Source organism: Lepidothrix coronata, unplaced genomic scaffold (genome assembly GCF_001604755.1).
Source record: "Lepidothrix coronata isolate B3197 unplaced genomic scaffold, Lepidothrix_coronata-1.0 Scaffold241, whole genome shotgun sequence".
In the NCBI taxonomy this organism is placed as follows: Eukaryota; Metazoa; Chordata; class Aves; order Passeriformes; family Pipridae; genus Lepidothrix; species Lepidothrix coronata.
Window position 1 is genome coordinate 910,460 of NW_016690421.1, and position 64,782 is coordinate 975,241.

The window sequence follows — 64,782 nt, forward strand, 5'->3', positions numbered from 1 at the left end:
ATGTAGATAAAAATGACTGTGGAAAACAATATTTAATGTCTTTATGCAGTATAAGCAGGTAATACCTAATTATGGTAATAATAGGTAATAGGTAATACCTATTATAAAGTGGAAAATACTGTGGTAATGAGAAGTAAGAAAATCCTATGAATTCTGTAAGCTGATTAAAAAGACAATAGGACCATTCTTCAAGCACCTAAGTTTTGTTTTGATGTCTATATTATTTTTCCTTGTAGAGGGAAATATAGAGGAAGAGGAGGAAAGGAAGAGGAAAATGTAATACAGACCACTTACATCATATGCTCAGTAAAGAGCATATGATGTAATTGAGGGACTGTTTCCATATTATGTTATGAAGGTGAATGTATTAATAGTAAGTTACATGATGTTTAAATCCAGTTAAATTTGACTTGGATTACTTACGCTGTAGATACATAAGTATTTCCATGTCAATTGTTTTGAATTGCTCCTCTTATTGTATTGATCACAAAGCCTTGTTGTTTGTTTCAGAGTTAATGATGAAGATGTCAGGCTAATGTTATGGGACACTGCGGGTCAAGAAGAATTTGATGCAATAACTAAGGCCTACTATAGAGGTGAAAATACCATGTTCATTATTTGGTAGTTGTTGGGGTTTTTAGGTCAGCAGATCTCTGAAATACATAGAATGTAATATGTTTAGTTCGTCTTTTTCAATTCTTAAATATTTTTCCCCTTCGTACAAGATCCTTTTATTAATTATGTACCACTTTATGCAGGATGCTCAATAGTGCCCTTTAGAAAACATGGAATGAAATGAGACAAATATCTGCACAGAAACTGGGCAGAATGTAGACATTCAAACAATCAAATGCAAATTTATATTTTCCCTCTAAAGGTGTTTACTACTTCTGTAAGACACATATTTGTAAATGTTCCAAAAACTTCGTAATTAATCCAAGGGAGAAAAAAATCTACCAGTCATCCTAGAAAGATAGTTTACTAGGCACAGCAGTTCTTTTGCTAGTACAGTCTGCCTTGAATATCTTAACACAAGAGTAATAAGCAAAGTGTATTTACTTCATAAAATAAACTATTATTCATGTCAAAGCAGTTTATCTGTTTAGCCAGTTACAAATTGCATACTTAAGTTTTCTTTGCATATAAGTTAACAATGGTTCTGAAATATTTCTTTTTGGTTTTTTAACATGAGAGAGATGAATGACTTGGCAAAATTCCATTGTTCAGTTCTTGCAAACTAATTGCCTGATGGTGGGGAAAAATATATTGCTATGGTATAAAATCACCTCATTTAGAGATAAAATAATATTTATGCCATGCTGTTTCAGGATGTTGCAATCCTCTGACCTTTTTATATTTCATAAGCAATTTGTCAACTAATGGATTTTTTTTGGTAATAGTTCTAGCTGTAGCTCATAATTAATGATTAAGAGAACTTTGCTTTGTGTCAAAGAAATACAAACAGAACACAGGAATGGGGGATATTTGGTGAAACTCACAGAAAAAAGAAAATTCATACTGATTAAAAATTTTTCATGCTATATGTAATTAATCTGAGATATTCATCACAAGATTATACTACAGTCTTAAAACATTAGCTATCTATTACTTTTACACTTTCTTACTAACTAGTAAATATATTGAAGGCATATAAATAATAAAGCGTCTCAGCATGTGTTTACGTGCAAGGAAAATTAGTTTCTTGAGAATAACCAAGGGCTACTGGACAGTCAGAAGACCACACGCTAATATTTCAGCTGTGGAAGCACCTTCTCAGTATCGATGGGGTTTAACTGTGGTTTATAACAAAACATTTTGTATAATTTATCACAGTCCTCTGATAGAATGAGTATGAATTAGAAATACAACACTTATTTTCTCCAAAAAGCTACTAAACAATTTACTTGAAATAATCACAACTTCATCTGAAAACTTTTAAGTTTTCTGCTTTTCAGAATCCAAATTACTGTACCACAAAGAGTAACATGAAATGTGATTTACAGATACTATGTACGGGAAAAATATTTGCCTTCTGGTCTCCATTAAACTGCCTGGAAAACAGTGAGCAATAAAAAAACCTCCCTTTTCCTTTCTCCAGCCTTTCCACATCCCCTCCTGTTCCTTTCCCCTGCATATATTCACCATGCTATAATTAGCTTTAAAGTTAACAGATCCGTAGCCATCATGAAGAGTAGGAATAATAATCAAAATAATATGGCAATGTATTTTCATTTGGGGAATTTATGACCAGTGGTTTGGCACAAGCTAGAGGGAAAAATGCACTTTATAGGAGGAACTTGAAAAATCCCTCGTATTTTAAATATATTATAATGGATTTTTCTTATTGTTTGTCAGCTGATTTGTATTTACTTGTATTTGTAATTTTCTGTATATTTCTAGGAGCCCAGGCTTGTGTTCTTGTGTTTTCTACAACTGACAGAGACTCCTTCAAAGCAATCCCCACCTGGAAAGAAAAAGTTGTGACCGAAGTTGGAGACATTCCCACAGTTCTTGTGCAGAATAAGATTGATCTTCTTGATGACTCTTGCATAAAGAAGTAGGAGTTTTATCATACTGTTTTTAAAGATCAATATGTGCCCCCTGTATACATGAGTTTTAAAACCAGAAGTCTGTGGGAATTTCTGGTGAAGACTTAAGAGTATCTGCATTGTCCAACCTGTGCCCAGCATCCAGACATGCCCTAGAAGCACAGAGGATGGGTATTGCTGCCCAAGATACTTGGGCAGACGTGCTTGCAAAACTAAGAGCTTTCTGTTTGCTTCACGTCGACTTCTGAAGCCAAAAATAATAGAGGAATAATATAAAAACTTTGGTTGTGCCATGATATGATTCATGCCCCTTTTTTAATTTTTTTTTTTTAAATCAGAAATTCTAAAACTGTAAATTTCCTCTTCTGTTAAAATACACATCTACTTTTAAACTGTGCTGTACACCAGTGAAGGCACGTTGTATAGTTTGGCTAGTGAATACTTGCTAAAACGATGGAGTATTAAACAGGTTGTTTGAAAAAGCATATTAATGTTCTTTATTTCACTCTTTTTTAATTTGTGTTTTGTTGATTTTTATCAGAACATTATAGCTATAGAAATATGTATGTGGTTATATTTTCAAACTGCATGCTGCTGAATCTTTCTTGCTGTTTTTTTTTTTTAAGGTTTTATTATCTGTTCATTCTGCCTTTGTGTGTATGACCAATTTCATTCTTGCTGTAAAATCAGCTTAACAAAAGCTAACTTTTATTTACCACAGCATATCACGTAGAAGGTAGTGCATGGCGAAGTTTATCATTCTCCACTTCCTTTATTTCTACCATCTTCCTGAGAGATTTAAATTATTTCTTCTTTTCTGTTGTTTCCTACACTGGCTTTCTTTGTTATCTGTTTGCTATTGATGGCATGAATCAGCTTCTACTCCCTCTGCAAAGAATACTGAGGATTTTTCAAAGGAAAAGCAAAATTGCATTTGAACTCCTCCATTATTCATGGTATGTCACTTAGGTTTGGTTCTCAGAATACACTGTCTGCCTCAGTAACGTAATCTTTCTGATGATGTGACTTCTCATAGGGAAGTATTCATATGTTTCTTCAGCTTTTTCTTAAAACTTAGCATAAGTTCTTTTTCTTTTCACAGAAAAAAGTAATTCTTGATTTCATCTCTGCACTCATCTGATTGCTTAGCATTCTGCTTCATTAAGATATACTTAAGGATTACTTTTTTTTTGTTGCTTTGACTTTGCAGTGGTAATTGTCCTGATTCTAGTGCTGTTAATTACAGCCTCCTTTCTTTTGAGTTTCACTGACACCTTCAGACCCTTGGGAAGCTTTATTTAATGCAGTCAATAAATACTGAAAAGCGATTACTTTGGGTCATTAAGAAACTCCATGTGAAATACCTTCTTTTTATAATGGAGATATTGTAAAGAAATTAAGGATCAGGTGCTTTTTTACTGTCTTGAGTTTCTCAACCCACTTTGCCATGTTTAACTTATCAGGAAGCAATTCATTTATAAGAATAAGTGCTGACAAGTGAAACAGATAGGGATTTACAAAGTTGTCTTCTGTTGTGCAGTGAGGAGGCAGAAGCACTGGCAAAAAAGCTAAAAGTGAGGTTCTACCGAGCGTCCGTGAAGGAAGACCTGAACGTAACTGAAGGTAGGAGGTGCAGCAGGGGGGGCCTCTGTCCTGCCCCCTGCACTGTGTCCCCCTAGTTCAGAGCTCATCTGTTACTTCCCACATCATTGCACACTGTGGGCAATCCTTTTTATATTCCTTAGCAGCACACCTTAAACATAGCTGGAATTACTTGGTGTCAGTGTGTTAGGCCCATTTCTTTGTGTACGTCTTTCCCTTCTCTCCCACAGTGCATAGCTGCAATATTTACAAGTGCCAAGGTGTTAAGGCTGTTTAGTCCTAATGACTGTCAATAAACACTGAGTTTTTGAAAAAAATGTATGTAGAAGTTCAATTATCACAATATACATATTACTGAACAGATTATTTTGTAATTGTTAATCATGGCTAGGCTTCGCGAATGAAGATTTGGGGAGGGCTCTACCCACATTTTTTACAAGTGTGCTGGTGGCTAAAAAGGCCAATACAGGATAGACACATCTGGTTGCAAAAGGCAACCAGAAAGACTCCTTAGGTGGTATATTCTGTAAGACACGATTCTTTCTGCATTGTCTTTTCTCCTCAAGAGTGATCCTGCGTGTGTTCTCAAAAGAAGCAGCAGCATTATAGATGGCGTGTCTCCAGACCTCCCTATTGGAGGCCAGAGTAGATCAGTTATGTTGATCAATATGGCCAAGGCTGAGATGTTTCAGGGAGTCCTTGTATCTTCTCTTCGGGGCTCCTCTCTTGCGGCAGCCAGTGGCAAGTTCACCATAGAGCAGGATCTTAGGGAGGCGGTGGTCCTTCATCCTGGAGACGTGTCCTGCCCATCGCAGCTGCGTTCTCAGTAACATGGCCTCAATACTTGTGACAGCTGCTTGTTCTAGAACAGATGTATTGGTCACATAATCTGACAAGTGGATGTTTAGGATTGTATGTAATTGGTAATAGTTAATAAATAATTAATATAAGCAATTATTTCATCGCTATATTTAAATAAAGTAAATTAAAAGATTGCATTTTGTGCAGCCTTTTTTCTCCTGATGATATTTTATTAGTTTGCAAGTACCTCTTTTTAATGCATATATTTAATTTCATGAGAGTACTTTTATAATTTTCAGTCTCTGTCTTTTGTGGTGTGGGTTTAAATAATCATGAATTCTAATATCTAATGAATTTTTGTTTAATTATTTAAACTTAATAGCAAACTGAATGTTTCTTCTCTATTAACATCATTCACCTTGAGAAAAAATCTGCAAGAGAAAATGTAAAATGCTTCTGTAGCATCTTTACATGAGTTGAATTACAAATGTAAATAATCATAACATGTATAAGTTCTGAAAATTCTGCTTTAGTTATATATTTTTTCAGATTTCTAGGTCAACTTTTTATTCCTCAATAGAAATGAGGGTAACATTAGTTAATTAGAAAAATGTTGCTGCCAAGTTTTATTAATAGACTTACTTTACATGACTGTTATTATTCTAAGGCTTCTTGCAAACAAAATATATGTATTAAATTCCTACACAACTTAAAAAAATTCCGAGTTGCATGAATTGGAACATTTGGCAATATATATGTGCCAGCTCTTTTATAGGAGTATTGAGGTGCTTATGTGCAAGACTCCAGTGCTGCACACTGTAAGACCTGGGCAGACACTGGACTAACCTGGATTCTGCCCAGGTACATGGGCCTGCTGAGAATCACTCACCAGATTGGGCTAAACCTGTGATGTTGAATGCGCTTTTGCCACTGCAGAATTTTGATACAAATGCGTTATTATTAATATGAAGATTTTAAGCATTCTGTGATGTACCTTTTTTCTTTTTAACATTCCAGTTTTTAAGTATTTGGCTGATAAGTATCTTCAAAAGCTCAAGCAACAAACAGCTGAAGATTCAGAACTAGTACATACAAGCAGTAACAAGATTGGTATGTATACTGTAATAAAAAAAACCCCTGAAACAGTGTTTTGTTCCATCAAAGCTTGTGTTCTCATTTCTTTCCTTATGGAATTAATACAAGGTGAATCAGGATCTAATTATTACCTTCCTATCTTAGGATATCATCTCTTTCCTTCTGTAAAATAACCTTGTGACTCTTAAAAGTTACAAGACTGTCAAACTGATGTATAAAAGTTTCTAGCTACTGTTTGGCGAGTGTCCTTTTATTAAATTCACTTAAACAAGATTGTGCAAGGACTTCAGAAAGGATGCTTGTTGTTTTTTTAAATGTAATTAGTGTTGCTCATCTTGGTGTGGACTTAAGAGACTCACAGGGAAAGAGTCTGGCATGCAATCTGAAGGACTTTTTAAATTGCCTTTTGTAAGGAAACATTGAACTTCTGTAGTCCTTTAAAGCATTTCTGAGTCAGTTTGTTTATTTTCCTTAAAGCTCTCCCTTTTTATTCAGGTCTTTTACTTACCTTTGTATCAGCAAAGTTTCTGACTTTAAAATTGTCATGTTTTTCTTTTATTATATTACTCAACTACCCATAACTTTGTGCAGTTAGTAACATACCCATACACAGATGAGTTCATATACTGCCCTTCAATTACATAGATGCATGCCAGCTTTAAATACTGCCTGGCTAGTAATTGCAACTGCCTCTGCTTCCAATTTAGCTGCAAAATTGACCCAGAAATAGATAAAGCTTTTAAAAAGTAGTGTGTGCATTTGAGGTGCAGTGCTATGCCTTAGCGGGTGTTGCTTCTTAAGTGTTAAATGTATTATGCTGCAGGAAGTAAAGAAATACAAATACTTTTCTTATCTTTAAATTCTGTAGGTGTTTTTAATACAGCTGGTGGAAGTCACTCCAACCAAAATTCTAGCACTCTTAATGGTGGAGATGTCATCAACCTTAAACCCAACAAACAGAGGACCAAGAAAAACAGAAGTCCTTTTAGCAACTGCAGTATACCTTAGACCACTTTTAAAGGAAATAAAGCAACCCAGTGAATTGGATGAAGTTGTGCAATTGAATACAGAATAAAACCAGCTGTAGAGGTATTTTTACCAATGCTTTAGCAAATCTTGTGCCTGTGGGATCCTTTATAGAGGGTGGATTTAAATGAACTTGCTGATGCTGTGGGTTTGTTGTGTGGCGTGAGACACCTGGTGGCAACACACAGAACCTTGGCTGCCTTGGGCACTGTAAAAATTAGGCGAGCTTTTCCTTTTTCAAGGAATTATTTACAGAGCTATGAACTAGATCTTGCTGAATTGCAAAGCACATTTAACATGAGGATAATAAGTACAAGCATAGGTACAGACCGTAACTCTGTGGCCCAAGGTAACATAGCAAACATGCAGCTAAACTTCAAAGAAAACGTTAGAATTTGTTAGTCAGGACACTAAGAAGGTAAATGAAGAACAAAAAGACACTCCTGCATTTTATCCCTGACCATATCAATATGGATTCTGGCAAGTGTGTGCAAGATCCTTGCATTATATATATATGTGTATTAAGGTATATATGTCGACGTTTGGGATGAATATTTAGGCTTGGTTCCAGTGTATGTGTTACTTGGAGATCAGTTAATGATCATAAAATAGTATCTTCCAACTATCCTTTAAAAATGTTGCATTTCAGATGAGGCTTTCCCAGCTGCCACTGGGTACACTGAACTTGCTATACTTTGGGCCTAAAAGCTTAGATTTAAAAAATGTATGGTGCCAAAAATGCTCCTTTTTACCTAATGCTATGCTACAGATGTTTTGTAAGTTTGTTTTTCTCAGTCTTAACAGGTTGAACAAATGACATTAATAGCTACTCAGAAGGAACATAGGTCATATTCTTGTTCAAATTTGATTGTTGTATTCTGTGAAAAAGGAACTTGCAAAGTGGTGTCACAAAGTATTTATCTTATTAGAAAATTTTTTCGTAGATACCATGAACTAAGTTATGGAGGATCCAAAAACTTGCAGCTGATTATATTAATGAGACATTCTTGAATGTTGTCTCAGATTCAAAGCTAGCTGCTGGTTAAGGAAATCTAATTCTGCAAGATCAGAGACATGGCAAAAAATTTTCAAAGTGCTTCAGTAATTTTACAGAATTGATTCAGATATTTAGGAGCCCAAATGTAATTTAAAGTTATTTGGGCTTAGGGTCCTAAATCACTACGGTGCTTTTAAAAATGCTAAGCAAGATACCTTTTATTTAGCAAAGATAAACACTTTATAATCGTCTTCAAGAGCATGCATGCCTTTTAAAAACTATCCATTTTGTTTACATGGTTTTGTATGGTATGATATAATTTTAACTTTCTAAGATTTCTACAACAAGTCTGCCACTGACAAATGCAAAATATGCTGCTTAAAAAAATCAGAGTTTTAATAGTTTTTTAAATGGTGTATGAGAATGAAAATGAGTTGAGTGATCCTGTATATTTTTGAAGGAAGGACTTTTCACTATGTGAATTCATGTAGGAAGCTTGACTGACTTTGTTTCTAAGTCATTGAGTATGAAAACTGAAATGTATTCTTTTTCCCACTGTCTGCAGGGAGAGAAATGGGTGGCAAGTTATGCACAAACACTAAAGATCTCTGAACTCTGTATTTTGTGTTTACTGTATTAGACTTTCTACCGAGTACCGTTGTTTCTTTGACAAGCTGTTAGAGATCTCCTGTTGCTGGCAAGAAGGCGGCCTTCAAGGCACTCCGTCCCTTCTGCTATTGCAGCGAAACCGTGTGCTCTTCACTGTAATGTTTCCTGTATTTTCTCTTGGATAAAGGCCTTTATTTTTTAACACATGCATTTAATCACTGTATGTATAAGTGGAGTAAAATCCTATCTGTCTTAACAATTTAAGAAGTAGGGATAAGATGGGGATAAGATGGTTGAACATCACGGGGCCACCTTACAGCTTAGGGTAGAGTGTATGCATTAAGAATTTTGAAAACTGTTTTTGCATTTCATTGTCTGTCGCCAGTTTTACATGTTTTATTCATTTCTCTTGAAAAAGAAAAAAAAAGTGTCTGAAACATCTTTTTTTGCCTTGACTTTGTACAGCATACTGAAAAGTAAGTCTTTATTATGTATAATGACCATTTGTACTATTACACACCATACTGTAACATTATACTATTAACGCAGGTTGTTTGTATTTAAAGTCTGTTACTATAAATCACTGTTTTAAGAACTGAAAACTCAGCAGAAATTCTCATAGGTGGGGACTTGACAGACTATAAATTTAGGATATGTTGAAATGTAGTACATATACTTTAGTGCAGGATTAGTTATTTGCAGCACTGGGTGAGTTTTAATTTCATTCCCATCTTAAATCTAAAGTAGTTCTTTCTTTGTTGTGACCTTGCAGTGTTTGTTCTCCAATACAACTGAAAAGGAGACTGTCCAAATTAGCATTTTTCTGCAAAGTGCTCTGCATATACGCTGCTTGCACATTTTGGTTCTTTATCCTACTGGGGTTAGTATGTAGGTGTAAACCAGATGACTTGCATATTGCAGGAACCCTTAGGTATTCATATCACTCTTCAGTGGCAGTAACATTTGCCTTTTGGTTGAAGAGATGTACCTAAATGTTTTAGCACTTGTGTTGTCCCACGTGAATAATTTTTATTACAATCATTGCTCCATTCTTCACTCAAAGTGTTCTTATTAAAATGTCATATATTTTTGTTAGCAAAACCTGCAGGTGCAGAGCCTTCTCTGTGCATCCCTCTGACTACATGGGAGGATGTAGTGAGGATGTAGCTCTGTTATGCCCGTGCAGCCTGGATTAAGAAGCAACAGATGCTCCTGCCACAAGACAGTTTTGTTCTGTGAGACTTATGTTCATTGCACTCCTGTATATTGTTTATACCTCTTGAACAGTTCATTGGCTGTATTATCTGAATCTTGCCTAAATTCTTTGCTTTTGGCTGATAACACTGCCATTAGCAGAAAACTTCAGTAGTTGTTAATGCCTTAGTGAAATAAAGATTCACTAAAGAGCATGAATGATGCTACAGCTCTGTCACTCCCATGTTGTATCCATTCAGTGAATGGGTGTTCTCCCAGTACATGGGACATCGTTAGATGCAAAGCGGTAATGCTAGGGATGTATTTCCAACTGGAAATAACAAATCTCAAAGTTGTAAGACTGATCACACTAAGATTTTTATGCTTGTGTGTGTGTGGTTAATTTAAAAAAGAAAATTAAGTATTCCACTTAAGACAATTTTGGAGCTTTCTTATTTTCAATATTTAAGGCAAAACTTACCTTTTGTAGTCAAAATTACTATCTGTCTTCCTGTTTAATTTTCTTATGCTTCAGTAAAATTTGACTTTATTTTCTTCATTATTGGGCTGCAGCGTATCTGACACGTAGTTTTGCATCACTTCTGTAGAAGTACGTTAAACTAAAGGGTACTGAGCAGCTGAACATGCAGCACTCTCTGGGAGTTATGCAGGGGTACACGTTTAAGACTCAGTGAGCCTGTGCTTTGAACCTGTTAATTCACCCCTTCAGGTTGAGAGCTGCCAGATAACAACAGAATGAATGATTTGTATTCATGATTTGCGGACCCTGTGTGGGAGTTCTGTTAAGCAGCAAGATAATTCACTCAGATTCCAGTGACAGTACCTGAGCCCCTACTGCTTTCCTCACAAGGTCAGAGACCTTGGGTTGAACTTGCAGTACCTGAACACTAATTGTAGCAAAATTAGAGAGCAAAAATGGTCCAACAGGCTTGAATTCATCAAAGCGACCTTGCCATCTTTTTGTAGGAAGCAACAGTTGTGCATATTTTCTTTCTAATGCACAAATAATATTGACAGAAGAAAATATTTCTGTTAAATATGGCTTGCAAACAGGTAATCAGAATTATAGAATGACAAACACAGCAATTCTTAGATTTAAGGTGAAAGATGCTATAATGGAATAAGAAAAACTTGCTAATGTTCCTTGTCGAAGTCTTCTATATGAGTCATCTCAAAGCCAGGTGAGTCCTACTACTGAACTAGACTCATTCTCTGGTTTCTAGTAGTAGGGTAATACTGATAAATAGTTTGTCAGTTCTGCTGAACTGACTAAAGTTGATCAAAAAAATTAAAAATTAATCTGGACCAGGAGGAATACCACCATCATTGCAAGGATAAAGATGTATCATTACTAATAAATGACTTAAATGTGAGTGGCTAAAACAGATAATGTATGTAACTGTTTTTATCACCATTGTGATCTCAAGTTAAATGTAACAGATTTTTAGAAAAAAAGGTCAACATACCATAAATCCTCAAGTAGAAAAATCAGTGTTTAAAACTGAATATTCTGTGTATGCCATTCCTGTAAAATCCTTACAAGTTAATTCTGCTGTTCTCTTGTGACACTTGTTGCATCATGCAACTTAAAACATGTTTGTTTGCTTACTGTTTGGTCTGATACAAGTCATTATTTTGTGGTTATATTAAATTGTCAGTATATTAAATTTCAAAATATTGCTGTAACCCTGTAGCTGTGCAACCTCAATCTGACTGAGAAATTTGTGTGCCTGATTCTAGTCCGTGTGTTGCCAACAGCTGGGATGCAAGACAGCATATGAGATACCCTCAAAGAAACAAGTGTGGGCACCCCAGTCTAACAGAAATGCTGTTTCTGAGCTCTTGCCTCCGATTTCTTCACCTGGGGTTGAAATACAAAATATGGATTCTGTTCTGCTCTTTCTGGTCATTTTTCTTTTCATGATTGGTCTGGCCAATACAGTGACAAGGTTTAAATCAATGATTGTAGACACTGAAGTGGCATTAAATTAATATATTAAAGATGCCTGGTGCATTTTCTGAAAAGAAACAGGTAAATATGTTGGTTGGGGGTTTTATGTTGTTTTGGTATTTTTTTTTTTTTTAGTAAAACACAAGTCAGCGTCTGTGTCTGCCTCTTTACCCAGGTATCTGAGGAATATCAGAGGTAACATACTCCTGCTCCCTCTCGCACACGGTTTTGCACACAGAAAAACAATTTGCTTGCTTAACACCCCAATAGGGATTAATTGGCAACGTTTTAGGTTCATTACCAAGGTGTTGGACTTGATGACTTTTATAGGTCCCTTCTAGCCCAACTATTTTATGATAGCACAAGTGCTATAAAAAATAAAAATTCCTTTAGCTAGTGGTACAACAGTGAGCATCTAAGAAAGAAAACAAAGCTCAACACTTTTTGCCTGAATAACCCTGTATGTCCTTAAAACCCCGAAATATTGAAGGAATATTCTAAGCAACAAGAAGCTATGTTCAACTTAACTATTGCACAGCATGATTTCTGAGAAAACTCATGCTGTGTATTATTGTAAAGGGTTTTATTGCTGTTGAATAGCTGGAAGATTTTAAAAGTGGAATTACAGAATTAATTCCACCAAACTCTTACAAACTTTTCACAGTCTCAAAGCTGAAGCTTTGATTGCTTTTGAAGCACCCACCTGAAGTGCTGTTTCTGCAAACAAAATGCAGTGACAGTGACCTTGTAGCAGCTGAGGTTTCCAAGAAGTGCAGCTCTGAGTTCCCCTGCAGAGCCCTTTTGCCCATCCAAGGAGTTTAAAACCATGGATCTCCAGAGTGTTGCTTGTTAAGGAGCCTGACATGAAGTGCTCCCACCATGAGCTGGGGCCCTGAGAGCATCCAGGTGTGATGCTCCAGCTGTAACACTCACTGCCACCAAGGCAAGCTGTGGTTGGTGGCATCACTCCAGCTCCTTCCAGCTGAGCTTTAACCTGAACCAAGTTCAGAAGGCTGAGGGCTGAGCCACAGAGGTCTCTGCTCCCCTCAGGGGACCACTACCCTTGGGTGAAATAGTGCAAGACTGACAGACTACAGCGGGTTGCAAAATTCCAGGTACACCCTAAAATCTGCTAGTTTTGACCCACAGCCACAGAGCATGGTGATGATGAGCAGTAATTACTGGGAGTGAGAGGGTGGAAGGAAAACAATAAACACAAAAACCACTCACCCGAAGAGTTAAGTAACGCTGGATATAAAAAGTATCATCATGCACAAGACACAAATACTTTGTCTGCCAGTTGACAAGTCAATTGTTTTGCTCTGTGGCTTCACAGATGATGATGCAAAGTGGATTTGTGGTGTAATAGCTGATAAAATACAATTCCCCTTTCTATTATCTTTTAAAAGAAATACACAGCAACCTCAAGTTACTGTGAGCCAATGGGAGAAGGATGGTTGGAGAGGGCATTACAAGAGCCAGAGCTCATTTCTAGCCTCAGTTTTGACCTCTGGATGCATGTATTGCTTTTGACTTCCTGAGTTAAAAAATGGAGGTATCTGTCTGTCTCTTGTAAGTATTGTGATATGTTTATTCAAAATATTCAAAAAGTGCCAAATTACAAATGGTAATGTGTAGGACACTGTTGTTTATGAAAATACCATAAACAGTTTATTAATGGTTTTGATTTATTGCCAGGATTTATCTCTTGTCCCCCAAAAGTCTGGTTCACACACTACGTATACAGCAGAGAAAAGCTGAAATCTCATGATAGGACAAAACAACTTTAGTTTAAAAAACACCCAGGAGAATGGAGGAAAGGCTAGATTTTGACAGTTTCTGTGAGTTCAGCAGAAGCACAATTACAATTTGCAATAGAGCGGTATTGACTCTAGAGAGGAACTGATAGCGTTCCTTATTGCCAAAAGAAAATGCCAATGCTACCAAAACCCATTAAATGCTTGCAACTTGGAATCAAGGATACTTTGGTGCGTGTGTATGTGTACATACGCGTGCGCTCGTACAGAGAATTTTTTCTTGGCTTCTGTGTGCTTTTTACGGGCACTTGCTTATCCTGCGATTTGCCAGAAGTAGCCAGGAGGATGCATTAATCCTGTTTGCTGTTGCAAGACTGTCGAACAGATGATTTCTGATGCTCCAACAACGTGATGGACTTTTCAGAATTTTCCAAGTTTCTCAGCAGAGTCTCTAGCCGCCTTTTGATTTTCTTTTGATCTTCAATGGCACATCCGATTACCACAGACTGAAATTTCTGATCGATGGGTCCTGCCGGCACGTCGGATGTGCACGCACCGTAAAGTGATATTAAGCGCATTTTGGCGTCTTCCAGATCATCTAGAAGTTTATTGACGATTTCATCAATCATCTTTGTGGCATGCAGTAGGGATTCCTGCTGCTGGGCATTCCGGATGGTTTCTACAGAAACCTCCACAGTGAGGGTTCGGCCCATCAGGCGATTAGCAGTCAAATTAAGTTCTTCTCTCTCACCTAAATTGAAAACAATAACGTATCCTTGGTTACAGGCAAATACACTCTTGTGCAAATAGCATCATCAAGACACTCAAACTGCTGTAACTTAGCAATAAACAACGTTTGTTTAAGTGACAATCAACAAGATTTCCAGAAGCCAGAAATGAGCTTTTTGCATTTGCCAAAGTCCTACTCATTTGATAGAAGCCAGTGTCTTCTGATTTGAAATGAGGCATTAAGCTCTACTAAAAATGTAAGCAATGCTTTTCTACTGCTGACACAATGCTTACTGTGTTACATTAAAGCAAAGTGTACAATATTATCAGGAAACATTCATTAACAGAACTGGCCTTCTGTGCCAGCCACACTGAGGGAGAGATTTAGACAATATCCCAGAACACCACAAAGAGAAAACTAGAGGCCATGAAAAAAAATGGTTTTCTATTTTCTGAAAACATAGGTTCTTTTCTAAAATATGGACACAACATATTTGACATGTAGGCTCTTGAAGAGCCAATAAACCAGCAATTTAAAGCACCTAATACTAGGTTTAGGGAATATATTTAAAGCCAAATATCATACAACTACGACAATGATCTTAATCATCAGGTTCTTCCAGGCTTTGTAACCTGTCCAGTAGTCAAAATCATTAAAATGCTGGGGTTTCAACTATATTAAATCATCATAATCAACGTCTCTCCCTCTGTTGAGCTATAGTAAGCCTGATTTTGAAAATATATCAGTGCAGTGAGCTGAGTATGAGCTTTCACATATACAGTAATGACATTAATGGTAGTTCATCTGCCTAAACAGCGTGAATTTACAGTTAAGAAAAGGGGATCTCAGGGAAATGGGTGGCCCTTAACAGCCTCAGCTGGCTCCAGTGCTGCACCTTTACTGGCAGCAAGGAACCATATCGAGCTGCTTCCCAAGGGACAGGCTGGTTTGACTTTGGGTCAGTTGGAGGGTATGGCAAAGCAGCTTCTCACCTTCACTGATGTGCCTCATATCCTGGCTGTTTTGTATATTGTGGATCATTTCTAGCAGGATTTCTTTCTCTTGTTCCATAGCAGATGCTGCGTCACGGAAAGCCTCTACCCTGTACATGGTTGAACCAAACAAAATGTTTAAATAATAAAATAGCTGTTCATCTATATAGCTGCCAAAAAACTTATTTTTTAAACTTCAGCTTAAAGAAGTACAGTCATTTCTTAATTATCCATGAGCCAGACTTCCTCATTTCACTACCTCTTCCTGTATCTCAACTTCACTTTTCAAGACTCAGTATAGTTTTAAAAAACAAACAAATGGAGGAGCAAAACAAAACAACAGTAATCCAATCAGCCTGCAATTATTTATTTTACTGATAGTGCTGTTCTGTCCTATTCCACGGTTAATCTGGATACCGAGAGCTTTATGGTCCTACAACCATGTAGCAGAAGTCCTTACAGCCAACTGGCAATTATTATCAGCTGCTTAACCAGAAGGGAAATGGACCGAGTCCATCTGGGAACTTGTCAATGAAAGTGGCAGCTGCAGGGAAGGAGGCAGCAAAGGGCCCTGGCTCCCAGTGGTGCCCCCAGACCACCAGTGCAGAACCCACGTGATCCACCTGCAAAGCAGCAAACACTCAGAAAACTGAAATGCCGCCTTGCAGCCGAACAACCCCTTTCACAAAGGAGAAAACCCTGTGAGTGGGACAAAGTTCACACACTTTTATTGATGTGACAAGGCCTTCCCCAACGAGTGGTGTGCCTTGGTCACTGGGAGAAGAAACTGGACTTCCTGTCCCCACTGTCACTGGTGCTTTCCATGGAGCAATGCTCCATGAAGTGACTCACAGAGGGTGGAAGCTTCTGTGGGAGCAGCTCCTATTTCTGGGCATGCAGAGAAGCACGTCAGTCAGTTCCTCCTGAAACCGGACCCCTACTCCAGTCCTGTTCTCTGTGCTGAAACTCACATGTGATGCAGTGAGGGCAAGGGGAAAGTCCATTGGGAACTGCTGTCCCTGTAATTACTGGATCTCAAGTAGGCTGCGTGGTTTGGTGCCTATGGTCTGCCCTCCTCGTGGCACAAGGCACAGACCCAGCTCTCCACGGGCAATGTGAAAATGCCATATGAGAAATCTGAGTCCAATTCCTTAATTCATGTCTTATTCTCAGCCACAGTTTTAAGGAGGGGGCTTTTGTATTCAGCTGAGTAATACAGAAAAGAACATCTGGGAACTCTAATGCAACACTTTGAAGACCAGGTACAAAAGAGGGAAACATCCCACTCCCTTGGCTTTTCCCTGAAGACTTGAGGGTAGGGGCTTGCAGAGGACTTGCCAAGCTGAAACTGGCTGCAAGAGCTGCACCAAAGCCATCAACTCTGCATTCCCACGCCCCACAGAAAAGCAGAGGATCACGTGAACCTGGCTGACAGTTTCAGACACTTGCAGCTCACAGCTGAGGAGGTCTAGCTGCATCACGAGAATCCATCCATCTATCCTGAAATGTTTATCAAACCTGGCCAGAAAAGGAGAAAAACCAAAACATTGTTAAGTCTCTTAGATGCTCTGTGCTCCTCAGCATTACTGAGTACTGCCCAGAAATGGTGCTGCCTCTGCAGAAAAAGGTGTATCTCTTGAGACAGGCACAGAGCTGCTGCTCCTTTCTCACAGGCTGGCTGAGGACAGGTAACTTCGGAAAAACAGCAGGAAGAGAAAAGAGGGTGAAAGAAGGCAGAAGAATGGGAGCTTTTGGGGATATAAATAGTCATGCTTCACATGCAGCCTGCTCATGAAATGGTTCTGTTTTACAAAATATTTTGCCTAATTTAGTCAGTGAAAGCACAGGCTTCAGGCCTTGGCTTTAATGTTCACTCTGAGGAGGAATGGGAAAAGTTAATGCAATGCAAATTCTTGCCGAGAGCAAATGCTTTTAATTATTATTTTGGACTGGTTAGTAAGAGCAATGAGGCAGGTGGAGTCATTTCATACTTCAGATGTCTTCACTTTATAATTTAGGAAGTCTAGAAAAATTTTCATAATGCCTTGCCATGCCTTTTTAAAAAAATAGTATTTTCACAGTTGAAAAAATGTGGTTGCTGGAAAGCTGTAAATAAAAACTTTGAAGTGCAGAATTTAATTTTTAATAGTGTTTTTAAATCAGATTCTGTATATCATTGCATTGACTTAAAAACTATAAAGTTCTGCCTTCAGTAGACAGATCAAACTGTGATTTCCACAGGCTTTCCTGGGTCCTAAGAAAAATGTGGAAAAACTGCATTGCAGAGATGTATCTTGAATTGGTACAGTTCTAAAGAGAGTGCCTAAAATATCACTGCTCCCAAAAGCCAGCTTGGTATGTGAGATAGGACCTAAAAGCCAAATTATCAGAATTAATGTTGTATTCTGAAAAAAAAACCAAACAACAACAACAAAAAAAATACAAACCCAAACCCATCGTTTACCAACTAGAACTTTGATTTACATTAATTTACAGAAAGTTTATAACCAAATCTTAAGAACTATTTTATTTTCAATAATTGCTTCTTCAGAATTATTTTTACCATTTTTTCAACTGCAATATAGAGTGCAACACAACAATGGGACAGGGTCATTTCAGAACAGCGCTCTAGTAGGAAAAAAAAAAGAAAAGGAAACCACATACATCAACCTCAGGAAACTAATGCTCCAGAGAAAATACTGAGTGCCTTTACCAAGGTGAGAGACCCACCATAGCCTCAATCTGTTTCGCTGCCCTGGCTTGTAGCAAGGCCTCTGCCTGTCTCTGTGCTGGGGTGGGTCCCAGTGGCTGCCCAGCTACAGGCCAAGGAGAGACCCTGGCCTGGCAGGGACTGCGCACCTTTCCCTCCTTACTTGTTGCAAGAGTGTCAGGACCACACCTTGCAGTCAGCTCTCATAACTTCTTTCCTAAAATGTGTCTTAACTTCACAGGTTTTTTTAAATGTTTACTTTCTTTGTGCAGGGCACCAAAAAAAAAAAAAAAAAGAAAAAGGTTGGAGGAGAAACTTCTAACAGAGGTGACTGCTGTAGGAAGGAGTGGAAAAACAACCCAAGTCTCAAAGAAACAACCAGCCAAAGAATAGAAGGCAAAGAAAAGAGAACACAAAATAGTCATATTCATGCCTAGTTATCAATTATTTCAATGCAGCCAGCATGGTCTTTTTCTAACAGATGAAAACATCCAATCATATTTTTACTTGGAGTGTATTTGTCACTTTGAACATCAACTAAATAGCCCATCCATTACCTAAGACTGAAGAATACATTCCTTACTTCTGATTTTCCTCGTCCAAGAGCAATTAGCTATGCAGTGCCTTTCTTTGCTACATACCATTTATATGAGCAGAGCATTCCCCTGAGGAACAGGTGGACCAGCCTGTGCTTTTGTTTCCAGATGAGAAACTCGACACCTGCTTTCTTAGGACAGCTGCAATAACTCTGTCCTTTAAACTACTGACTGACTTAAACAGCTCACTGTTAAAGCCCATGTGCTAGAGGTGCAGATAAGTTTTCAGAGGAAGTAAGAAACATCTGAAGCTGCTTTTTTCCTGAAATGGAGCTGAGCACACTAGACAGAGACAAAGCAAGGGCTTTCACTCTGACATCCTCAGGTGCTTCAGCTGAATGTCCATTCCCAAGTGAGCAGTCCCATGAACACAGGCGTGAACAGTGGGGGAATATGGCTGATCCGAAGGAGAACAAGAAAAGTACGAAAAATTAGGTTAAAAAACCTCAAAATCAGAAAGAGTCTGACTTATGTATCATCACACCTAGAACTACGTGTTCACTTAACCACCAGAACACAGTGACTCATACACAAGAGACTCTGGTCCCCCTTCCAGCTGCTCCCGAGATATCCTGGCAGCCAGGGCAACATGAAGGTCCAAGCTCTGGCAAGGGGCACATGTGCCACCTGCCCCCCTTGCCACCCCCGCGTGGGGCACTCACTCCCCGGCAGCCAAATTAATTCCCCTTTCCTGCTCACTTTCCAAGCAGAAGAAAGCCCCTCCACAAACACCTATCAGGGAGGTACAAAAATACCCCATTACTGTTGGAAAATAAGCCCTTACAGTGGAGGGAAAGAGAGGAAAAGGAAGGCTGTTCAAACTGGAGCATTTTACAATGGTTTCAAACAGAAAGAAGGTAGATTTCTATATTAGGAAGAAATTCTTCACTGTCGGGACACTGAAGCATTGGAACAGGTTGTCCAGAGAGACTGTGGACTCTCCATCCTTGGAGGTGTTCAAGGCCAGGTTGGATAGGGCCACTTGGTCTAGTGGAAGGTGTCCCTGCCACAGAAGGGGGTTTGGAACTAGCTGATCTTTGAGGTCCCTCCCAGTCCAAATCATTCTTTGATTCTATGATTTCCAAAGGGATGAGAGTTGCTTCAGAGTTTGTCTGACCTTAAGCAACTTGAGAATTGAGGATTGTTGAGGGGTTTAATTTAAGACTGTAGTTCACTTTGACAAATTTTCACTTATATTTACAAGCAACATCTCAAGGGTCTATAGTTAAACCAAACCAGCTGGAGAATGAAGAGGTTTGGAAGCTTTTTCTCCTGTCATTCACATAACTTTGAAGTGAGGCACATTGATTAGTTGTGCCTCATAAGACTTGAGTGACTTCTATCAAATTAGTTTGACTTTTTTTTAATGGCTATTCTGCATTTAGAACTATGCCTGTTTGAAAGACTTGAAAATTTAATTGGAGGTTTAATTTCTGGCTAACCAAACTGTCTGCTTTGTTTCAGAGTCACTCAGCAAATTTAAAACACATTTTTGCATATTCTGATGCTCATTTTGTGATTATATATTCATCATGCACTAGACCTGCAAGTAAGCAGGGAGACTTGTTTGCAGACTGGGATTTTGTTTAGTCAAATACAGAGAAGTCTGTGAAGGACTTCAAGGAGATTTAATCACGCTAAGTGAAAGGCTAATATAACAGCACATCAAGTCCACTCCTGAATAATGCAAAGTAATGCAGGCAGAAAGGGAAAAATGCAACTCCTGCATCCCACAGAGCTCTTTTAATTACAGGAAAGTCCTAGAAACATTCTGGGTGGTTCTGTGAAAGCCGTTGATCAATATGCAGCTGTAATGAAGGAAAGGGTGTGTTGAAACAGTACCAGAGGAGGTGAATCAGTGGCATCCTGCACATCTATCCACCTCAGAAAGGACACTGTGTAATTAAGCAGAGCTGAGAGAACAAGGAAGATGATTAAAGGTAAAGAATCATCTTTCATGAGGCCAAACTGGGAAAAAAAGTCAAATAGTATTATTTATGGAATGTCAAATTTTCAAGCAGAAAAAGACATGACATGTCTTGGCACAACGATGAAATTCATACAGCATTTGCAATAACTTTGGAAAAATACACCTAAGTTTCAGAATATAATGCTGTTCACATTTTAGCTACAGGATTTAATACACCCCAGAGAGGAGGTGGACATGTACACAGGTAACAACATCCACAGCTGAAACAGTAAGTGCAAAGGGCGGTTTGGAAGACACGAAGGCTCACACGCCAGCATTCAGCACTGCAGCTTGAAGGCTTGCCAGAGCCTCCGAAAGCCCGAAAGACACCCCGTTTTATCTTCCGATTTCCTGCATCTTCTTATAAAACACCTGCCCGACAGATGCGGGACGGGGGCGACAGCTAAGACCCACCGCGGGCTCGTACACGCCGTGTCACAGCACGCAGCCCATCCCCTGCCTGCTAAAGACTCCCCAAACCGGGAAGCGTAATAAATCCAAAGCTGTCCTTGGCACTTTCTCTGAAAAACGTCTGTTTTCATACATTCATATAATATTCCTATTTTCGTGTATTTCCAGGCCACGCTAGTTCACCTTAGAACAGCAGCTCCCATTTTTAAACTTCGACCCCGATAAGGGGGGACCCTTTTCCCTCGGACCCCTCAGGAATCCTCACCTCCCCCTTGCCCAGCCCCGCCGGGGGAGGGCTCCGCGCCCGCCCGCGCCCCGCGCTGCGGAGCCACCGGCTCGGTGCCAGACGGCTCCGGCTCCCTCCCAGCGCCCGGCCCCGGGCCCACCTGAGCTCCAGCTGGTCCAGGTTCTCGAGCAGGCGGCTGGAGCGGTCGGCCATGGAGGTGGAGCGGTAGAAGCGGCCCCGGAGCTGCCCGCCCGACTGCTGCTGCTGCGGCTGCTGCTGCGCCCCCTCGCTGGCCTTGGCGCTGATCCTGGCCTGGGCCATCCCACCCGCCCGCTGCCGCCGGCGGAACCTCGCTGCGGCCGCTCCCTCACCGCGTCCCGCAGGCGGCGGCGGCGGCCGAATGCCGGCACCTCGCTCATGGCCAAAGAAGGAGCCGCCCCGCCGCCGGCCCCCGCGGCCACCCCGCCCCCGCGCCGAGCCCGCGGGCACCGCCTCACGGAGCGAGGCAGGGCCGGGCCGCGCCGCCTCGCCTCGGCCGACACGGCCTGGGGGCGACGGAGTCACGGGTTGGGTAAGGCTGGAAGGAGCAGCAGTGGGTCATCTGGTCCAACCTCCCTGCTCAAGCAGAGGCATCCTACACATGGCACAGGATTGTGGCCAGATGGTTCTTGAATATCTCCAGTGAGACTCCACAACCTCTCTGGGGAACCTGTTCCAATGCGTGGTCAACTGCCCAGTAAAGAAGTTCTTCCTCGTATTCAGGTGGAATTTCCTGTGCATCAGTTTCTACCTGCTCTTGTCCTATTGCTCAGCACCAGCGAGAAGAGCCTGGCTGAGAAGACCCATTGATGAGGTTCCCCTCTCAGTCATCTCTTATGCTGAACACACCCAGCTCCCTCAACCTTTCCTCGTAAGAGAGATTCTCCAGTCCCGTGATCAGCTTAGTAGGTCTCCACTGGACCTGCTCGAGGAGCTCCATGTCTCTCATGTCTCTGTCCCCAGCTGACTTTGGGGTGGCTCAGCAGGGCAGTCCCACCAGCAGGACCGCACACCGCCTCCCCCACAGCGAACATGGATTGAGGCCGGCTGAGCTCATCAGCGAGCGTGGCACAGACGGCCCACGTGTAAGGATGAGACCTGCAGCAGGACAAGTGTTCCCTGTTGTCACCAACACCGCAGTGTCACCCATGCCTTGCCCCAAGCGAGTGCCTGGAGCAGTGCCCAGCCACCACACACCCTGACACACATGTGGCATCTCTGCACAGACACCACGTGCTCTGACAAACGGCAGCCATGTGGTGCCTCTGCTTCTCTCTGCAGGCTTTGGGGGCACAGACAGACCCTGAGTTGCCCCTACTGCTGTGCCCCAGTCCCCTTGGTGACAAAAGCAGCAAAACCTGGACCAGGCAAAAGCAGCATGAACTCTGGCTCTTGCTAAACCAGAAGCTACAGTAGGAATAAGGAGGTTTCCAATATCTTTATTAACTTTGTTCGAGAAGGGAGCTGTTGGTATGACGATTTGCCTTCCAGAACTGATCTATACGGTTGGTTCATTGGTTTGCTCTTTCATTAAAGAAAACAAGAAACTCCACAACCAGTCAATTGTTATTTTTATGTAAAGCTATTAAAAAAGTGAGCTGCAAAACTGAAAACAGCTGAAAATGCAAAAAACAGGAGGAGAAAAAATGAAGAAGGGCTTTAAAAATCCAGCATTTGTGAGGGGAGAGAAAAGTTGAACCAGAAACAGCTCTTACTGCAAGCGTAACCTGAACAGCAAAAAAACCAACTAGATACTGCTACTGATAGTGCATCTTTCTCTTGCCAACTTTAAGAGCCCCCTGACTACCTGCACTAAAGAAGCTGTTCCACCAGCTGTTATTGTCCAAGATTATACAAAAAGGCTTACTGGAAAGAAAAGTGGTTTATGTTCTCTTTCTGTGCTAGAAAGAAAAGAAATGCTAGTGGATCTACATCTAGTAATGACTTGTTCCAAGAACATATTTAAATTGACTGTATGAAATGGCACCTTCTCTCTCACAAGCAATTCAAATCACACATAGGCTTTACTTGCCACTACTGTGAGTATTAAAAAAGGAATTTGCTTATCCCAAAACTCCAGGTTTGGGCAAATACCCCATGGTTCTAACAGACCAATTTTTGGCACCCAGCTAAGAGGGATTTTGTTGCACAGGGATACTGTTTTGTATGTGTATCCCGCTGTGATTCCAAATAGCTGTTTTTTCAGGCTCGTCCATTCAGAATGATATCATGTCCCAAGTACTCTTGTTAAATTAATTGCCTGAGTTTTCTTTGTTTTACATGGTTGGATAAGCAAGGCTTGTTGCCTGTGAGCTCATGGAAATAACTTCATTTGAACAATTGTTCCATCCATCTCTCTACAGTCTCTATAGAAGATAATTAAAATCCATTTCCCGCCCCAAACAGAATCCATTTGTAAGCATGACATATAGTTTGCAGCCATTTATTTCCTGAGATCCTTCTATCTTTCCCATGTCAATTTATTTAGCATCAATTAGATTGGGTTTAAAAAGCAGAAATCCAAGTAGGTAAACAGCTCTGAACATTCTTTTTCCTAGCACAGGGGTTTAATTCCATACAGGTAGAAGCTGCAAAGAAATACAGGCACAGAACAGCTATATATGCCCAAACATATCACATTTGGCTTACCCTCTAACACCAAAATGACATTTTACCCTAGAAGCGAGAATAGCAAAAACTGTGGAAAAAAAATGCAAGTTTAAAAGTGAAAATGGCCTTCCAGGACAAGCCTTGACATTACTGCCTGTGAAAACCAGGATTTTCCCATTTAGAAACTTGGAAGGACCTTGAAAATTGCTTTTCCTGCTCTCTAGGATGGTAGATTGCTCCCATCCCCTCTATTTCTTGCTGAGGTAAGTAAAGGGACAGTAGTCTTCACTTTTCCAAAATAACAAGTAGTTGGGCTGGAAAGATGGGAGTCCACCTCTAGAGGAAGAAAAGTGACTCACAGTTGAACTGGGAGAATTTTGCAGACACAAAAGGCAGGAATTGGGTCCTTCGGGGCCACAAGGAAATGGGAGGAGGAAGGGCCCACACATCTGAAACAAAGCCCATATTTCACACTCCTCCTTGCCATCTATGGTGAAGCACAGTCAGGACTGCTGGTGATGCCACACCAACACCCCCCTCTCCTCATCATCTGCAAAGCTGTGTCCATGTGAAGGGCTGCACAGCCCTGCTCTGGCTATGGGCACCAGTGAGAAGAACATGAGGAGAGTGTGTATTCCGTCATTCCTGCATTCCCACCTGAGCAGTGAAACCACTGGCTGTCCTTTGTTTAAAGTAAAGTGTCATAAAAAATGGGTACTGCTTGCAAAACAGAGCAATGTACAGAAGTCTGATTCACATGCACAAAGTCCCTTAAGGCAGCAGAAAGAGCAGCTTTCCCAGGTCTTCGACATCTGATGTATCTGTAGAAGTTCCAAAGCCAAGGAGATGACCTACACCAAAAGCACTGCAAATTGTCATGCTGCTAAATAGCACCTTAGTTCCAGCTTTGCCTTATTCCAAACCCTGATATGTACCTTGTCACATACCTTAACACTTACATATGAGATGTCATGGAACAGGATCAAAGAGAAAGGCCACACCCAAGAAATGCCATCCAGGATTATATTCCTGCCTTCACCTACAGGAACTTAATCTTTTGAAGCTGAAAGAGGGGAAATTTAGGTTAGGTATATGGAAGAAATTCTTCACTGTGAAGGGTGGTGAAGCACTGGAACAGGTTGCCCAGAGAAGCTGTGGATGCCCCATATCTGAAGTGTTCAAGGTCAGGTTGGATGGGGCTTTGAGCAACCTGGTCTAGGTGGAGTGTCCCTGTCTATGGCAGGAGGGTTGGAATTCTATGATTTTGTCCCTTCCAACCCAAACCATTCTATGATTCTTTCAAGAACCTTATGCAGGTTCATATTTCCATAACCTTATGTTATGGAAATACAACAGTTCCCATGCATAGCAGAAGGATGCAGCCATGGCTTGGGCCAGTCAACCAAAACCAGCTTGCAGTCTCCCCAGCACCTCAACAACAGCAAATAAGATGGGCCAACCTGAGTTTCCAGGAGATATTTTCAATCAAAATACATGTCTGCCCCCTCACTTCACACCTGCTGAACCTGTGCTGCTGTCTTTATTACTGTTGTTACCAATGCTAATTAAAACTAGCCCTGGGTTTGCCTATACATGCTGCAGTCGTTTTATTGTGTAGGCAAGCCCCAAGGTCCCAAACCTGCCAGAAGTCTGAATGAAGTCCTCTGTCTCAGGAGCGAACTCAGAGCTGGTATGACCGTTTTGGGGCATGCAACAGTTCATTCTCACTGGAGGAAAGTCGCCTGATAAATGAGCCAGTAACTTCTGTACAGCTGCAGATGCTCAGCCAATTGACAGCAGAGCTCTGAGCAAAAAACCAAAGGGAAGGACCTTCAAAAATTAGGATACTGCAGTCAAAGTGAACTTGCAGAGATTTACAAAAGGGAAGGACTTTCAGAAATTAGGATAGTACAGTGAAAGTGAACTTGCAGAGAACTGAAGTTCTCTGCAAGGAGAACTTTACATTAAATTTCCAGGCATGCAGAGCTTTGCCATTCAAGTGCTCATTCAGCATTCAGAAAATTTGCCATAAATTTTCTGACCTGTTTACATCCGCTTTTAGAATATCTCAGACCATATTATTTGACCCAGATTGTTACTACTAAGCTCCAAACCACTTGAATTAAGAATTTCTACAGAAAACCTGAAGGGGTTAGGAGTGGCAAAGGAAAATGCAGATGCACTTTCATAAAGCTGCTTAGCTGGAAAGAATTGCCAGAAAGTGTCTTTGTGCTAATGTCAGCCAATTTTTCTGAATTCATTTTGAAACAATTCATCATTCATCCTCCTCGCCTCCTTCCAATTTACAGCAGTCACTGTAAACACAACCAGGACAGCACAAGCAGATGATAGAACACTTTCCTTTTAAGAAAGACGATGGCGTAACTTCATACACCTCTATAAACTTCACTATATTTGGTAAAGATTTGGTGAAGGTTTGCATTCTATGACCACTATAGGAACAGTGGTGGTCATTTCTATATACTTTGAAAAGCTAAGAAAATAAATCCACTACCCAAAAAATATATTCAAAGCAAGTAGCTTACAATAAGCTAATCTCTCTCTTTTAAGTATTATTAAACAGCAGAAGCAATCAGGCAGGCATAACACTTCAGTGCTCCAGTGTCTTAAATAAAAGTTGCAGGGACTTATTTGATATCTTGCCTTGTCTCTGAATATGACCAAAAGAGGGATTTTTTTTTGGTAAGAAAGAATGTGGCACGCAAAGCACCGCAGAGGTAAGAGCCTTATACCAATCTCAGCTTGTCATAGTTTTCAGTTTTGTAAAACTTAAGGCATGGATCATACAGAAATTAAGAGCATTAAAATGAACAGCTGGTAGTAGTCAGGTGGAGATTAGACTTTTTCCCCATTAAAAATAAATACAAAAAAAGCACCACTGAATTACTTTAGACTAACAAAGGATGAATTCAAACATCATCACAAAAGTAAATTCTCTTAAAAAGGGCAGGACAAATCACCTCTAGTACAAATGTAAAGGATGCTGGGCAAGCTCCTTTTAACAGACAAGTTGTGCTTGTAAATGCAAGCAAATCTCTCAGCATATGCAGGAAAAACCTCAAAAATTTCAGCCAGTTAAACAAGACTCACCAGCCAAAACCATTAAATTCTGAAACACATTTACAAGACACCTTTTCCAGCTGAAGAACAAGGTGTTCAACCACAAGATGTTGGTGAGTAACAAGTCACATGTCTGTACATGCAGTGTTTTAAAAATCTAATTTTGTCTGCTCTTCTGGAAACAGAAGTATCACAAGCCTGTGATGGCAGAAAACTTCACAAAGAAAAATTTCATAGTTAAGAGAGAACTTCAAAGAGACCAAGGAAAATGAGACCAAATTTCAAGACGTTGCCAATTCTGAAGACTACTGTTACCGTAAAAAGAATACAGAAACTAGAACTTTATTAAGTTGTTTTATAAAAGCCAAAGCAGCAGTGGTTGGGATTTGCTATTTGGTTTGATAAGCAGATGACAAGGCCAATACAATGTGTTTAATAACTGCAGCTTCCAGTATAGAGAATGTGTGTGTACAGAAGGCTTTTTCCTTTTTTTTAAATGCAACCAATTAAGTCATGGCCCGTCAGGTATGAGCAAACTTTACATTTATGACAGAAAAAATTGTTACAAGAAATAAAGCACATAATCAAATTCTATGTTACATAGCAGACTCTGGAGAAAATTGTCTACCCAAGCTTTAAACATTGTTAAGTCAAACAAAGAACTTTCTCAAGCTGAAACATCTTTTCATGTGAAATGAATTTCCAGCTTTAGGGTCTACATGAAAAAAGAACTGCCCAAAAGCCTCTGTACCTTGGACTGAGATGCTTTTGAGGACGAAAATTGTTTTCTCTTTCATTCCACCCTTTACTAGAAGCACTTGGTGTGAAAAATTTTGGAACTGATTTAGCTTGAGTCAGTAGGTAAAGGGAACTCAAAATCTTCCAGAATAGGGCTTCCTCAGCAGCAGCAGTATGAACTACACACCTAGATTAGATCAGGATTACAATTAATCTGAGACTTGCAGCTGGAAAACAAGCAGCAGACACAAGTGGAAAACATTTAAGAGGTCCTGTTCACTCTGTAACACTTGGGTGTCAGAGTCAAATGTACTGTAAGTGTTCAAACAATTTTCTGTCATTTGAACAGTTTCTTCAAGTTGTATGATTGCTAACGAACACTGGGATACCTCACTAGATTCTTCATTAATTCTACTTGTTTCAGCGAAAGCAATTATATCAGAATCATGACTGGAAATAAACCAGTGCTAGTCTTCCAGCTTTTCCAACCATGATGACAAACAGCTGCAGTTATTCTGACTTTTTGGAATAGTGAGAAAAATCCAGCCTTCTCCACGTCTTACTCTACACAAAAGGTATTTGTTTGCATAATAAATATTTAGGGGTACAGCAGGTAGAATCAAACTCACAGGGGAATGAATACTAAAAGAAGAATTAAGCTGGCCTTTTATTACATTGAGATTTCTTACTGACTGACAACAATCATTAACTGAAGTATAACAGGCTAGTAAAGCTGGACAGTTTGCATAGGTATTTTTAAACAAAAAAGAGAAAGATGACAGATAATTTTAAACACAGAAATAATCTCACCTAAAATAAGGACAGTACAAAAATAATTAGCAGATTTACATTAATTTATCCAAGGCCACCTCTTCATGAACAGAAGGGAGCTAAGACCATAGTATATAAAAATAATACAGTTTAAATTCTCTCAAATCTATTCCAAACAGAAACTAGGAAGTTCCCTTCAAAAGTTGTTCCTGTTTCAGATCAAGGAGAGGAATTGAACTCGTCGAACTTGAAGCCATCAAATCCAACACTCTACCATGCTACTACTGAAAAAATAAAGCTCACAAACTAACTGTACAGCCTGTGGTCCTGATTCTAACATTTAACAAATTATGAGAGACAAAATTATGGTCTATGAACTGAGACTGGTCACAGGCATATGTTAGGCCATATGTTCAATATAAATCTGTGATCTAAGCTTCTCTTTATAACAAGATTAGCTAGGCAAATCTGAGATAACTTGAGTTTACTATTTTTATCTGTTGCAAAGATCACATGAAAAAGTAAATAAAGACAATGACATTTTGTGACAGAGAAATTAAATACAAGGATCAATTAAGAAAAAAAAAAAAAGAACCAGGAGCCCCAAAATACCTAGTAAGACCAGCCTACTAATTAGGCAACAACTTATACAGATAGATCGGAGAGGTTTAGTCATCACACCTATTAGAAACAAATATGCAAAGGCTTAAAAATTTATTTTTATCATACACGATATAGTGCAGTGAATATGAATAAACTCCGGCTGTTCATCAGTACAACAGAGAACATCAGATTATAAATCTAACTATTTTAGATACAGATGTGTTTTTAAAGTGGTATTTCTGAACCCTTGTAAATAGATGAACAAGCTTCCATTTCTGTAAGCAGTTCTGATGACATGGTGTTAGTATACTGAAGTATCTTCATTTACATTTCCTCAAGGCTCCTCTTGATAGCTTCTTGCAATTCTACATCTTGCTCTGTACAGATTAAAAAAAAAATATTATAATCTCAAACTGTAGTTGATAACTAGTCATAAACACAACTACCTTAATATTACTAAATAAAGCAACAAATTACTTCTGTGAGCAATGTCAGTAGACAGCAGAAAACCCCAGAGAAACAGATGAACATATTTTCCCTACTGCTGTATGCTATCTTTTCAACACTTCAAAATATAGAAAATACCTTTACAACTTTCCACTGTACTAACTAGGGACAGCCCAATGATTACTTTAGGAGCATGATGCAACCATGTATTTAGTGGTCAAAATAACAGCAAGATTAGAACCCATATGGTGTATGCACCAACAAAAATAAACAAAGCATTAAAACACACACACACACACAGAGAACAAGCAAAGAGGTTTTGGTCTTTTCATTCCCATTCCGTATCCATAGATATTCCCATACCTACATTCTGACTTGGCACCACTGTTGTCACTCTTGGTAGAAAGGCTAGGCAAGTAGAGAAAAAGTCACTATCAACAGTAAGAATAGTCTAGATCAGGGCTATACTGTAACATTTTTGAGGGGGGGGGGGAAGACTGTATTGTAACCATGTGACTTATTAACAACCTCTCAAACAACTTTCATGATACTCAAAAAAGAAACTTCGATTTTGCACTACATTTAGGTAGGTTTGGGCACTAATTGTTTGGTGTTAGTGGATTAAATATCTTAAGTTAGACAAGGCATGTATGCACTGGAAATATTAAAATCAATAGTATAGTTGGAAAAATTAAAGCAGCTTTCAGACACGCTGTCATTCTTGAATTATTCCTCTGCTTTAGGAGGACAAAAGCACATCCTATAAAAAAAAAAAAGGCCATCTGTTCTTATGACAAAAGAAATAGAATTCTAAAACTTTAATTATTGTTGGGCTGTTGTACATAAGGCTGAGATTTGGAACAGAGATTGTATCAATGAATGAATGCCCTCTCATGTCAGCAGAGCCATATTCATGCACCTGGACTTCCCTGTAAAATCCGGTACTACTAATAAAAGAGTTTCTGAAAGAAAAATATTACATAGTCACAGAAACAAAAAAAAAAAAATTGAAACCACAATAAAGCAGAAAACCATTCGCAGACAGCTGCTTGCATTAAAATATGTTGTCATTTAGCCAGTAAGACTGTGCAAAAATCCAGAATAAGGTCCAAACTGTGACTCATCTGAAGCCAGGCTGCTTCATAAGGTCAGATGCCTTCAGCATTGCAGCATCAGAAGTGGGACCTCCTGTATGCACCAAATGCCAATGCTATCCCTGTACTAGGGGGACGTGAGCACACCTTTCAGTGCTGGAGATGAATGTTGGACATTTAACAACAGTATTTAATAACAGTTGGTAAACTTGTAACTGAATTTTACCACTGAGCTTGTACAAATCTTTTTTTTTGTTTGTTTGGTTTTTTTGTTTGGTTTTGGGTTTTTTCATTTGTTTGTTTTTTGTTTTGTTTTTTTTAGTTCGTTTTATTTCCATCAGGTGGAAGGTCAGAATCAAGCCTTTAAGCAATAAATTATTTTCAAAGTGCACTGTGGTTTGTCACCAAAAATTCATGACTACACTGTATGCACATCACCAGTAAGCACAACAGCAAAAGGATGAAAACAGTTTCAAATAAGGTAAGATAGGATGTGAACAGATTTACTGCTGATTCAAACTTCTGCATAAATCTACAGCTCTTTTAGGAGACCAGAGTGCTTTATTGAGATATGATACCTAATTCTGAATTATTTATTCAGAAGTTCAACTATTTAGTCAGTAGTTCTACTCTGAGAAAACACAGCCATATTAAACTGGTACAAAGTGAACTCAGTCAAGTCTTGAATTGCACAATATTCTGTCGTACCCCAGTGAAATAGATTTTCAGTCTGCTGGCATACTTTTCAGGTTCAGAATTTTAATTTATAGCTCATCACAGTGTTCTTCACTACTCATGACTGCTCAGCGCATTTTAGACAGTATTGCTAAGAGGTCACCTTCTGTAAAACTGATTGTAAGCTTAGTTTCTCTGTCTTCCAAAATTAGTAGTGCTCCTGAACACAGAAAAGTAAAAATGAACAGACCTTCCTGGTTTTTTATTTCTTCGAAGCTCCTTTTCACTGTTAGTTTCATATCTTCATCCTCTTCGCTGTCTGAACCTTAAATGCACAAACAGAACATAAATTACACAGTTTCTAATAAAGACATTAACAACCTCTCTTGATTTCTCTTACTGTAACAACACTGAAGGTTAGATTTGAAGAGTACACCTGTTATGAACTAAAATACCAAGATAAAAATATACATTCTAGTATAGTTTAAGTAACTCAAGAGATAGAGTCATTTTTTCAGCTTCCTTCTTTCCCTTCTCCCCAAAATCTACAGGCAGACTGCTTCAATTTTATATTATTTTAAAGCAGTAACAAGAAATAATAGGTGTAGAAGTTACTGTGTCTACTGCACTTCGTTTTTTGTTTTTTTTTTAATATTCAGTTATTAAAAAATGTCATTACTTGCTTTCTACAAAATGTATCAAGGATTTAATTATGGGAAGAAGTACTATAAGCATGTCTCTGCCTACACATGACCGCAGCTGTATTTTGTTGTCCAAATACTGCATTTGAACAATGGTATGCTAAAACTCAACTGAGCAGTGCAATTCAGCAGATGTTGTTTCAAGTCTCATAGAAGCAGAAAGTTGATACACTTAATTTAATCTGCTAATTCATCACAATCCAGCTCAGCCAAAACTCCATCACATTTCCCTTTCTTAATAACACTCTTCACAAGGCTGGTTCCCAGCTCCAGAGTGACAGCTCTATTTTGAAGTGTCTAGGAGGGATTTGTGTACCTAAGGTGGTAGGGTTTGGTTTTTTGTTTTGTTTTGGTTGGTTGTTTTTTCCCATTGAACAGAGCCTCGGTAAAATACAGGTTAAAAAGTAAGCCAATGAGTCACATTATGTATTCATTCTCCTGCTACAGGCTATTGCTATTTTGGGAGATGGTCTCTCTAATGACGTCTTATTAGCAGTCAATCAGGTCTCCTACAGTCATACCAACAGAAGGACTTCTCTTAAAGTCATCACATTTATTAGTACATCAATGTACTTCTGATTACATTAACCAGCAATGAACATTCCAATATGGCCATCCAATGTACTGACTGTGTGACTTCCGGCATTTTAAATTACTCAACAGGTATTCAAAGTGTCAGGTACACTTTCCACAACTTGTTTTGAAACCCCTGACATATAACCTGTTTGAGCAGCAACCTTACTGACTTTCCCAATTCCAGGAATACAAACTCCAACAGCTGGCGTCAAACAGTGATCAGCAGCCTTGAAAGATGCCAGAAATAGATGGTCCTTCTCCAGTCACTTGCCAGACTAACTGTGAACCCCTTCTGGAGCTCCCTACTATTTCTGGGAAGAAGAAATACTATTTTTTACATCATTTTCCAAAGCAAACAAAGCAAAAGAAAGAAAAATCCATACAACTCCCCAAAAAGAGCAGTCGGTACAATTATTAATGAAAGGGAGGAAAAAGCACCACGTAAAAGGCTTTTCACAAGTGGCTTCTCCCTTATTAGCCATCCTTTTAATCTTCTAGTCTGGAAGACATCTCAGACTGCTCTGGCCAATTCTTTATCCACCAACAAGTCCAAACATCAAATCCACGTCTCTCCAATTTAGAGACAGGGATGTCATGTTGGGACTGTGTCAACGCCTTACAGAAGTCTAGGCAGATTACATCAGTCACCCTTCCCTTGTCAACCATTGCAGTTGCTCCATCATAAAAGGCCACCAGACTGGTCAAGCAATGTCACAGAATGGCAGAGGTCGGAAGGGACCTCCGGAGGTCATTTTGTCCAGCCTGCCTGCTCAAGCAGGATCATCTAGCTGGCTGCCCAGGACTACGTCCAGACAGTTTTTGAGTATTACCAGGAAGACAATGTAGTGGGGAGCTCCAAATTTGTTAGTTATGACCTTACTGAGTGAAAGGATCACCTCCCTCAACCTGCTGGCAAACATCTTCCTAATGCAGCCCAAGGTACTGAGGCACCACAGCACAATGCTGGCTCATGTCCACCAGGACTCCCAGGTTCTTTCCTGCAAAGCTGTTTCCCAGCTGGTTGACTCCTGGTCAACATATATTGATGCTTGGGGCTATTCCTCCCCAGGTGCAGAACTTTGCACTTCCCTTTGTTGAATTTCATGAGGTTCTTGTCAGACCACTTCTCCCTGTCAAGGTTCCTGTGGATAGCAGCACAATCCCCTGGTGTAGGAACTGCCACTCCCAATTTTTGTGTCATCAACAGACCTACTGTGGGGACACTCTGCCCCACCATCTACGTCATTAATGGACATTAAACAGGACCAGACCCAGTACTGACCCGTGGGGTACACAGGTGGTTCCTGGCCCCCATCTGAACTCACCATGTTCCAAGTCTGGCCATTCAGCCAGTTTTCAATCCATCTCAGTTTTCTCATCCAGCCCACACTTCATAAGCATATACTCCTGGCACTGCTGGCATCTTTTGATGAGGAGTGTTTAATTTTGAGGAATCAGACACATCCTGTCTCTCTTGTCAAAATGCTCAGCACATGCTACAGGCTCCCAACTCCTCTGGGGTCAGAGGAAAATCCGTTGCCCAGTTTCAGAGCCAAGAGATCTTAAGATAGACCCTCTTGGCTAGTACATTTTATTAGATAAACATAAGCTAACAACCTCTGACTATAACTGTTGTCTCAAAAGAAACTCTACTGGTCACTACTGTTCTCATATACCGGCATATTCCTGCTGCAAGAATGAGAAAACAGGAAGGCTAACTCTGGAGGAATATAAAGCTCAGAGATTAAAAAGATTAAGCCTATAGATGGAAGAAAATACAGCGATTTTTTGATATTTTATGAGTCTCTCATAGAAACCTATTCTGGGAAGAGGCTGGTAACATTCACAGAATGCAAGCGCCACCCACTGTCCTGCCATCAAAGCGCCACAGGCTGAATTTGGATTAGTTGCCCACATAGCTCAGGATAGTTTACCACTATATCTAATTCTCTTCTCTTGCAACCTCCCCAGCTACCACCATCCCTTTAGTAACTTCCATCAGGTTTACCAGTTCCTGTGTCTCACTAGGAATTTGATTTCCCTTCCCCAGCCTTCGTCCTGCTCCCTTGCCACACAACACACCTCCTCTGTCTATTCCATTGTGCAGTTTCACACCCTCACCTTCACTCTTCTCTCCTGCAATGCTCCTTCTCTTAGTCTTTTCAGTAATTCCCAATCTCACCTACCTCTTTTCCATCCCAATGTACTGTGACATTCACATCACACTTAACTCACTGTCTCTCCAACCGCTGACCCTCTTCCTTTTACAGCAGGTGTCTGGAGTTTTAGTGCTACTTTAAGGATATAATATGTTACCTCATTCAGGATTCTAGGAACTACTTAGCCAAAAACTTACAATCAATACCTCATCCTTACCTTGTTAGCAATGATGTTTGGTATGATCAACTATGTCGCCTTTAAAATACTGTTCCCTTGGCTTCTAGAATCCTTTCCTTTATTCCTTCTTTAGTATGTCCCTAGAGTATCCTCCCCACATACTCCTTCCTAGTACTTCTCTAATCTGCTTCTTCATGAAGGTAACATCATCAGTAAATGCAAATACAGCTACTCCCTGCTTCACTCCATGTATCTCCCTACAGATGCTCATTCATCCGTTCATTCAATTGTAGCACAACTAAAAATAAAGCTTTCAATCCTTCACTCTCCTCCAAATCCACTTCTTGGAAACTGTGGGCGATATCATGATGGTCACTAAGAGTTTCATTTAACCTTCATCTTAGACACCTCAAATTCACAAGATTAAACTAAACCTCGAGAATTTCTTTGTATTATCTGATTGGTGAAGTCTTCCCACTTCATCCACTTGGTTACAGTTATTGTTCAGACTCATTATCTTAGGTCTCAATATATTGCTTTCTCCCTAGGGCATATACATACATTCAAAGATGCACACAAGAAATGCCACTGACATACCAAAGGCAATAGTAACTTCCTGTTGTAGCTAAACACAAGGTTACAATTGAAGGGTGACTTTCTTATCATTCCCTACTGCAGTAGGCTGTGGCTGCTATAATAAAGGAATAGACTCTTACTACAGTAACTATAATTCATTCATGGTGCATCATGCTGCAGATGTTCATACCTTTCACATTCAGTTTCTTTGGGAAGTGGGGGCTAGAAGCTGTGACCTATCTTTAGTCATCTGCAGTTTGTTTTAACTGAACGTTTGGAAAAAGCACAGACTGGGGACAGATGTATTCATATTGGACCTCAGCACCCATGAAAATCTTGACCATGGAAAAGGCTAGCAACTACTCTCAATGTCTTCTATAAAATAATTCTTACATCCTCTTAAATTCTTTTGTAGGCTGTATATAAACCAAAAGAGTTTTGGGGTAGTGGGAGCTAGGAAGCTTAGCAACATTTATCAAAATGAACTGAAATCCTGCTCTTCCAAATATAACGAGTCACAGAAGCTGCATTTGGTAGTACTTAAACACTTCAGGCAATAGTAGCAGATTGAAGATGCAGGCTGACAACTCCACTTGAGCACAGTGGAAACATACTTTATGGGTCACTGAAAGAGGTGCAGTGGCTATTTGGCAGACAACACACTACATCACTACACTACTGCTTTTGACAGGCTTATGAGACAGACTGGCTCTTCAAAAGAAAGGATAAGAAATACTCCAGAAAATATGCTCCTCTTATTATTAAAAAGAGTCTGATTCACATAAGAGCTCAGTCACTAAAGGATCTCATTTGAATATGACTGTGAGAAACACAGTTAAGCTAAAGCCATCCACTTACACAAAAATATCTTGTCAACCAAGAAGTTGTGGCATTCCTGCCAGTGCCTAGATGGGTATGACAACCCCTAACCTACCATCAGCTTTGCCCTCAACACTGACCAGTGCTCATTAAAAGTATAAGCTGTAATTTCAAGACACATAATATCGTCAAGACTGACAATTGAATAATGGTGTTTTTCTGCGTGCTACAAATTTTTCGTTACAAATGGAGACATTGAAAACTCTTCCCTTCTGCACTCCCCAAACCACTTGATTAACATGCATTAAGCTCCCATCATGTCTTGTGTCTTCAGCATAAAAGCAAAAACCTTCCTCACTTATGAACTCAAGCGGCTTAGCAGCAGAAGAGAACAAATAAGATTATATCTCTTGCCTACTCTTTTCATGTCTCAAAGGAAATTCATGCATCTGCTACAACCAAGGGTCACCTAAAGTAACATATGGTTGATATCCTATTGCAACATATGCAGGAACTTTTATTTTTATTTATTTTAAAATGAATACACGTACCACAGTTCCCACAGCAATTCTGCTGATGTGGTAAAATGGTTCACAAGATGCACCTGTCAGATTGCCACATTCAAACACAACCCAGCTGCTCAGAAGCTAACGATAGCTCTGTGAAGGTGATTCAGGGAAACAGGTTTTTCATTTTGCAGCTCTTCCAATACCAACAATGGTCTCATATTTTTCAACATGATTCTCTGTCCTAAGCGTTTCTAACTTATTTCTCCCTCCAGAATAATAGCCATAGGCTTGAGAAAGTCACAAAGCAAGCAATTCTTGTTTACATTTCCTTACAGTCAGCTGCATTTCTGTAACAAGTTATACCAGCCTATGATACACTGCACAACTTTCCATCTCAACCCTCCAGCACTGGTGTTGCCACACTAAGACTTGGAAATGATGGCTGATGCTGCTGAGCCACACACTGTGTGTACTATGCAGTGGCTTTATCTTTTTAAAGACAAACTTTATAAACTCTTGGTAACAACATCACCCAATATGCAGCAACTATAGGGCTGTTACCAAAAGTGAATTTTCTAATGTTTTGTTTTAATACAGGAAGAGGAGACAAAGGCAGCTCTTGCTGTCTGGGTCCCCCCCTGCTGACATTGATTTATACTTGAAAAAGGGGACCAAGGATAGCTCAAGATATTTCTGTTCCTTACAGGTTTGCTAGGGAATCCCAACAGCCAAAGGAATCATGTGCCATTCCATCACTTCTCTGCTCAAAGATTATATTTTTTTTTAATAGTGACCACACAAATAACTTAAGTGGAATGCACAGTGATCAGCCAGCCAGCAAGTTAAGGTTTGTGGCCCCTGAGTAGTGCCAATCACCGTAACAGTAAATTAAATATTAACTTAGTAAAGGACATTGAAAGAATAGTTATATTAGGAGACTTCCAAAAGCAAGATCAATATAAAAAAAAAAAAATACTTGAGTATCATTTATACACAGAAAAGGGTTAGATCTAAGTCATCACCTCTGAGCCAGTATACACTGGTGAATAAAGCTATAACAGCAAAACTACCTAGGCAGGGAGCCAGAGTACCCTTATATAGCAAAACAGTCATTCCCCTATCCTCACTGTCTCATATCTTAAGTTGCACAACACACTGTACAAGAAATGAAGCCTGTACCAGCTAAATCAACTGCTTACAGCTCTCTTCCAACTCTTCCTCCCAAAAAATATACAAATATCACAAAGCAAAACCAGCCGTCCACATTAATTTACAGTTATACAGCTATAATTACATTAGAAGAGATCAATCTAGACATTTCAATATACTCTACAAAAAAAACATTTGTACTGGGAATGGAACAATGCATAGAAACATAGAATTGGAAAGGATGTTAAAGATCATCTAATTTTAAGTCCTCTGCAGGAACACCTTCCACTAGGCCAAGTTGCTCAAAGCCCCATTCAACCTGGCCTCGAACGCTTACAGGGATGGGGAATCCAGAGTTTCTTTGGAAAACCACCACTCGGTGCTTCACCACCCTCAGAGTAAAGATTTTCTTCCTAATACCTATTCTAAACATACACTCCTTCAGTTTAAAGCCATTCCCCTTTGTCTTATCACTCTATGACCTTGTAAAAAGTCCCTCCCCATCCTTCCTACAGGCTGCACTTAGGTCACCTGAAGCATTCCCTTCTCCAGGCTTAAGAAATCCAACTCTCAGCCTTTCCTCCTAGAAGAGATGCTCCAGCTCATGTTTGTGGCCTTCTCTGGACTCGCTCCAACAGGTCCATGTCCTTCCTGTGCTGGAGATCCCAGTACTGGATGCAGTGCTCCAGGTGGGATCTCAGGAGAGTGGAGCAGAAGAGCAGAATCCCCTCCATTGACCTGATGGCCATGCTTCTTGGGATGCAGCCCAGGATACAGTTGGCTTTCTGGGTTGTGAGCACACATTGCCAGCTCATGTCCAGCCTCTCATTAACCAGCACTGCCCCCCAAGTCCTTCTCAGCAGGGCTGATGTCGATCAGTTCATCCCCCAGCCTGTATTGATACCAGGGGAAGTGTAGCTTTATGGATAACCCCTCCCCCTTGAGAAAATGAACTGCACTAACAAAAGTGACAATTCTGTAATTAATTACGCCAAGGAATTTTACTGGTATGGCTGATTCTGGCTGGGAATCATATCTCCATTATCCAGCTGAAAAATCTAGATCAGCAAATGCTTGGGGTGGCCAGAAAAGTCTATAAGCACCTTTTCTGTATCAAAAGCACATAAATCAATTCCAGCTCACCACAAACAATTTTTTTCAGGAAACTATTATCCTATCTTTCTTTTTCCCTTTATTCAATCAATGCCAATTTCACCATTCACTCCACTTAATGTGATAGCTCTCACAAACCTGTATCAGGACTAGCAGTGTATTTTTTCAGAAAAAGGTTATGGCTAATTCAGAAACAGCTTTCTGTAATATGCCCACAATTTACAACCCCACAAAAATAAAACGAGAGCCAGGAAAAGCAATATAATGTCTACAGAGAAATGTCAGGTCTTCTAGGAAAATATCAAAATATTTTAAAATAGTGACAAGTATTAAAACTCAGCTCTGGTATCCTTTGCATGAAAATGAGCTGGCTCAGTCATCTTTGATTATCCCATATAAAACCAATGTGATTGTTTCAGTGTGTCATTAGGATCTGGCATTTTAGAGAACTTCAAAACATCCAGTGAATTTTTTTTTTCCAAATGAATGTGTGAGTCATGTGCCAGTGAAGACAATTGTCAAATAACAGGAAGTAGCCAGGAGGACAATCAGAGTTAAAATAGGCAGAAATATTTTGAGAAATAACGATGCTCTAGCAGGGTCACATTTGTTTCGGACCCAGAACAAATCAAGCTAAGCAGATTTGAGTACAAATTGACAAATGCGCACACAAGAGTACTCTAAAGAGCTTCTCTTTAATTAGAAAGGAGTGTTCTGACTCAAACAACAGTTTGTCTCTCGCTATAATAAAGAATATAGGAATGATAGAGTTTGTTATGTTGAATAAAAATGCTTAATTAAGTCTAGTTTCAAAACTTGCTCCAAGCAAAATGGTTTTCTGATCTGTATTTCCTTGAAATTCCAGTACAATGCAAGAAGCATCAAGCAACAGCTTGTGTTACCAGCATAAGGATTCAAGTCTTTTATTGGAAAGAACTATCAGTTTACTGGAAGAATTGTGTTTAATATTTACTTTCTACCTTTTGTGGTATCTGAAATGCTGTTTAGCAAGGCACACATCATGTCTCCTTCAATGTGGTGAGGATTTAGGATGCAAGCTGACCGCTGGGTCATCTTAAATTGGTTTTCCAGTTCCAGGAAGCTTTTGTCTCCAGAAAGTACAGTGAAAGGAATTTGCTTGGGCAGGTGCTCATCCAGACGACCAGCCTGTAGGGAAACAAATGTTGAACTGAGATCATGTTTTTCTCTTGTGGCATTTGGTTAGCTTTGTGCAAGATAGGTCTTCAGTGCTTTCTACAGCAATTTACTCCTGCTTGTATGATCCAAGCCACGTTATACCACTGTGAAAGGTACCGTTTCAACAGTTTGATCCTGCATTTCTTCTCTACATACAATAATAGATACAGGTAATGGTTACCAGAACAGTACAGAGTATGGAACAAATTCCTAAAAAGCAGCATTTTAGAACAATCTCCACATAAAATTAGTCATCTGTGCAGAGCATTTTAAGAATCATATAGAAAGTGTAATGTAACAAAATCACTGTTGCAAAATGTGCTTATATAATTATATATTAATAGTTTTATCTAACTGATAAAGCATTACATGGCATCAAGCTGCACCAGGGGAGGTTTAGGTTAGATATTATGAAATTTTTTGCACTGAGACGGTTGTCGAGCATTTTAACAGGCTGCCCAAGGAAGTGGTGGAGTCACCATCCCTGGAAGTGATCAAAAATTTTGTGGGTATGGCACTTATGTTTAATGGTGAACACGGTGGTAGTCTGGGTTCATGGTTGGACTTGATATTAAAGGTCTTTTCCAGCTTTAATGATTCTATGATTCTGCATAAAGAACTTAAGTGCCCATGGTATCCCAGGTTCCTGTCTTGCACCTGCACATCCCCAATCCTGCCAAAGTCCAAGGTCTACTGAACAGAGGCACTGCTTGTCAGCTCAACAGAGTCTGTGAAACTGGCACTCATTCAACTCCACTGTAAAGATGGCCCAACATTTGGGTTACTTGAAGAGAGAGGCAGGAGTTAAAGAGAAACCGTAATTGCAGGGTTTTTTTATTCTGCATAAGCAGCTCTCCTTCTTCTCCACAGCAGACTGATGTCCTATTTGGGCTAACTTTTAAATCACTTCTCAATTGTCTGCCTCCACTCAATCCAGTGACAGGTTTATCATTCTGTATAGTGGACACGTAAGTATCATGAAAAGAACCTAAGAATCTCACCTGCAATTAGTATTTAACATCAATAGCTGATATCACCTGCCACTCTCCTCTGGGTACAGAGACATAGCAATAAAGACAGTATGCCCTAACTTACATGAACACAGAGAGCAAAGTCTGCTGCTTCTCTTCTGGTACCGCAACGTGGATGAAGAAAGAAACATCCAATCCTCTTAAGATAATTGTAAATTTTGCACTGCACTGGAGGTTTCCAGTTGCTGTATCCTCCTAAACAGTGAAGAGGAATAAAATTAATAATAAAAAAACCCAAACATGAAAAACAAACAAACCATGGGTTTGGGTAAACACATCCCTATAAATTAAGAGTGTAAGAAGGCAAAAGCAAAGATAAATCTGTCTTTAAAGGCAGAATTTATTTTGACCAATGTGAAAGCTAAAAAAACCATATAACCAAAATCCCCCCAACCCCCTTGTTCTTTAGTTAGAAAGCCAAAAAAAAAAAAGTAGCTAGCCTGATACTACCCATTCAATTTTGTATGATTTTTTTGTTTTAATTCTGAAAAACTTATCTTATAGATATCATTTGCTTTTAGACTCAGGGATGTGGATTTTTTTCCAGTTTGAAGTACAGTTATGGTTAATGTGCAGAAGCAGAGGAACTCCGGGACCATAGTACAAGTAACAGAACTACTTCTCTTAGGGAAACCTGTACTGCAGGAGTTATAGATATATGCTATATATATATATATATGTACATACGCTATGCCTGACACATCAGAACTCTTTAAAAAGAAGGTCCAAGAACTGGAACAACAGCTGAAACAAATGCTAGAGTCCTAATAAACCCTTGGATGCAGTCAAGGATATGCAAAATGAAGCTACAACTGGGAAAAAAAGTGCAGAAATTTTCTCAACAGTATCCTAAAACATGTAGTTACTGGCTAAGAAAATATTTGGATAATAAAGACGAGCTGAGTAATGTGTCTGCTACAGACAAAACCAATACCAGGTTGAAACAAGTTGCAAGGGAAAGGAAAGAAGCAGGAAGTCTTTCAAGCAGAGAGGAAAAACCAGAGGAGCTTGCAGTTACTATGATACCATAAAAAGGCAAACAAATGAAAGGACAATTTGAAGAGAGCAACTAAAAAATTCATAATATTCCCAGTTGCTAAGAAATAATGGCTCTGCAAAGGGGAGGAAAAAGTGTTGCTTTATCTGCCAGCTGATAGAGTGGCTGGATGTAAGAAAGGATTTTGAATGAAAAATGAAAGCAGTCATTGATGGCACTTCACATGAGGACATGGGAAACTAAGGCTCAAGTACACAGGCTGCAGAGGATGGTGTATGTCAACATGGCCACTCCCAGTCCAGCAAACAAAAGCATTCCTCAGTAGATTTCTCCTGGGTTTTTTTCACCCTTTCCAGCCTAATGGCAAGAAGGTGGTATAAAAAATGATCTCAAAGATAAAGATTTATTAAGAGTCCACAGAGAAATGATTTAGTGGTATCTATCTATGAGAAAAAAATGCTACTTGCAACTTGTTCTAATCTATTGTGACAGTCTCAGTCACTGCTACTTGGGAAAGACTTGTAATCACCAAACCTAGGGTTTGGCTGCATAAATGCACAACATAAGCATTTGACCAGGACAACTGAAACCAATGACAGAACTGTATTTAGTCTCTTTATTTGTTAGCTGACAAATGGATGAAGACAACTGAGTATCTGAAGACAGAAACCATGCAAAGAACTCAAAGCAAAGCTAAGGGTATACTAGCAACAGGAATAACAGAAATTATGTAGATTTATCATATAAAAATAATAATTAAAAAATTCAGAAATGTTGTTTGGGAAATGCAGGAAAAAAATAGAAGAGACAAGGACGTTGCTATATTTTCATAGGCTAAACAAACAAGACTAGCATGCCTCAAGTAACTGAGTAAACCATTATTATTATGAGAGGGTATCTACAACAATAAATCCAGATGTGCCTGGGAGACTTAGTGCTCCCAGGCTCCAAAACAATATAATTGTCACTAATAAACTGCTAAATTCTTCTCTAATATGAATATGGCCCTTTTTAATCACAAGTAACTCTTTAGCATGTTTTTTCAGTTCAGGTGCATCAGGGGCCATTCCCAGGAGGCAGTGTGCATGCAGCGAACCTGTCCGAAAGTAAGACATTGAGACATTGGTGCTAATGTGGGCTGTGCTGTGCCATCAGGCACCTGTGTTTGGAACATCTCTGGGCACAGAGTCTTAACTAGCACAAAGGTACCTTTCAGTAAGAGTATCATTAATACTAGAAGTTCCTGACAACAGACTAGTAACACTAAAGATTGTACTATGATTACTTCTCCTTAAGTCAGAGAAGAGAAATTTCTGACAACAATACAGCTCAGACATCCCTGGGTTCAAACAATTTTTTCTTACTGAATCAAAACAGCATTTTAACCTTGGAAAATAGTAAGAGCACAGAACTCATAACAACGAGCTTAAGTCAATTAAAAACTAACTAGTTTCAAGTAAATTAGACAGAATAACAAAGTATGACTGAAAGCCAATGTCTGAATTCACATGGGGAAAGTTTCACATAACTGTGAAAAATTTTTCTTAACTAAGTAATTTTTTATAATAGATCATCTTTTAAGCTCATTCCAACCCCTTAGCATTCTATGATTCCATGATATAAATCCTCAAAATCACAATTTTATGTGGCTTGCATGTGCACAAGAATGCTGTCACAGAAAGGTCAAGGGCTAGGCAATGGTAATACAGGTAGTGATACAGAAGTAATGCCTGAGCAGAACACAAAACTCAGGAGCATAACCTGCTTTAATAGGGAAGACCAGAGGATCCGTTCCCAGAACTCCGAACAACCAGATATTAAGGCTACAGGTCCAGGAGTAAGATGACTGTTTGAACAACTAACACTTTACATTAACAGCCATACTTGCTCTGCCTTCATCAGCTAACTGGAAAACCTGTTTCTAAGAGGGAAAAAAGACTGATCTAGGCATCAACAGGCCTTTCTGTCCAACCTGAGCAGCATGACAACTCTCAGTTTTCAGGATGTTCTCGATTATCTTTTAAAGGAAGAGATACTCAAAAACACTAAGCAAAGAAGTGCAATGCAATGGTGTTTACCAAGTATAAAACATACTCGACAATTCCTACAAGTCTGTTAGGATGATACCTGTGTTTCAGGCAAAAAATATTTTGAAAACATCCCTTATCTAGACTTTACTGAAGAATTCAAGGTACTACAGGCAAAATAACTATAAAGGCAGATACAGAGAAAAACAGTAGAAAAACCATGAGGTGGCCAAGAAGTTGGTTCAAAACCAGTCAGGTAAGCAAAAGTATCAAGGTAAAGGAATGCTATTGGCAGACTCTGCAAAATGATACGATCATTTTCCCTTTCAACCCAAACCATTCTATGATTCTGTGAAACTCATGACAATGTGAGTTCCATCAATTGCCCTGTACTAAACTAAATTTAATAAGACTAAGAATGCAAAATCATGCCTTCTAGAAGTCATCATGGCCAGTCTTCGTGAACAAAGATTTGGGAAAGGTCATTACCCTTCCAGCCTGCACAGTGCATTTTTTAGGTGAGACACAGAGTGCGCTGAACTGAGCCCACCCTTTAATCCTAAGGTTCATCTGCCGGGGCCAAGCGAGCTTGGAGCAGCGAGGTCCTCAGGACGTAGGTTTGTTTAGAGTGACCTTCTCTTAGATGGATGGCCTTACAGAGCTGACGAGCTCCATCTGCCCGGAGGAGTTCCCTGACCGGGAATTGAACCCGGGCCGCAGCGGTGAGAGTGCTGCATCCTAACCACTAGATCACCAAAAGGGCAGCAGCATTATAAGTAGGACCTGGGAGTTAAAGTAATCTCTGAGTATTATGGCTGTCCTGATAATTATGAAAACCTAATATGATACAGTTTAAGGAAGTTATTAGGGAAGCCAGAATTCTGGAACAATATTCTACACAGAATAGTAAGAGCAGTGGAGGTTAAGGCTGAGTTTAAGAAGTTCAAGAACATTTCTGTTACATGGTGCCTGGGCCACTGCAACTTAAGAAGCCTTAGTGGCTGCTTGCTCCTGTTAATTTTCTCAGATTCAAGGAATCTCTGCTCAAGTAAATGTGTAGACTTGTTAATCTTATCTTCCAATTTCCTTCAAACATTTTTTACCTTGAAAGCCCCAGATAAATGTCCCTTGGTTCAGGTTAGCTGGCAGCTGTGTGAAAAAGCTTCCCCAGTTGTCCAGATCCACCAACACAATGTGAGTCATGGTACTCAGGTAGTCAAGATCAGGAAGCTCACCATCTATCAACGGGATAAAAAAACACATTTAAAATTCACCTGACTTTCTGGTCAATCAACACACATCAACTTGAGACACACTTCTGACAATTCACATATTCAACTGTTACGTAAGCAAAGTTACAAAACATGGTCCTATTTGGCAACTGCATAGATTTTAAAATCAACTGAATTAGCATTTAATCATGCACAAATCAGACATAAAAGTAGCATCTGCCTATATGATGCTGTAGAGCTGGATAGTTTTGTGGTAAGCACAGAAAGCTTGTTGTCCTGCACCAAGACATTTTAATAGTGCATTTAATATTCATCTGTGCACCCCCAACTATGGCAAGTCTCTGTGACATTCCATTGCTTACATGCATGTAAAACATTTAGGTTTGTACTTTTTGCTGTAAATGTAACATAAAGGTCAACCTCTTAAAAGTATTATGACACCACTAGTAATTAAGAAACACTTTCAACTTCTGAACACAAGGTACACCTTCAGCATACTTGATGTCATTCTTAAAAGTGATCATGAACTTAAAAAAAAAATTGCACGTTCAAGGAAAAAAAAAACACACTACATACTCAGAATATAAATTGTCAGCAGATAGTGCTATTTGGCAAGCTAAGAAAACTGAGGAGATGGTGATATAATAGGACTGCCCACACAGAAAGCACTACCAGGATCATAAATATTTATACAAGTTTCTCTTGAACATGTCTTATAGATCACTTTTAGATTTCTACACATTGGATCTCAAGCTGAGGTCCTTGATTGTCCTCTTCCTTTTAACACCAAATTACGCTCCAAACTAGTTAGAAAACTAAATGTTTCAGTCTCAGGACTGACACTGAAACAGAGTGCGTTAAAGACAATAATATTTTTCTAATGTTGAAAGTAGTTTTCTACATACTTTCACTAAGTTCTTCAGCGTGTGCCGAGTCCTCATTATTTTCTTTCCTTTGCTCTATTGGTCTCTGCAGAGGAGACAACTGTGGTCTGTCCTGAGTTTTCGATGGAGATGCTTGAAATTGTAGCCTGTGAGGTTTTCTGACCTGACAAGCCCCACTTGCTGTGAACTTGAATACTGTGTTTTCTGATTCTGATGCAAGACTTGATATATCAGGTTTCTGCAAGAAGCAGTGTTTCATGTGATAGTGTTGATGTGCACTGGGAAGATCATTAAAGTTTTTGTTGCATGCAGCACATCTAACAACATACATCTCTCCCTTAGGTTTCAGTGACGTGTGACTCTTGAGATGATTCTTCAAATCAGCAATATTCTGTGCCGTTGCAGAACACAAGCAGCATCGAAACCATAAGTTTCCTTTTTCCAGCATGGCTTTCTGACACTTCTCATAATCGTTTTTCCTGTTTATTTTGGAGACATAAGTTGTCCGGCAACCACAGGTTAAAAGGTCTCCTTGTTCGACTGGGAGGAAGTCCTCCTCTTTTTTTATTGATACTTCCATCTGCTCAGGCACAAATGTATAGTCCGTGCTATGAATCTCCGTATAATGGATTAGAAATTCTTCTTCTGTGTCAAAGAAGAGATGACCACAAAGGCCACAGAAATATTTAGTCTGTGTCTCCTGATTATGATGCTCTTGGAAGTGCCGCTCCAGCGTTCCTACTTTCCGAAAGTGATTTCTGCATAAGCCACACGAGTACCTGTGAAATGCATGGCTTTCTAAGGACATGCAATGTTGTTTAACGCTCTCTTCAGACTCAAACATCTCCTCACAAATGCGGCACTGCCATTTTCCCACGATAGGACTTCTTTCAGGGGAGACTTCCATAGGGCTAGAAATGCAGTCTTTATCTTCACCTGCAGAAATGCATGTTGTGTCAGAAGCACATGGCATAGGTTCATCTTCTACATCTTGCTCATAATAGTAACTATGTCCACCATGAAATTCAGTTACATGTCCCATAATATCCTCTTCTCTAAGATCTGCAGAACACGCTCTGCACCAGAGAAGAAAATTAGTCAAGTGTGCTCCTCCATGAAATCGACTCATATGGAGGCGGATAATGCTTGAATTTTCAGCAAGCTTTCCACACACAGCACACTTGTGACAGATCCTATTTGCTGATAAAATGTGATTTTCTACTAACTCTTCTGTAAAAAACTTTTGAAGGCATTCACAAAACCAGGCTTTTACTTTGCAAGCACTACCTTGACTTTGGTTTGCTACATTATCTTCATTGTTATCTTTTAAATCACTCTTCCTTTTTGAAGGTGTAGACCCCATTTTACTGGGAGACTCATTTGAAGTCAAATGTCTTTTAAGCAGAGGTCTTGACCGATCCACAATATGGCACAAATAAGATTGATTTTTCTGTTTTCCATTGATATGACAGAACATCAGGATGGACTCTTCCATTGTAGTAAAAACTCTAATGTTATGTTGAGTGGTTTGTTTATGTTGGGTTATCTGATTCTTATTAGCAAACAGTTCATCACAGTTCTCACAGTAACCTTTTGTTTTAAGTATCTCTGCAACTTGGGAGATGCTTTTCTTCGACAGTGCCACAGGCCCAGAATTATGACAACGCATTCTAGAGCGGATTAAAAAACATAAAGAAGTTACATCATAACTTGAAACATTTTTAAACTTTCAGATGTACTTGGAAATATTACCTGGTAGCTACAGCAACCAGTGCATAGAAATAGTGTCCTCTGTATACTTTAACCCTCCTACTAGCTTGCTAACGAAACCATGCAATGTGTATCTGGTCTCTGCACTTCAAAGAGAATTAGGTGCTAATTTCCAAAGCCAGCATTAAGACTGATGGTTATGTTGTTGACTCCGTACATTTTCAAAATCAAACAGTGTCAACTTACAAACAGCAGAACAGACACCAAGTTCTGATGTTCTGTTACAGAAAATACAAAAAGGATCCTGACATTGATCAGCATTCTGCAGTGTGGGGTAACAGACATGAAGGAAGGCACATTTTTGATAATTTACTCAGGAAGTCAACATTCAGATGGCCCTACTTGCCTGGAAATCCACTAGGAGCACTAAAAACATGTCTGCCTATCTGTCACTGATCTATGAGTGTTCACGATATAAAAGCAGCTGTCTTTCACAAACCTGAAATGAGCCGTTAATTCCATATGCGATCGTAGTATCTTGTAGCAGGATATACACTTCACTTGGAAGGGGACCTCTTTGCACAGAGATATCAGAAGGTTCTTCGCGTAGGATGGAAAAGGTAGAGGATGGCCAGTCTTCATTTCATCTATAAAATGGAATGGTAGAAAGTGCAAGTTCTTTCAAAGTATTTGAAAGCTCTCTGATGACATAGTTACTGTTGTTACTTCGTCACACGGTTCAGAAAGCAAATTATCATGTGTCAGCTGGCCCACAGTAACTGTGCTACGGAAGCTTTAACTAAAAAGACTGAATTTTTTAAATTTCTGTGACAATCTAATTTCTGAATCTGTTTGGATCTTGTTTTTTCATACTCAGCGACTGACTCTACTTCCCTTTTCCTCTTCTACAACATCAGGTCAGATATGTCTCTTAGAAAGCTTTTTATTGACCTTCTTTCACTCCATCTATGACCAGTTGTCTACACTTACCACATATGATTTTCTTTTAAGCCACAGAGTGCTTAAAAAAAGAAAAAAAAAAAGCACACAATTCGTTTAACAAGTTCCCACATACTCTGACCATCTCTTTCTCTCTTTCCCATCTTTAGTGTTAATTCTTACATTCTTAGATGCAGGACTTTCTGTTGTTCAGAGTACATGCTCCATATCTAAATTCAGATACCATCAGAATAAAAAAATTCTATTGAAAAGAGAATGGGGAACGGCTTATGGATTAAATGTTGTTCATGTTGTGCACCTTAGGAGGCAAATTCTCTTTGATTTTTCTGTTTAGTAAGATGTGATGATCAGCAGGCAATAATTTGAGGTTATGCCTTTCAGTGAATTTCACTGGCAGATGTTAGACCATGCTGGTAATTATTAATCATGAAGACCTACTAAAGCAAAGGAAAAATTGGAGCACTCCATTTTTTGTTCTGAGGTAAGAACTATCCACCTCTAAAGAAAAAACCCACTAACTTGTGCTTTTAATCTTTCCAAAGCAATAGCTCACCAGGAATCTCTTTTAAAATCTATGACTTGAATTTAAAAGTATCTGCAGGTATCACATTCAGAATTAATAACCTATTTGAGAAAAAAAGTACATTAGATCTTCAATACATAAGAGAACATATAACCATGCAGATGACTGTCACTTCCATGAAGATTGCAATACTGACTCAACCTGCAGCACGATGCCTTCAAAGCCTGTCTTTTCTGCACACTTCCTGCAGCCACTCTGGGGGAGGGCAGAAGTCAAAGATATAGTTATGAAGATGAGAAATAACTATATCAATCCTTTTGGCCACACAGGCTTATCCTGAAACCTACAGTATCTAAAATATGGCCACTTCCTGCATAAGAAGTCAACTCCATCTATATGTCAACTGTTTCAGCCATTTAGCTAACATTAAAGTAAATGCTTCAATGCCTACTTGCTTATGTCAGAAACAAAAAGTCAGCGTAGCTACGACAAGCATTAACCCTGTTTTCAAGCCCAGGATCAGATAGGTATTTCCTTTTAAAAGTGGTTCTGGATGTTACCAGCTCACAACATAACCAGTATTTCAGCCTTCAGCAGCAATGCAGTCAGTGTAAGCCATCAGACCAGCAGCACTGTCCCAACTAACCAGGCTAAATTTGCAAATATACAGAGAAGAAATTTTCACAGGTCTTTGTCACCAGCAATGCCAAGGACACTGACAATAGCCTCCAAGCAGACTACAGACAGTACAGTAAAGGGAAGGAACTCCACAGCCAGTCTCACTGGAACTGAAAAAGAAATTTATTTGTTTTGGTCCAAGTCTCTATCAACATGCTAAATGTAAACTTATTCAGGACAGCAGTTGCACAGAGTCACTGGAGGATGAGAAGCTTATATGAGAGCCCTGATGGCTTCTCATTACAGCAAGTGTGATGGAGGAATCATTTCTACACAAAAATACAAATTACAAAGCACCACATTTAAGACCTTAAAAGAAAAATAACAATTCATTAAAAACAAACTTTAAAACCTTAATCTTTTTTAAACTGCAGAAGAATGTAAGTCAATTCATATCATAAGGGTGAATTATCAGAAGAAATTAAAAGCAGTACACTTAGTAGTAACGTACCATTCAATTGAGAAACCTGGAGGAAGTGTTTCTTTCCTGACATATGCTGCAAACACTCTTCACTTTTTGTGAAAAGGAGGAAGCAGTTTGGGCATGCAAAACACTGAATATGCTGTGGAGGGAGACCTTTTTTATGCCCATCATTTTCATTTAGCTGGAAGAGAAAAATTATCTACTTAGGAAAAAATTAAGCAAAGAAACCAGTCCCAGTCTTCCCCATGTCCTTCCATTCCACTCTCCCTTCTGTGGTAGTATTTTCAACTTTTAGGTTTTCAGCTACCACATCTATGTTCATCTACAGCCTACCTCTATGCACTTCAGCTCACGAGACACAAGGGATTGGCCAAACTTCCATTGTTAAACTCAGCAACTCATCTATCCTTACTACTCCAGCAACTTCTCCATCCCCTTCTTGCACCACTTGCAAGCACTTTCCCCAGGGACTATGGGCTCAAATTCTTAGCTAATCCCTTTACACTGGCTCCCAGAAAAAGCTCCTTCTATTACCAAAGCAGCTGCTTTTCCTGATGTCAGTTCTTCCCTGATCTTGCTAGCTTCCAATTCCTCAAAATGCTGCTCCTCAGAGTAGCCTGACAGGTCCATGACTTTTCTAAAAGTCAAATCCTTCCACCTGCCTTGCCTTCTACATCAACTCTGGATCTCTGCCTCCAAGGTAAAAATCCTTTAGATTTGCTTCTGATATTTTTTTGCTTGCTCCTTCATAAGTCATTCAGTGAATCTTCATTATATGCTTATGCTTTCTTCCACAGCTTTGATTAGTATTATCTCCCCATCCTTCCACACCAAAGTAATTCATTCTTGCCTGTTGCAAGAATCAGTCCTTTCCCCAGACTTGGCTGCAAATTCCTGCTAATGCCCTTGGACATGTCACAGGCACACAACTTGGAAGCAATGGAAAAAGAGCAGGGACAAATTACAATGCAATCTTTCAAGCTTGTCAGGTATGACTATGCATCAGGAGTTACTACCACAAGCTAAAATTATTCTGATTTTCAGAATGTCTACAACTTCCCTGAACTTAACACAGCTTCTGGAGACTAAGTGAGTACTCAACAATACTTGTTATTAAAACATCCAACTTAGAAAATGCTATCCATTATGCAGTTCAATACCAGATTGTCTAAATAAAACCACATACCCAGAAGGTAACAGCTAAGCATCTGTTATGCAACTGAGGTTTTACAGTAGCATGTTATGAACAGAATAGAGAGCGCAACCAACAACAAAAAAGCAACATTACTAGCTTATATTCAAATCACAGCTCAAATGCTAGATTATCCTTTCCCTTCTGTAAGTTAACTAGTGAGCAGCAGCAAATACCTCTATTGGAGGGACTGGAAACAGATGAATCACCCAAGTTTCTTTTCTCATTCTATTGCCTCTTTCCCCCCTCCCCCATCTCCTTTTTGCTGCTTCTCTTTATTTACTTCATCCTAACTTGCTGCATTTATCTTTCACAGTTTTGAAGATGTGAAAAAAAGGGAACACCTTTCAACAACACCAAAAGAGGGACAAGAGGCTCAAGACTACGGTCCTCTCAAAAGTATACCAAAAAGTACAATCTAATGATCAGATCTAAAGAGAATACTGTCAGGCTACACCAGGTGTTTGAAACACAACAGAATAAGAAAAAAACCAAAATGTCTTAAGGCTAAAAGAAGAGAGGTGAGAGAAAGAGGGTTAAAAAAGAAAACAAAAACCTAAAATCAGTGCATAATTATACGTCTTGAAAACTCTCTACTACATTCAGTCAGGCGAGTTACTCATCCTTATGATCTTGCCTTAGATAAAAGATGATCACTATACTGCTGAGAGGTTGAAAATCTTTCACAGCATATCACACAGGCAACAGCATTATTTGGGGGTCCACGTAACGTGACAGTTGGGTCACAAGGAGAATGATCAAACCTGGAGAAGAAGAAATAATTAACAAACTAATCCCATCTAAATAGTTAAAAGGGTTTTTTTTTAAATGAGGAAAGATCTGTCTTTTGAAGCAGTTGGACAAAAACCCTTATCCCATCAACCTAAACTATAAAAATTCCTCTCTTCCACTATCATCAACTGTATCAGCTGAAATACCTTGCATAGAGGTGAATCTCCCTGCAGCTTACCTGTTACAAGGGTCAGTCTGCAGAGGAACCATACTGTTTTTACAAGAACTAAAAAAAGCTAAAAAAAGCCTCAATTTCCCAGAGAGGGACTAGTTCTGGCTGGGATGGAGTTAATTTTCTTTGTAGCAGCTTGTACAGTTGTTGCGTTTTGGATTTACAAACAACAGTGTTGATAGCACAGAGATGTTTTAGTTATTGCTGAGCAGTGACTGCACAGCGTCAAGGTCTTCTCTGTTTTTCAGACTGCTCCATCAGCATGGAGGCTGGGGGTAAGCAAGAAGCTGGGAGGAGACACAGCTGGGACAGCTGACCACAACAGGCCAAAGAGGCAGCCTATAGCTTAAGACATTGTGCTCAGCAATAAAAGCTGGGTGAAGGAGGAGGAAGGGGAGATAGCTGGGAAGACAAACACATCACTCGAGCTAACTATTACATACGGAAAAGCTGTGCCTGTTTGTCTCCTTATATTGCTTTGCTTGTGCATGCAGCTTTTGCTTTAATTATTAAACTGTTTTTATCTCAGCCCAGAGTTTTCACACTTTTAATCTTCTCGTTCTCTTCCTCATCCCAGAGAGATGAGTGAGTGAGCAGCTGTGTGAGGCTGAGTTGCCTACTGGGGTTAATCCATGACACTTCCCTCAACTTCTCACCTTACCATCTTCCCCACAAACACACTCACTAGTTAAAAGGCAGTATCTCCTGGAATTGACCACAGACACACTGAGTGCTGACTAGCAATCATCAGCTATGAACAGATGTCTGACCTATAGCTCTTGTTCCTCTTTCCATTCATTATGGGCTCTTTTTTTTTTAATATTACCATCAAATTGCCTAAGGTAGCCTTTTGCTCTTTTTCAAGTTTGAATGAAGATACTACAGAACTGGAGAATAGAAATCTTGTTTCTCAAAAAACTCATGTATTACAAAACGCTCAACAAGAAATAAATTCTGAATGGAAAAAACCAAACAACTTCCCTACCCACCCAAAAAACCCAAACCAAAACAACAAAAAAAACCCCTATGAAGTTCATCGCATCATCTATATAAATTGTATAACATATTAACTGGCTCTCAAAATGGAACTTCATCAGTACAGGCAGTTTAAAGTAGACTTGATGCTGATGTCCTAAGTTAGAGCATATTCTTTCATTATGATATCTTGCACTGAGCTCTTGTACTATGTCCTTACCTTTGAAGGTGACCTAGAAGAAGATGTACATTATCAAACTCTCTGTTGCAATGCATCACAGGGCAGTGTTTGGGACTGCTGTTGACTTGTGTCTGAGCTGCCCTCTTACAAGCACCCCTTTTTCCACCATTAAGAGAGCCTGGTTTCAGACCTGTGTTATAAAACAATGTACTTAACCAGAACCTAAATTATAGAGGCTTAAGAAAACAAACAAAATAACACATAACCCCTAAAGCATTTAAAAATCAAGTTACAGTGATTCTTAAAAGCAAACTAACAATGTACAATCCTACTCAGGAAGTCTGCTCTTTCATTTTCTTCAATTCCCAGCAGTGTAACTTTTTAAGCACTTTCACACCCTTCATCGAGGTACTATTTGAAATTCACTAAATATCCTGAAGTTACACTTACTCATGTAGACATCCTCCTAAGCAGCAGTTCAATAGTAGTATTTTTAATTCCTACCAGCCTCTTTTATAAAAATTGTTAACATTGCCTTAGCGATTTCTAGATTTTGTATCTTACGTTTCCTAAACAGTAAAGCATTAAAAGAATGGATTTTATGGAAATGAGTGTTTAAGAACTTTCAAATGCCATATGCTAGCAAAGTTAATATTGTAGGATTAGGTTATGCACATGGCACCTGCAAGCTCAATGCAATTATCACGTGTTCTGTTCTCCAATTCAGGATTTAGAAACCATCACTGAAACTTAGCTTCCTACTCTTACCTGGCATTTTTAACCACTGGTCCACACATAACCTTGCAGCTTCTGTATCACTATGTTCCCGAATAAATTCTAATTCTTGCAACCCGTGCGCATATTGGGAATCAACCTTCTCCTGCGAGAGAAAACACACCAGGCAAGGTGGGGATCAAATTCTTTTTAAAAAAATGAAAGATTAGGTATGTATCCCAAAACTTACATATGAGTTTCTAAAAACACAAGGAAAAAAAACCCCAAAAAACAACAAAACCCACACCCACAAAAGCCTAAAGTAGGGAAAAAATAAAATCTTACAACTTGATTCATTTCTATTTACCACAATAAAGATAGAACATAAGGGCAATAAAAAAATTTAAAAAACAGTAATTTTTTCCCCCAAAGCAAGAGCTACATCTTGCGTCAATTAATTTACTTTTACTGTAACTACTGAAGTTTCTGTAGCATGTACATAAGATTATAATCTTATAAAGAGAAACAAATAATCACGAAGTTTTAAACAAGCAGCACAAAATCATTATTGAAACCAAAGAGTCAGTTTGTTCCACTGACAAGGAAAAAAAACTGGCATCTTCACTTTGAAAACTAAATTTAATTCTGCAAGTTGCATTAACTGATGAGGAGTAAAGAGCCACCCAGGAGGAAAATATTCATCTTTAACAAAGGATTTTTTAGCTTTCATTCTCAAAGTACATTGAAAGCTACATAGTTATCTCTGACTCCGTTTGACACATGGAAAACTGTATGTGGAAACATTAACAGATTGCCAAATTCTCAGTAGAGGAGACAGGAGAGGGATGTAGGCTTCTGGACTTCAAGGCTATACCTTGGACTATATCCAACATCCTTTTACTCTATTGTATTACAGTTGCATAGTCTAGTGTAGAATATAAAAAGCTGTAACTGTAGTACAATCATGTGATTTTAAAAGTGTTGAGAAAATTAGGTTGGAAAGACAGCATGTTCCACAAATACTGAATTTGGCTCTGTTCCTGTTCAATTTCATGAAGTTCTTGTAATCCCATTCCTTCAAGCGGTCCAGGTTCCCACCAAGAGCAGCCCTTCCATTTAGCCCACTGACTGCATCTCCCAGTTTGTAATAGAAATAAAAAGTACAAGCCTTTCAAATCGCTGCCCAATGCAATTAACAGGATTCAACTTTAAAATTATGCCTTAAACACAGAAAGTTGTATCACATTATAAAATATTACTCAATACAGAAATTTAATGTGGCAAACAGTTTCCCAAAAATCTGAGTCAAAAGCAAGTAAATGAGTAGGCTTGCTGCATGGCTGTTTGTGATAACTCTTATTTCTCAATTACTCAGCAAGAGTAACTGATGTTAAGGTTCCTCTGCTATACATACAAACAAGACAAAAAGTTTTTGCCGTTGATTTTCACGAATTTTGGTTTTTCCCATCCTCAGGAACTGCAATAAGACTAGCAAATTTATCAGTTAAAAGCCACTGAAGAGACAAAGTCTGTATTGTGTTTCGAATGATGCCACAGAAGCCTAGTTGCTAGTTCCAGGTCTGGCTCACCAATCTTTTTATTTATTTAGTAGTGAAAACAAAGACACTTGTGACTACAAGGCCTTTATGATGCAATTCAACAAAAACAAAATACTCCCAATACCTTAAAGGCTTTGTTTTTCTCTTCTTTTTGCTGCTTCTCTACTTCAACATGTCGTGCCAGACGATCCAGGGTTGAAGCAACTCGTTCTTTCTGATAGTCAATGTGATCCTTACGCTTAGAAGGTCTCTACAATTGAAAAGTTAAACACTTATTTGGTGACTAAGTAACAGGCACTAATACAGTGAAAAGTGATGCCCAAGCATCAGGACATAATTCAGTACAGATACTCTTATCCTACGTTCCATGATCTACCTTGCTAGTTTTCTCTTCCTATTTATCAACATCTGTAACTTCTATTAAAGAAGCAGCTAAAACAACTCTCCTCTCCACACATTCAAGGCAATTCAACATAAACATTAGCCTCACCAAAGCAGTAGACGAACATGGATGATTGTGCTGGGTGTCCTAGAAGTCTCCAACAAATGAAAAATTAAGTAAATTATTTGAAGTAAGTAAACAAAATATCTACTAATTTGAAAGCCAACATGCAGACCACCTGAAAAACTGAGAACTGATACAATTATTGCTCTACTATCTTCAGAAAGGCAGATCATTAGCTTTTTCTAGCATAAGGGATAGGCCATACACTGTAATTTGCTCCTATTACACAACTAGCTCTAGCAATCAACGCTGTAGAGTCAGCCTGTGAATATACAGAAGATCCACCTTTCCTTAAGCACCAGTATTATTACAAACATCCTCTACTGTAACACTGTAAAACACAAGTCAAGAGATGGCTACTGCTGCCAAAACCAACTCTAGTAGGGTTAATCACTGCCTCTCTCCAAGGCCCTACAGAGCAGGCACAGTAAGATCAGGGGATAAACAGAGCCTGCTTCTGACTCATACAGTCTTAGGAGGGATTATGAAGGATTAGGTAGAGATAAAACCAGCCTGTCATTGGAATAAGGTCCTCCAACCTATACATTTTTCTTAAGAAGTCATTTTAGAAAGAAAAGGCCTGGGAGTAGACCAGATACATTTGCAGGCTAGAAACTGGACACACAGACTTCTGAGGCTGCTTGTAAAGTGATATTTTTCTTCAACACACCGCTAACATGACTGAAAGACAAATAAAAGTTCCAAGCCCATTTCAAGGAGGCAAAAAACAGCTCTGGAACAAAATGGAAGTGCTGGCATTCTTGCCTTCCACTCAACAGTAGGAAAAAAAAAATCAAAATACTTAAATGTTATTTATTTAATTATTACTTGTTAAAAATACCTCTAATAAGGTTTTTGTGAAAAGTAACTGATAGGAAAAAATACAGAAGAGCAATTATTTTATTCAACTGAGATGTCCTAAAATATATTACAACATACTCACGTGAACATAAGAACTGCTGTTAGGTTCTTCATCTTCACTGCTGACAAGATCAATACATTCAAGTACAGGTCTTAAAGGTCCTTCCTGGAATAAAGTATTAAAACACACACACAAAAGCACTGAATTGTTGTCCTTCGAGGTAAAATGTTGCATACATTATAGCACATTGTCAGCATTAGCATTTCACCAAGGTTTCAAGAGAGTGCAGTAAAGGAAATTCTGGCATGGGAACTTTTCCACTAAACAGACTATTCCACAAAATTGGTAAAACATGCATACAAGTATTCAAAAATAATCTAATACACAGATATCAAGTAGGAAAAAAATCAAAGTAATAATCTGGACTTGCCTAATAACATTATATTCTTCACCTTCTCAATCAACTCAGACCTACATTTTTAAAGATACTCAACCTGTGCCATTAATTCAATGGTAATAGGGTAGCAGCCTGTTACCAAGATAGGAACAGCCTTACATTTCACTATGCAATGTTAAATGTTTTTTCCTTGTTTTTTTTTCTTTCAGGGTTTTTTCGCTCTGTTTTTAAAAACACAAACTCAATTCCAAAAGCGTGATGGCCTAATCTTGGCTGGACACCAGGTGCCCCCTAAGCCACTCTATCACTTGCCTCCTCAGCAGACCAAGATTGGGGACAAAACAAGATGAAAAAAAAATCCTCCTGGGTCAAGGTCAAGGAAGTTTAATAAAGCGAAAGCAAAGGCCACATGCGGAAGCAAAGGAAAACAAAAGATTTATTCTCTGCTTCCCATCATCACGCAAGGACCAGCCACTTCCCAAGGGCTTCAGCACACACAATAGCTGCTCCATAAGACAAATGATGTAATAGCGAATCACAGAATGGTTTGGGTTGTAAGGGACCTTAAAGATCACCTAATTCCAAGCCGTCTGTCATGGGCAGGGGTGCCCACTTTATCAGGTTGCTCATGCCACTGTCCTTTTCCTTAGCTTTTATTACTGAGTAAACTTATATGGTACAAATATCCCTTTGGTCAGTTTGGGTCAGCTGTCCTAGCTATGCCTCTCCCAAAACCTTGCCCATCTCACGCTTACTGATGAGGGGGGAAGGCTGGGGAGTGCCTTGATGCTGAGGGAGCTCTGCTCAGCAGTATCCAAAACACTGGTGTGTTATCAACACCTTTCTAGTCACCAATGCACAGCACAGCACTGTGAGGGCTGCTACGGGGAAAATGAACTTCATCTCAGCCAGACCTAATAAACAAGAAATTAAACTCCTTGGGCATTTCAAACATTAAGAAAGTGGGAAACAGTTCATACACATTTAAGCCCTGAAGATTACTCCTCTCTGAGCAGATATTCCACAGACAGGTCACAAGTGTTTTCTCTGCATTGGAATCACAATGAGGGGGAGGTCATTTTATTTTAAAAGGAAACACATTTTACCCATTCACACCACATACTCAGAAGCACAAAGACACATGTCCAAACAGTCTGTCCAGCACTCAGTTCCAAAGATATACATCCAGGAAGCCTTGTCAGGACTCCATGCAGGAATATGGAGGCCCAACAACCCTGACTATCAACAAATACTCAGGTCTTCTCTATTCTTCCTAGCTTGACAGCCATATGCTTCTTTTGCATGCATATTTCCCATCTTTTGTCCCTCTTTTCCATTCCCTCTGTGAGTCACTAAAGGTTACTGACTGGTTTTGTCTCCTCCTTAGGATGTCTCCAATTCACTCTCCAATCATACCAATTTTACCCTTTCTAGTACAAGCTTCCAGTAGAGAGTACAATGTTGAACAAACATAAAAAAGCAAACGTAGAAGAAAAACTGGAGTCAGCAACCCAAACTAAGCACATAGGCTGTAAATTTTTTAAAGAAGATGTACTAAATAACATGTGGAGCCCCATCCATACTCACTGCTGTAAGTCTTCAGTTTTTAAAGGCAAAAAAAGAAGCACTATGTCCATATAACAGGATGTCATGCAAAAAAACCCCAAACCTGTATCATGCTAGAGCATCATCACATGCCAACTAAATAATCAGTATAATGAACATGAAACAGAATGAATAAGTCCACATACACCAAACAAAAATATTCCTAGTGACCCTAACTCATACCCATGGTCACTTGTGTTTGTATCTTCCATGAGAGGCAAAGCGAACTAAAATCTTCACATGCCACAGAAAGATTCTGCACATAGATGCAGATTCTGAAAGTTATTATCTAGCTTCAAAGTAAATAAACGAAAATCAAAGATAAGTTTATTTTTTTGTAATGCCAGGGGTGATGGTTTGGTTTTTTGTTTGTTTTAAATCTGTACATGCAATGCCACCTAAATCATGACAGAGTTTTTGACCAAACTACAGTATTAGCCGTTTCTCTGGCAATATATCTGGCAGATACCACAGAGCTGTTATATACTCCATATTTATGCTTTATTTCTTCGGAAGTTAAGTTTTCCAGGCAGAAGAAGGACTTACAGTACCCAGCAGACTGACTTCTTGAAGAGGTACAGTACCATCTCTGCCACATATTTAGCAGTTTCTTCAAGATATTAGCAGTGAACCACACAGGGCAGGCTAGGAAGACTTACTGCCTCATGAGAAGTAGTGGAGAGAAAAGCAGCGTGCAATCCTCTCTACTGCTCTTACTGTGTCTCATGCTTTACATTGTTCCACCTTTCAAGGCAGTAAAACTGTTCAGCTGGCCAGGCATAAACAGTCACAGGGAGGAAGAGGAATGATATCTTGGACAGATAACAAAAGCTTATATGAATCAAGCTGCAGGCCTCAAATTACCCCAAAAGAGTGCTTAATTTTTTAGGATTAAATAAACATAATGTGGTTTTCTAAATGAAATATAAAAAAAATCCATTACAGTTTTGTTTCTGCAGAAACTGACAGTCTCTGTACAACTTTTAAGAAATTAAATCTTTATTAAACAGCTGTTAGCAAGTAAGAGTTCAAAGACACACTCAGACCACCTGATTATCCAATCAGCTCAATAATGTGTTTTGAAATGTTCAGCTCTGATCCTAACAGCTGTACCTTCTTCAAAGGCAGAGATTTCCCCTATTTGTGTTTATTTACTCTCTGGGTTCAGCAACTAAATAGAACTTACAAAACTGACAGCTGAAATGCAGAATAACTTGGTTTCAAGTCTAGGAAGCTCTAATGACAAGAACAGTAAATTTAATGCAAGTAATATTACACTTGTTTAAACATTGTTTGCACACATTAAATGTTTTTTTTTCCTATCAAATTCTGTGCCTTTTTCTATCCAATTTTTGCATAATGCTCACCTCCACACAGGATGAGCCTCAAATTCAAAGTTATGAGAATTTTCATTACTTTGGTTTTTTCCAACTGGTTCAACTAAATAGTAATGCCAACACTGAAGATTCCATCACTGTAGGAGAGCTAAGAAACTGTGGATCAGATAGCTTTGTCCAGCTCTTTGTAACTCCCCACAAGATGAGCACCACCAGCTAAATAGTATCTTGGCACAAAAGAGCCTCAGATTACAGAAAAACAACATGCTCTCATTGAACAGCTGAAAGCTGGAGCCTCTCTAGCTGACTATACTGGCATACCTGGCACCCAGAAAGACATCAAGTACTAAGTACTCAGATGCACTAGCACTAAGATATGCTCAGTCTTCACATATTGTAAGCACATCCTTCACATTCAAACAAACAAAAATATCAAAACCCAAACACAAAATAAGCAAAGAAAACCAAAACCCTAAACAACCAAAAACACCCCAGCCATTCTCCACTCCTCAATTACTTCTCTAAATAATCTTCAAAAGCCACTCTTCTCACCAACCAACAGCAATGCCACAGAGCTACCAACAAAAAAAATCGCACCTTTTTCAGTTAGTAGAAGAATTTCTAGGTTTTTAAGTCTCCAGGCAGCTGTGGCATCTCTGCTGTTATTCACAGCTTTGCCTGAAAGCATTAGCATTAAATCAACAAAACTGTAATTTCACTATGCTACACAAAATACCAATTTTAACTGTTGATATAATCAAAACTGTTTAATTGGCAACTGGTGAAGATGGAGCTTCATATTCATCTCCACAGACCATCTTCTCAAGGACTTCTGTGAAGCTCATTTTTACTGCCTCCAGAAGTTTTCTCCAAAAGCCCTAAACTGTGGTCTCTTTCTCCCCCACCCTCATTTCACTCAGTCTTTGGGTAATCAGGCCTAGCTAACAGACACCTTGTCCATCATGCAAAGTGTTTTATTTGTTCAGTTTTTAGCTTTAAGTGCATTCAGACCAAATACCCAGTTTACTTAAACAGCATAATTAAACTTTTGCATAATTATACACACACTAGCATACAGAAAACATGAAACTAGCTTTCATGTATGCGACCACAAACTTATCTTTGACAAATATTTATAAGAGCATAAGTTGTGTATATACTATGTAAACACACTTATCATAGAACAAGTTTACAATAAAATAAATTTTAAAAATTGACACAAGTAGTACTAATTGTGCTCTAAATTTGTGCCCTAACAGACATCCAACTTCAAGACTGAGTAACTGACCAACAGTGCGAACCAACAAACACTTATGAAGTTCTGATTTCTATAACCTAGTAAATACAAAAATTCAAGTCCTTGGTTAACTTGAGTGCAAAAATAAAAGTTCTACTTCGGAGATGCTTCCTAACATCACTACCATTTTATTCAGCTCCTGCTGCAATACAACTAAAAGCCAGAGAGACAAATACTTCAGTTGAATATCTAATATTTAAGATCTCAGGGAGAAAGGAAGCAAAATATTTAAATGGTAGCTACCGTATTTTAGTGAATCACTTGATTTGGTGTATTAACTAATTCCCCTCTAAGTCCAATGCTTTTGGTGCAAACCGTGGAAACTTGAGTTATCTATCTACTTAAGTGCTACAGACCCCATTACATCTGTGAATTTCTTCACTCTTGCCTTATCCTTCCCAAGAAAACAAAACGGGGGCAAGACCACCCTATCTTAAGAAACTAGGAATAACAGCTTGTATTGCAGATTAAATTATATTTTTCTGCTGGTATGCAAAACTTAGAATGTAATGAAGTGGACAAAATACATTGTAATGACAAAGTAAAAGGTGGGAAATTAAGTAAGAATAGTTTTAAGTTTTCTGGATGAGGATTAAACTGACTGTAAAAGCTAAAAGACTCTGGCAGCAGCAGAGATTGCCTTTGCTCCATCAAATGAGGACTTTTGGCCTCAAACACCCTAATACAGTGAAGGAAATGGAAAAAAAAAAACAAAACAAGGAAAACCAAACCAAAGAAACAAAAAAACCCACACCAAAACCACACCCAGCTGTCAAGAAGAAAAAAAAAAGGGGGGAAGAAAAACACAGAGATCACATGGCCTACAACTAATTGTTGTCTATTAAAATGAACACAGGTTGAAATACCTCAGTAGCTTCTCTAATTCAATTTATACAATACCATCTTGTGCACCGGGTCTTTAGGACATGGATGCAATCGGGTAGCATCAACATGCAACATTTATGGAGACTACACACTTCCAGCCATACACATTATTATATGGAAACGATGATCTAAAACTAGCCAAGTAGTCTGGAAATCCTTTTGCAAAGTCTGAAGTCATCCTCACTCGGAGCAAAGGAGAGATCTGAGGACAGATTGCTGACATTAGGTGCTGGCCAGGGTCACATGCCTTTCCCCATGTATTCATCAATGACAACAGTAAGCTTCTCACCCCAGGATATAAATCCTGCAAAAGACTAAGCACAGTCATCTTCTTATATCTAGCAGCCTCTCTTGGAAGCAACTGTCACTGGGACCACAAAGGATCTGTATTATCCACAGGCAAAGCCAAGAAAATAAAAAGAAAGTTTTTAGTTGATTTTAGTTCTTTTCTTTCAGTTCTCTTTCAGTTAGTGCTCCTGGTGCTCCAGCAGCCCTTCAATCATTATGCATTCCAAGCTATACTAGCTTCCTCATTCTTTGCCCAGTTGGAAGAAAATGAAGCTTTTACAATGATGATAAAAGAATTATGGAATGGTTTGTGTTGGAAGGGTCCTTGAAGATCATCAAGTACCAATCCACCTGCCGTGGGCAGGGACACCTTTCACTAGACTAGGTTTCCCAGAGCCCCATCCAACCTGGCCTTGAACACTTGCAGAGATGGGGCATCCACAACTTCTCTGGGCAACCTGTTGCAAAGCCTCAGTGCCTGCACAGTAAAGAACTTCTTCCTAATATCTAATCTAAATCTACTCTCAGTTTGAAGCCATTTCCCCTGGTCCTGTCACTACATGCTCTAGTAAATAGTCCCTTTCCATCCTTCTTACAGGCTGCCTTCAGGTACTGGAAGACCACAACTAGGTCACCCTGAAACCTTCTCTTTTCCAAGCTGAACAATCTCAATTTTTTTAGTCTTTCCTCACAGGAGAGGTGCTCCATCCCTCTAATCAAATTAGTGGCCCTCCTCTGGTCTCACTCCAACAGGTCGATGTCCTTCCTGTGCTGGGGACCTCAGAGCTGGATGCAGCACTTCAGGTGGTGTGGAGTGAGGGGACAGAATCCCCTCCTTTGACCTACTGACCATGCTGCTTTTGATGCAGCCTAGCATACAGCTGACTTTCTGGGCTGCAAGCCCACACTGCCAGTTCATTTACCAACACCCCAAATCCTCTGCTGCAGACACACATGAATGCTTGTATGTATATAATGAACTTTGAACTCACTAGTTAATTTTGACCAAATCAACTACAAGATTAAGAAGTCTCTGAGATATTCAACTACTTAAAAATCCTTCATACGCGAGCATCTAAATACCCCTGCAGAAAAAGTCTGTATATTGAACCTAGGCTTTAATCGAGCACCATATAAAATAGAGCAGGAAAAAAATCTAGTTATTGTTCAGCATATTGTTCAAAAATGAGACAAATCCACAGGAAATCAGCCATTAATAAACTTGGCATCAATTAATCACTTGATCTTATTCATATGACTTGTTCCTTCAGGAAAAACATCTTT

The 64,782-nt window shown here is 39.2% G+C and overlaps 3 protein-coding genes across 5 annotated transcripts in view; 1 reads left to right on the top strand and 2 right to left on the bottom strand.

Annotated features, from left to right (window-relative positions):
- Nucleotides 1-7,094, top strand: part of RAB23 (RAB23, member RAS oncogene family) — a 9,994-nt gene extending 2,900 nt beyond the window's left edge. For all 3 annotated transcript variants that reach the window (XM_017834821.1, XM_017834823.1, XM_017834822.1), the window contains exons 3-7: nucleotides 511-596; nucleotides 2,401-2,557; nucleotides 4,090-4,172; nucleotides 5,970-6,062; nucleotides 6,916-7,094. In XM_017834821.1, coding sequence (XP_017690310.1) covers nucleotides 511-596; nucleotides 2,401-2,557; nucleotides 4,090-4,172; nucleotides 5,970-6,062; nucleotides 6,916-7,055 — 559 coding nt within the window. In that variant the 3' untranslated portion in view covers nucleotides 7,056-7,094. The remainder of the gene's footprint in view (nucleotides 1-510; nucleotides 597-2,400; nucleotides 2,558-4,089; nucleotides 4,173-5,969; nucleotides 6,063-6,915) is intronic.
- A 6,421-nt stretch (nucleotides 7,095-13,515) lies between these two features.
- BAG2 (BCL2 associated athanogene 2) lies at nucleotides 13,516-21,725 on the bottom strand. The gene is made up of 3 exons (XM_017834824.1): nucleotides 21,397-21,725; nucleotides 15,325-15,434; nucleotides 13,516-14,353 (listed from the first exon to the last, which is right to left on the bottom strand). Exons 1-3 carry the CDS (start codon nucleotides 21,555-21,557, stop codon nucleotides 13,953-13,955), a joined length of 672 nt encoding a protein of 223 aa, XP_017690313.1. The 5' UTR covers nucleotides 21,558-21,725; the 3' UTR covers nucleotides 13,516-13,952.
- A 6,617-nt stretch (nucleotides 21,726-28,342) lies between these two features.
- On the bottom strand, nucleotides 28,343-60,278 carry ZNF451 (zinc finger protein 451). The gene is made up of 17 exons (XM_017834816.1): nucleotides 60,238-60,278; nucleotides 58,322-58,354; nucleotides 58,006-58,009; nucleotides 57,771-57,854; nucleotides 56,447-56,572; nucleotides 54,818-54,929; nucleotides 54,089-54,239; nucleotides 52,567-52,693; nucleotides 50,765-50,918; nucleotides 48,652-48,799; nucleotides 46,464-48,112; nucleotides 45,430-45,564; nucleotides 41,367-41,497; nucleotides 40,055-40,241; nucleotides 31,545-31,619; nucleotides 29,889-29,933; nucleotides 28,343-29,455 (listed from the first exon to the last, which is right to left on the bottom strand). The coding sequence occupies exons 1-17, from the start codon at nucleotides 60,276-60,278 to the stop codon at nucleotides 29,403-29,405; spliced, it is 3,255 nt and encodes a 1,084-aa protein (XP_017690305.1). The 3' UTR covers nucleotides 28,343-29,402.
- Nucleotides 60,279-64,782: the final 4,504 nt, after the last annotated feature.

Excerpts from the sequence above, each read along its gene's own strand:
- BAG2 (XM_017834824.1), bottom strand. The coding sequence starts at position 21,557 with ATGGCCCAGGCCAGGATCAGCGCCAAGGCCAGCGAGGGGGCGCAGCAG. Across the intron at positions 15,435-21,396 it reads CTGGACCAGCTGGAGCTCAG|GGTAGAGGCTTTCCGTGACG; the intron begins GTGGGCCCGGGG and ends AACCATGTACAG. Across the intron at positions 14,354-15,324 it reads TATGAGGCACATCAGTGAAG|GTGAGAGAGAAGAACTTAAT; the intron begins GTGAGAAGCTGC and ends TTTTCAATTTAG.
- ZNF451 (XM_017834816.1), bottom strand. The coding sequence starts at position 60,278 with ATGGTACTGTACCTCTTCAAGAAGTCAGTCTGCTGGGTACT. Across the intron at positions 41,498-45,429 it reads ATTTATCTGGGGCTTTCAAG|GAGGATACAGCAACTGGAAA; the intron begins GTAAAAAATGTT and ends TTCACTGTTTAG. Across the intron at positions 29,456-29,888 it reads GGTGCCAAGTCAGAATGTAG|AGCAAGATGTAGAATTGCAA; the intron begins GTATGGGAATAT and ends TAATCTGTACAG.